This window comes from Triticum aestivum, chromosome 5A (assembly GCF_018294505.1).
Source record: "Triticum aestivum cultivar Chinese Spring chromosome 5A, IWGSC CS RefSeq v2.1, whole genome shotgun sequence".
Taxonomy (NCBI): Eukaryota; Viridiplantae; Streptophyta; class Magnoliopsida; order Poales; family Poaceae; genus Triticum; species Triticum aestivum.
Window position 1 is genome coordinate 5520035 of NC_057806.1, and position 60948 is coordinate 5580982.

The 60948-nt window shown below is 45.0% G+C and overlaps 1 long non-coding RNA gene across 5 annotated transcripts; it reads right to left on the minus strand.

The window, feature by feature from the left end:
* Window positions 1–45767: 45767 nt before the first annotated feature.
* Window positions 45768–52225, minus strand: LOC123101953 (uncharacterized). Of its 5 annotated transcripts, none has more exons than XR_006448674.1 (11): window positions 51984–52225; window positions 50613–51911; window positions 50314–50518; window positions 49909–50164; window positions 49361–49432; window positions 48487–48919; window positions 47680–48366; window positions 47482–47521; window positions 47304–47378; window positions 46719–47090; window positions 45768–45828 (listed from the first exon to the last, which is right to left on the minus strand). It is a non-coding gene; the product is annotated as an uncharacterized lncRNA (long non-coding RNA). The 5 variants fall into 5 exon arrangements; XR_006448675.1 differs by lacking the exon at window positions 45768–45828 and having other exon boundaries at window positions 45915–47090; window positions 50613–50661; window positions 51220–51911; XR_006448676.1 differs by lacking the exon at window positions 45768–45828 and having other exon boundaries at window positions 45915–47090; window positions 47680–47812; window positions 48216–48366.
* Window positions 52226–60948: the final 8723 nt, after the last annotated feature.

A 60948-nucleotide genomic window follows, 5' to 3' on the forward strand; every position in this document is an offset into this window, starting at 1 on the left:
CCCCAGGGCGCCGGGTTTGGCGTGGGTCCACCGGCACTAGTTTCGACCCGAGCCGGCGAAAAACGGGCTTCTGGGGTCGCGACTGGGCCGTTTTTTCAGCGCCGGCGCGGCAAAAACGCCTGGGAAGGGCCTGTCGGGGGCGCGGCTGGAGATGCTCTTAGGCCAACACATATTGAATTGAAATACACACCATCCCATCACAAATGGCACGAACTAGAAGGGCACCTTTTATTTTATATTTAATAACCAGCTCCATCGCCTGGTCTCACCTCAGTTGGTTTAATAACAAGCACCAACCGCCTCGGTCCTGGAAGGGAGTTGCTTGCTGTTGATGGCGGGGGAAGGGTGTTTCCCACACTCGTCGCAGCAAAAGGGGACGCAATAGTCGTTTTTGTCGCCATGGGGGAGAAGATGGTTGTCAGGGAAGCTGGGGGAGGGGCGCCCCCCCCCCCCCACACACACACACACCCTTCGGCACTTTGCATGGAGACTCGTCTCGGATTCCCTTCTTCCTAGAAAAACAAGATGAAAATGTCCTTTGAGCCTACAAATAATTGTTCCTTTTGCGGGATGGAGGCAGAAGACAATTTGCACCCCTTTCTTCGATGCCCACAAGTGAAGCTCCTATGAATGAGATGGCTGATACTTGGAGGCTACCAAGTATGGAGAGAGTGCTAAATACCACTGGTGGAGCTACACCAAGGCCGAATGGGCCATATGCCCCGCCCACCGTATAGCAAAAGCAGTATGGGTTTGAGACTAACAGGGCTAAATACTAAGAAAGATTGGCTTCTAAACCTTCTTTTTTTGCGGGGAAAAGAGATTAAATTAAACTGGGGTGTGAGTACAATCAGCACAAATCGCCTCTGTGATTTCTGGAGGGTAGTTTCTAAGCCAAACGGCTGTTCTGCCTTGTACTCTACCTAGTCTAGCCAGCTCATGACTTGCCTTGTTAGCATCACGGCTGATTTGAACTACCTGGATATCTCTTTCCTTGATGAGCTCCCGAATCACACTTATCCTTGATGCATAGATGGACGCATTCGGACTTCTCACATCCAATAGCTTGATGGCCTCTGCATAGTCTGATTCTAGAGTGAAGGCGTTCGGAGTCCAGTGCAGCGCGAGGGCGAGGCCCTCCTCCATCGCTGCAAGCTCCGAGTCGAGTGCATCGATGCCAACACATATCTGTCGGCTTGCCGCGAAGATCACGGCTCCCGTGTAGTCGCGGAGAATCATACCTGCGCCTGCTGTTCCATCATTTGCATATGCCCCATCAACATTCAGCTTCATTCTCCCTTCCTCAGGCGGCTGCCACTTCTTCCTGATTTTCTTTCGGCCATCTCCCATATGCTTGTCTTGGTTACTCACTGATATGTATGACACTGTTTCCTTTCCTTTCACCACGTCTGCTGTTGGGTGTTGCTTTATATACATCAGCGTGTCCATATAACTACACAGAAATCTGCTGGAGCTCTCAGCTGGCGGAGCCGGCTTATTATGCGTAAGTTCATTGTGTACATGCCGAATCCTCCACAAAAGCATTAGCAGCAGCGAACGTTGGGTCTCAGTTTGTCTCGCAAGGATCTGCAGTAGCCATTCATGTCCATCCGGTTGCACCGTGTCATCCCTCGGCAGGTCCCAAACTTCACGCATCACCTCCCAGAGCAGCCGCGCGTGGGTGCAACGAACTAGCGCATGGAAAGTATCTTCATCTTCCCTCCCACAGATGCGACATGTTGCATCATGTGTCATATGTCGTGTTTTCATGTTCACTTCTGTTGCCAGAATATTTGAGGCTACCTTCCATGCAAAGACGCGTACCTTTGGGGGTACTAGACACTGCCATATCAAGCGCCATCCAGGCCGCTCACCATCTGGTCGGCTGCTAGTAGCTCCAACCCCTTGCTGGTTCATTTGTAGCTGGAGCGCGAGGCGATAGGCGCTGCGGACAGAGAAAATTCCGAGTTTATCTGGTTGCCAGGCCAGAAAGTCTTGTTCATTCCTCAGTGATGGTCTGATCTTTATTATCTCTGCAACATCCGTTGAAAGGAAATATTGGTTTAGCAGTTGCATATTCCAATTGCCATTGGGTTCTAGAAAGTCAGCTACCCATCTCAATCTGCATCGTCGCTGCTGTGTTACAGGTCTCAGACTCCATGCTCTTGGTATCCAAGGTCTCGCCACACTCGGATACTTGCTCCGTTGCCTACACGCCAAATGATTCCCTGTTTCAGTAGTTGCAGCCCATACTCAATGGCATGCCAGGTCGATGATGCGTTGCCTGTAAAGACAGTATCAATCAAATTGCCATTAGGGTAATATTTTGCTTTTAGTACACGTGCACAAAGGGAATCAGGGTACTGGAGGAGGCGCCAAGCTTGTCGCGCAGGAGAGCTTGGTTGAACAAACGCATATCTTTAAAGCCCATGCCCCCTTGGTCTTTCGGTCGTGTTAGTCTATCCCACGCCATCCAATGAGTTTTCCTTTTTCCATCCTTTGCACCCCACCAATAATTTCGGATCAATTTCTCTACATCATCACATAGACCAAATGGTAGCTTAAAAACTCCCATGACATATACCGGCAAGGCTTGAGCCACTGATTTTATCTTTACCTCCCTTCCGGCTGAGGATAGGTCATTATCACCCCTTGCATTAACCTCTTTGTTGTCGTTGATTGTAGATTTTGAAACTTATCCTTAGTCATTCTGCCCTCAGGAGTTGGCAGCCCCAGGTACTTGGGCTCAAACACCTCATTTGTTACCTGCAAGGTATGCTTTACTTCCTCTCTAGTTTCTTGGTCACAAGAATCTCCAAAAAATATTGAGCATTTTCCTGGGTTAATAAGTTGTCCTGTACTAGTAGCAAATGTATCTAGTACATCTCGGATCCGGATGGCCTGCTCAACATTAGCTTTGAAAAACAAATGACTATCATCCGCAAAGAGCAAGTGTGAAATGCCTGGCGCTCTTCTGCATATTTTAACTGCTTCAATATTTTCATTCTGCACCTCACGTTGTAGTAGAGCCGAGAGGCCATCGGCGACAAAGAGGAAAAGAAAGGGGGACAGAGGGCAACCTTGCCGGAGTCCACGGGAGGGTGAGAATGAATCCAAAAGAGCTCCATTAAATTTTACTGTATACCTCACTGTGGTCACACATGACATAATCCATCCGACCCACCGGTGAGCGAAGCCCATTCTTTACATCGTTCTCCTTAAAAACTCCCAGTCCACCCTGTCATAAGCCTTAGATAGGTCTAGCTTATATGCACAGAAATTCTTATCCTCATTTGTATTATGCTCGATGAAGTGCAGACACTCAAAGGCAATCAAAGCATTATCAGTAATTAAGCGTCCAGGCACAAATGCACTTTGGTTCTCAGATATCAGTTCACCCAGGATTGGTCTAAGTCTATTTACCAGACACTTTGCCACTACCTTGTAGAGCACAGTGCAAAGACTTATAGGTCTGAAGTCCTTGAGGCATTCTGGTTGCTCAACTTTGGGTATAAGCACAATGGCCGTGTCGTTAATGCCCTCTGGCATCCTCCCTGTCACAAAGAATAATTTAACTGCATTAGTTACCTCAGATTGTAAAGTAGCCCAATTTCGTTGAAAAAAGCGAGCTGGGAATCCATCAACCCCCGGTGCCTTTAGAGGTCCGATTTGAAATAAGGCATCACCAATTTCCTCCTCTGTGAAGTCCTTGCATAACATGTCATTCATGTCAGCCGTCACCAATTCTTGAAAGAGGGGTACCAAATTATCAACATTTACATTGGGGTCGCGGGTGAATAGCTCCTTAAAGAAGGATGTCGCCATTTGCTCCATGTCCGAGGGTGTATCCTTCCAAATTCCTTCAGCATCTTTTAGCCTGTTTATCCTATTTTTTCATGCACGCCACACAGCTCTTTGGTGGAAAATATTTGTGTTGCGGTCCCCTTCTTTGAGCCAGCTTATACGGGATCTTTGCAACCATAACATCTCTTCCCGATAGAGCAACTCGTTCATGTAATCTGTGACACGTCGCACCTCTCGTTGATCTGCACCTTCTTTGTGTAACCATTCCAACTCAGCTCTTGTTCTTTCTAGTTCTTTGAGAACGTTGCCAAACCTCCTTTTACTCCATCCTTGGAGAACATTCATGACCTTGTCCAGGCCCATGCGTATTGTTCCCAGGTCGTTCTTCCGGCCAGCCTCTGCCCATGCATTAGCTACCAGCTCCGGTAACTCCCCTGCTCGCTCCCATAGTATTTCGTAATGTCGGCTAGGTGCGCGGCACCTCTGAATATGCTCATCTTTTTCTTGTGCCAACCGTACAAGCAGAGGACAGTGGTCTGAACATGGCGACACCAAGTGCACAACCGTGATTCTGTACAAATATTTCTCCATCTGTCGTTCGCTACTGCCCTATCGAGACGTACTTTAACATTGCACTGCCCTCTCTGCTTATTGTCAAAGGTGAATGGCAAGCCAGAGAAGCCAATATCCCTCAGCTCACAAACAACAAGTGCCTCTCTGAAAGCAACCATCTGATTCTCTGGGCGAGGAGTAGTCGAGAAATGCTCGAACTGCCATAGAGCTTCGTTAAAGTCTCCAACTATCAACCAAGGTAAGTTTGATTTTTGTTTTAACTCCTGCAGCTTGCTCCACATATGGTGTCTATTCTCAGTTCTTGGTTCTCCATAAACGCAAGTCAGCCGCCACAAGGGATCCTCCGGAGACACCCTCACATGGACATCAATATATCTATCACTAGTATCTTGGACTTCAACGAACAAACTGTCATCCCAGTATAGTGCAAGTCCTCCACTATTTCCATTGTTACTTACTCCGGTGAAGCCACGTAGGCCTAACCTTCGACAGTGCTGTCGCATCCTTTTTTTTCTTTGCCGCGTCTCACAGAGGAAAACAATCCGGGAGTCATTAGCCTTTATCAGGCCTTCCAGATCACGAATAGTAATGGCGTTCCCCCCTCCGCGAAAATTCCATGATAAGCAATTTAAGTTGCTGATCTGATTTCTCGAAGGACGGCCCGGGCCTGCGTGTCGGCGAGGCAGTGCTCGATGGACTCCTGCACTTGAGCGGTAGCCGCGTCGGCGTATTTCCCCTTCTTGGCACATTTGTTGCCGTCCGGCCGCCCTTCCGATGCGCCAGGAGTCGGCGCGTCCGGCTTGTAGGTCTCCTTGGCCTTGTCGAGGGTGCGCCGGACTTTCGCCCACTTCTGGCACTTGTCAATGCGCTTGTAGATGTGGAGGTACTTGAATTTGGTGTCGTTGTTGCTCTGCCGGTACAGGGCGAACATGCGCAGCAACTGCGTGGAGGAACAAACAGTTGGCGGGTGTGCATGGCGAAGAGAGGCGGGAGACCGGCGTGGCATACCTGATCCTCAACGCTGGCGCCGCTCTCCGGGCGAGCCGCGACCTCCTCGACGACCCCATGCCATTGCACGCTCCTGGATACGCCCCCAATGGTTCGCCATCGCCTTGGAGCCGCGCTGCATGTAGACGCCTTTGAAGTAGGGGTCGACGAGCTTGTGCTCGTCGAACTTGGCCTTGATGCGGTCCTAGTACGTCTCGATGCTCTAGTTCGTGCCGGTGGTCGGGTCGAGGCAGACGACTTTCCATGCTTCGCCGAGGCATTCCTCCTCCTTGGACGCCCACTTGATGCGCGGCTCGCCTGACCTGGCCGCCCGCTTCTTCTTCTTGCGCCCCTTCGCCAGAACAGGCGCCGACTCCTCCTCCTCCTCCTCCTCCTCCTCGTCGTCGTCCTCCTCCTGCTCCTGCTCCTCCTGCTCATCCTCTCCGTAGACATAGTCGAGCTCGCCTTCCATGCCGCCGCTGAGATCCATCGTCTCGTCCTGGGTGACGAACCCGGGAGACGTGGCGGCCGCGGCCGAACCTGCCGCGATGATGTCGTCCATGTCGGCCTCGGTCTCGTCGGTGCCGCCGAGGTGCGAGAAGGGCAGTGGGCCACGACGGAGTGGGGGCGTCGGGGAGGAAGCGTAGGCGGGCGACGAGTAGTTGTATGGAGGGTACTGCACGCCGGCGAAGGCAGGCGAGGGCGTGCGCTAGGTCGGGTGTCCATGGGGGAAAGTGACGTTTGGGTTGAACCCACCGTGCGCGTCCCTGTCGGCGTAGCCCGGCGAGGGTGATCCCCATGGCTGCGGAGAGCCAACGCCTTGCTGGCCCCAGGGCGCGTACTGGGCGTGGCTGCCGGGTGGATTCATCATCCCCGCGCAAGTCGCATCGGCCTCGGCATGGTCCGCCGATGAGGCAGCCACAGCCGTGCGCGCCGCGTTGTCGCGGGCCTTCTTGGCGATGGCCCTGTTCTGCCGGTCGGCGGTGACAGCCTCCCGTCGCTGAACTTCCACCCTCCACTCGGCATTTGACATGCCCGGTGGCTTGGACGGCGGTGCCCTCGGCTTCCTCTGCTTCGGCTGGGCGACGGAGGCGGTCACGGTTGCCGCCGCGCGGGAGACGACGTATTTCTTCGGTGGCATGGCGGCCGGCTGGGAGGCGAGCTGGAGGGAGATTGGCGGGAGGAAGGAAGAGAATGGGAGAGAAGTGGGGGAAAAGCGGGAAGAAACGGCGGGAAGAGGCGCTCGACTCGCCGACAGGGTGGACCCACGCTCCCTTTTCGCTTGTGCCGGCGCCCTAGGTGCCCCCCAGGGCGCCGGGTTTGGCGTGGGTCCGTCGGCACTAGTTTCGACCCGAGCCGGCGAAAAACGGGCTTCTGGGGTCACGACTTGGGCCGTTTTTTCAGCGCCGGCGCGGCAAAAACGCCTGGGAAGGGCCTGTTGGGGGCGCGGCTGAAGATGCTCTTAGGCCAACACATATTGAATTGAAATACACACCATCCCATCACAAATGGCACGAACTAGAAGGGCACCTTTTATTTTATATTTAATAACCAGCTCCATCGCCTGGTCTCACCTCGGTTGGTTTAATAACAAGCACCAATCGCCTCGGTCCTGGAAGGGAGTTGCTTGCTGTTGACGGCGGGGGAAGGGTGTTTCCCACACTCGTCGCAGCAAAAGGGGACGCAATAGTCGTTGTTGTCGCCATGGGGGAGAAGATGGTTGTCAGGGAAGCGGGGGGAGGGGCGCCCCCCCCCCCCCCACACACACACACCCTTCAGCACTTTGCATGGAGACTCGTCTCGGATTCCCTTCTTCCTGGAAAAACAAGATGAAAATGTCCTTTGAGCCTACAAATAATTGTTCCTTTTGCGGGATGGAGGCAGAAGACAATTTGCACCCCTTTCTTCGATGCCCACAAGTGAAGCTCCTATGAATGAGATGGCTGATACTTGGAGGCTACCAAGTATGGAGAGAGTGCTAAATACCACTGGAGGAGCTACACCAAGGCCGAATGGGCCATATGCCCCGCCCACCGTATAGCAAAAACAGTATGGGTTTGAGACTAACAGGGCGAAATACTAAGAAAGATTGGCTTCGAAACCTTCGATGTGACTTACCAGAGACTGACAGGGTTATGTTATTGATGATGAAAGGACATCTAGGTTCGAATGAGGGTTTTGGTGTTAATGCCATTATGATTAGATGACTAAGTATGTTTTGAGCGTGTTGACAACATACATATCATATGAAATGGAACATAAAGTTGAGCGGCGACACCCTACAGAAAGAGCTTTTTACCAGAACCGGTATCCAGCGGTGGTTCCCCAACCAGTGTTTCCTGCCAACTCAAAAGCTGCCATATGATGTATCTATGTATTTCAATTGTTTTCTTCACTTCCTGCTGGGCCCACTCACTTGACCTCACCAGCACGAGCCACCCATGTGATTTCAGCCATGCCACCCTAAGGCGAGTCTCTCATTTTCACACATGTAAAGACTTACATTCAAAAGGATGAACCTCTCTCAATTTAAACATATTTCAAATCTTTTAGAACACACATTTGAATTTTAAAAATAATTGCATTCATTTCAACTAAAACTCCGTTCATTTACAAGAAACTAGTTTTAATAATTTTGAAAACCGATTTCACAAAAAAAATGAAATTGTTCATTTTTAGAGTGCGACACAAATAATTTTGAATTTCGAACATAAGTCATTTCATATATTCCAATCTCAAAAAGAGTGAAATTGTTTATTTCAAAAGGGACACAAATAATTTCAATTTAGATTTTCAACAACTATTTCAATAATGATCGCACTAAAATAACAAATTACACATATAAGAAATACCAGTTACATATATTTCAGACAAGTAATTTCATATATTTTCACAAAAAAAGTGAAGCTGATTATTTCAAATGGGTGACAAACAATTTCAATTCCTTGAAAAGATGATTTCAGCTATTCCAATTTTATAATTCTCAAAAAGAGTGAAATTGATTATTTCAAAAGTGAAGCGGCCAATTTTTAATTTCATACATAAGTGATATCATATATTCTAATCTCACACACCACAAAAAGTAAAACTAATTATTTCAAATAGGTGAGACATATACAATTTATGTTCTTTAAAACGTGATTTCAGCTATTCCAATCTCATAATTCTCAAAAAGAAGTGAAACTAATTATTTGAAAAGTGATGCAAACAATTTCAATTTATATCTCAATGGCTATTTCAATACATCAAACTGAAATGACAAGTTAGACATATGAGAAATATTGGTTTCATATTTTCAGAGAATAATTTCATATATTTCACAGAAATTAGTTTCACAACTTGCAACAACACATTGAAATATAAGTTTCACGTATCTTGCATAGCTCAACTACACACAGGTACATAGATATCACACAAATGAGTTTCAGCAAGTACCATTTCCACAAATATGCACAATCTATACAGGGATATATCGCTGTGAGGACATCAACCAACTATTTACTAACAACTACGAGCACAAACTGACTAAGAGGATAGCAACTAGAGAAATTTTACTGATCTTGTCCATGCTCGCCATCCTCCTTGCTAGATCCCAGAGGAGGAGTGGTGGCAGAGTCGCTCCACAAAACTGGTCGTCGACATCTTGTGCATCTGGTCGATGCAGGGTACGAGTGCAGGCCAGACTAGATGGGAATGAATCTGTCTCGTTGGATCTTGCTGGAGCACGAAGACTTTTGTACTTGTACGCGTGGTGGTCGCCATGGTCAGCGCTGGCCGGGGAAGGAGGATCGAGCGACGCCCAGGGAAGGAGAGTAAGTAGATCTCGGTGGAAGACGAGTGGCCGCCATCGGAGGTGAGCAGGCGACCCATCGGGGAAGAAGATCAAGGCTCCCTACGAAGAACAGGAGGTGGCGGTAGCTCCATATCGTAAAACACGAAGAAACTTTCTCTCTGATTTTTTCTCGGATGATGTGAATATATAGTGTTGGAATTAGGTCAAATGGAGGTCCAGGGACCCCACAAAGCCTGGGTGACACAACCAGGGGGAGGCCGCACTACCTGCCCTTGTGGGGCCCCTGTGTCTCTTCTGCAACACTTCTTCATTCCGGTATTTTTCATTTATTCCAAAATAATTCTTCAGGAAGTTTCGTCAAATTTTGAGAACTTTTATTTTTGTACAGAAATAACAACACAATAGTTCTGCTAGAAACAACGTCAGTCCGGGTTAGTTTAATTCAAATCATGCAAATTAGAGGTCAAAAGAAGATCAAAAGTGTTTGGAAAGTAGATACGTTGGAGATGTATCAAATCCCCCAAGCTTAACTCATTGCTTTTCCTTAAGAAATTCAGTTGACAAACTGAAAGTGATAAAGAAAACTTTTACAAACTCATTTGCTTTTGTTCGTGTACATAAGTTTAACTAGTAATGGAGTTTCAGCAAAAATCATGGAGCAACCAAATATATGATAGCACTTAGCAGCCACATTTAATCATATCCATAACATAACCAGATAGCGAGCAATAATGCTATATCTTAAATGCCAACACTGATGGAATGGTATCTCACTAACCCTTTTTGGACTAAACATTGTAATTCAGTGTAGCAAACATCCAGTCATACTCACATACAACATTAATTAGACCACATGTATGTTAAACTAACAATGACAATAACGCTCTCTATGTTGGTGCTTGAATGAGAAGGTGATGACTCAAAAAAACATAAAGTAAAAGAAGGGCCCATCGCAAAGGGGAGCTGAGATTTGCAATGTGCCAGAGCTCATTGTTTGAAACAGATATAATTGCATTTTAAGATGTGTACTTTTAGTCAATAGTTTACGACAGGGTATCTCATCATCTTATATGATAAACATGCGTGAGAGTGGTTCCCATGATTAACACTTCCCGTCCACCTTTGGCATTCCATAAACCATTGCTAGTCGAAACCACATGTGGCTACCAACATATCTTGGAGAGGAGTGCTTTTAATTTGTTTAATTAATGTAGGACTGAGCGTCCCATTACCGGCTCTTTTTGCAATATTAAGACAAGTACATGTCATACTCATCGATCTAGAGGAACACAATATTATTCATACAAGATGGCGCTCTTCCCCATCGCTCCATAAACTTTCCGGGCACACAAAACAAATATTCATTTGTATGGTTTAGAGGTGACACGTGCAAATTTACTTGGAACGACAGAGTAATACCGCATACATATGATAACCGACATACTTTTGGTTTTAAGGATTTGGATGCACAAATAGTATTTCCACCTAGTACGAGCGAAGGTTAGCAATTGACTGGAAAGCGACCAACTAGAGAGCGACAACGGTCATAATCATGCATTTTGAATAACCAACATTGAAAATGAGCATGATGAGGATATAAACACTCTGAACATAAATATCATACATGCAAGATTGGCTTTGAATCAATTGCATCCACGAAATGTGCCAAGTCAAGCCACTTGATTCTTCAGAGGAGGACATAACATACCACATCATAATCGATGTAATGCATGTTTCTACCCAAAATAACATATTATCCACTCCTAACTAATTAGGCATGGCATGAGCAACCGTCAACTCTAATCGTCATCACACACATGTTTATCCATAATAAGTTGAACCAGAATTATTAAGGTAAACATATTAACAAAAACAGAAACAAGTAGAGTTCATACCAGCTTTTCTTCACCACTGTCACTTCATCAAATCATTGTCATTATTAACTTTAACTTGCACAATCAAATGGTGTGAAAATCTAACATAGTGCAAGTGTCGCCGTGGACTAAACTGGTATCTGCAAACATTATATACAAAGGAGAAGACACGAAATTTTTCGGCTTTCATTAGTTCAAAGATAAAGCACGTAACAACCAATTTGGAAATTCATTTTGTTGTTGACTCCTTTTGGAACACGACTCAATAAGACACAAAGAACGATTAAAAGAAACGGCAAAGAGAAAGGACAAAAGGAAACAAACAAGATGAAACGAAAGGAAAATTAGAGAAACTAGCCGTCTACCCGTGCATTCGCACGGGGCTAGCCTATAAAAGTGAGTGCTGATTAGAACTTTATGTCCGCGCTCAATTTAAAGTCATTGGGTGCCTTTCTTGGACCATGGTTCATTATTTCGCACTTCTATGATAAATTATGCTAACAATTGTACACAAATATAATTTGCTAGCAATGTTATAAAGTGTACAAACAAATTATCATTCAAAAATTGAATATAAAAATGTCATTCTTGTTAAATAATACACCACATTATTGGAAAAAAAAATCTGATATCTATGTCTTCAGTCTCAACACTAAGCAATTTGCCTCCAGAATGTTGTCAATTACCAAATCATTTTTGCTGCTCCAACACTATTGAAGTTGTCGGTACAGATCACTTCCCTCTAGTTTGTAGTGTTCATGTAATAAAGTGTGTGACGACATCTTCACCAGTTTGGTTAGTCTAATCTTCTCTGGCCATATATCTTGGCTGCATATGGCAACAGTAAAAGTCTTCACCTGTTGTGTGTTGGGACACCCAATTCACAACCCAATGTCTGAAATTTCGTAAATTCCATGACTTGTGTGTGCTCCATTGACCTGTCCTACATATGTAGCTAATACAACGATGCTGAAGCTCTGTTAATATATTACCAAAGTTGTAAATCATGTTTACAGCTACCATGTACAGAATTCCATCGTTTGAATAATTATTGATGCTTATCTGAGACCCGTAAGCAAAATATTTAGTATTCTTTCACTTTTTCCAAGAATGAAAGTAATTGCCGACAAAATCTAAATATTCGCAATCATGGTTGTGATCATTGTTGGATCTGTGGCATAAACTTGTCTACTTTGTGCCTTTTACAACACCATATCATGTTGTCCTGTATTCTTGCGACAGCCATGCGACGATCTGAGAATATATATTTCTTGTCAAGTCGTGTTCATAAATACCTTGTACATGTTTCCCCCATGTTCTTTCTTTCTCAAAACCATGTGCGACGGTAACTTACAACAATCATGATGAAGTAAGACTATATATTTGTCCACTATTAAAACCTCTAATAGTTGAGTGATGATGAGAAACATTTGCTCATGTTCTTCAATAACAAAATCATGGCACTATAATAAGAAAAAAAAGAACACACAACTTTCTACTTCATCGATATCTAGTATCCATCCGCCGGTCAAAAAATTGCAGGACAAATATTTGTCAAAATGTAACGTTCTCCAGATCAAACCCATTCCTGGCAATTGGACATTCTCCTTCTGGACTCTGAACCATCACTTGATGCACCTCGGCCATGACAGAGGCGCACATCAGGACGGTTGAAACAAACTGCTTGTATGCCTTTTCGTGAAACGTTTTCTCCATGTACGTCAAGGTTAGTCATGATCTTTGTTACAAATTGATTGTATGGGTTAGTAATCATAGAAGAATAGTAATAAGCGTTCTATGTTCAAACCTTCGAAGTGAGAACAATGAATCTGGGAAGAAGAAATAACATCTGGTAGATCGAATAGCTGAAAATCGGACAAAGTTCTGAAGGATAACATATCATGTGCTTTTACCACTTTTCATATTCCGTTTTTTCTTCCATGTTAGATTTTATATCATGGATATACGGTGCAACCAATCCATCTCTTACATTACTCTTTTCAGTATCATCATGGTCACAAAGATTTTACATGGATTCCACTTCCATGTGGTCAAAGATAAATGTTACGGTGGAAGATATATATATCGGTACAAATATATGATTGCGCCAATCAATACCAATCTATCGGCATCAGACGTCCTAGCCTGCTGATCACGTTTCATCACTATACACATATAGGCATGCATCAATGACGTGCATGATGTTTATGCTATAGAGATGAATGCCAAACCATTGTCGGCAATTGAAGCTTCTTGACGCCACACATTTCCGTGCTGTAGGCTATGAAGCTACTCCTGCTCGAACACCCAGCAACCGCTACAGCCCAAGAGAAACTGAGATCCGGCAACTCACTCAGACAGAGCATTAAGGCATCAGATTATTACTACTATTGGTAGGGAACAGAATTTGTAATTTAAAGGACAAATTGTGATAATGTATGCGATAAATTGTACTGTATATTATATTTTTATAAATTTATATAGTGTACCCTCAATGGAGCAACCAACATACGGTACATGCTTATATATATACGCCTGAATCTCTGCATTGCACATTCTAAATTACTATGTACATTCTGAATATCATTTGCGTATAATAGAAGATTACATACCTCAACCTGTATCTGTGAAGCTCCTGGTTTTCCTGGTCTATTGAAAGGGACAGAAGCAGTCGCGCCTTACGGAACAACGCGCCCCGTAGCACTTCTTTGAACAATCCCAGGTTATCTGCAGTCTCCATGCATTATGGCGTTCAGAGCGCTAGGCCAACAGTGTTATTGCTTTCTCAGGCTATAAATTGTATCATATAGTGTACATACCATTCTGTGAAAAAAGAACGAAATATAATACGGCACTAAGTTATAAGAAAACTCGAAAAAGAGAATAAAACCATAAGTGAAATATCTCATACCCTCTTGAGCGCTCTCAATCTTCAAAGCGGTTTTCTTGGGAGTTCATCATAGGCTGCTTCTGTCCATCGCAGATGTGCGCGATGCAGAACCAAAAAAGCATGCACATAGGTCTGGTAATCTGGAGTTGGACACCATAACATGCTCTGCTCTCCAACAATTACAGAGAATCTTCTCATGGAGTGGCATGCAGCGGCATACAGGTTATATTCTCATCATGCCGGCCTTACCAAAGCTTTCTTCTATGTCACAACTGCCTGCCCCTAAGGCACTTTGATGTGGGTTGATTTAATTGACCATCTGATGCGTCTGTGTGTGCTTGATTGGTTTTTATAGTCGATCAGAGGCCATCAGTACTCCTCCTTGAGCAGAAGCAACACAAATCAATTAGAGGCTTAGGGAGCGGGATGGCAGCGAGATCGAAGCTTCAACGTTCTCTTCCAACTTTCTGGCTGGCCTTGAAGTTAGTGTACAGAAATAATCAGGCTAAAGCAGGAATTGTAACGTAATTAAGGGTTCGTCTTACCTGAACCTGTTGGCGGATGTTCTGAGCAACCCCATCGGCTCAGCAAGAACTCTGGGCAGGGTTGAACCTAACTTGATGAAAGCTCGAATGTCTGGTTTTTTTTCCTCACACTGTTGCTTTCAGATAGATCTAAACCTGATTACCAAAGATCATTAAATGCAATCTTGTCTCCCCAACCCGGTTACTCGAAACAGTAGCTGCACGCAGTCGTACAACAAAGCAGTCTAATAGACTTTGCTTCCATGGTGTGATCCTTTAGTTGCAGTTATACCTTATAGAGGCAGCCTTTGATTGATGTAAAGAGCTGGCCTGAACTCACGAAATATACTGATCTCAACTGGCTGGACACGCACGTACAGCAACAGCAAGCAGTTGGATTGATGTTTAACGCCGGCTTCAAATTAACACATACAACGCACGCACGTGAGAGAATTTGGCGAGTTGTTAGGATCCAACGGAACCAACCTGGAGCTGGCCATGATGAAGGCGCTGCTGAAGACCTTGGTAGAAATCCCCAAACATATAGCTAGAGGGTGGAGCTCGAGGGGACATCCCTGGCATATATATGGAGGTCGCTGGTCGCTGTCGGGGCTTGCGATCCGATCAGGGGAGATATCTTTTTAATAATAAACTGGACATTGCCGATAGAACTTGGATGTTGGGGACGTCATGGAGGGGAGATCCAGTAGCCGGAGACTACGAAAAGTTTGGCTAATGCTGCAACTTTGTTGGATGCGAGAGCAGAAGAGGTGGAGGAGGGTTGGGGAAGACGCATCGGCAGATCGGGCAAAGGGAAACCAATTGTAATTTGCTCCTTCGTGAGGAGGAAGGAGAGAAGGAGAGGACGTTTGGATTGTCTGGTTGAGGGAACGGTGATTTATCACTTTTTTTAATAGTAAATCCTGACTCATGACATGGACGAAGGAGAGAAAGAGAGAATCATTTGGATTATTTGTGCGATCTATTGTTTCATCCAATGGTTGTAGATGGATCTATAGATGGTGGTTAGTTTTTTTTTGCGGGGTGATGGTGGTTAGTTTTAGGACCCAGATGTGATAGAAACATGATACAATTATACGGGTTGATCTACACCGTAATAACATGGTCCCACCAGATTAACGGCTCTTAATTACTAATTAACGTGGTAATTTCTAGAGAGTCCAAAATTAGTATAGGTATAGATCTTTTTGTTCTTTTCCGAAAAAAAAATATCAAAAGAAGAAGAGTTTAGACAAATGCACTTATATATTTTTGAAATTTTTGTTTTTTCTAAAGAAAGCAAATAAATGAAGATTCTACGAAAAATGAATAGAGAGAAAAATATTTACACCGAAGAACTTCAAACAAACAACAAAAGAAGAACGAGAATATTTTTTGGATTTATTTTTATGAAAAAACCCAGCAAATAAAAGAAAAAAACTGAAAAGAAGCGAGAAATATTTTTGGGTTTTCCAGGTTTTAACAAACAGGCAAAAGAAATCGAATAAAAGTGAAACATTGGTATACAAAGGAAATTAAGAATACTGACAAGTATAACGAATGTGTATGACACATGAATAAAATGTCAATGAGAATACATACTCCCCCGATCTTAGGCCTGAGCTCGCTCCCACTGATTAGGTGGGTAATAATCCTAATGAAAACTCATTATGAACCTTTGTGCATTTAACTCTGGGAGGCGAGCAGCTTCCATAGCTGCCCGATGCGTTTCGGCTTCCTCATATATCATTTTTTGTCCTGCTGGTCAAATAGAGTAGGAGCAGGCAAGGTAATAATAACTGGATGTGATACATATCAAACACCAAGCTATATTGGTAAACATTAGGCTCCACTCCATAATCAGTAAATCTGTGACGGTTCATAACCTCAAAATCGAGCAAGCTAGTGGGAAGCTCATAGTCCGTGTTGAACTTAATAGGTATTTCAAAATAAGCAGTAAGACGGGTAGCGTAAATCCCTCCATAAATATCACCGCTGCCTACATTTCTACTTAGTCTACGCGCAATAATAGCTCTCAAATTATGAGTCCAATCACCATGCAAAGCCATATGCAAAATACTTAAGTAAGGAGCACAAGTAGCACTAGGGTCCTGCTTACTAGTCACACATCTTCCTATAAAGTAAGCAAAGTAATGAACAAAGGGAAATGAATGTTGCCGACTCTACCTTGAGTAACTCCCCTAGTTTCATCATTACAAAGATTCATAAGGAATGCCTCATAGTCTCCTCGGCGAGGCTCACTGAGCGAACCCTAGAAAGGAATTTTACATATTTCACAAAACTCTTTTAAAGACAATGAGATGGCCGATCATATAAACAGAAAGCTACTCAATGCCCAGTGCGATTAGTGGTGTAATTAAAGTTTTGGACAAAGGTGTTAGTAAGGGGATGATACTATCAACACTTATCTGCAGGGAAGGCGGTCGGACCAGCATTCTCCACAAATTGTTCTAATTCTTGCCTAATGCCCATCCAATTGATGAACGTTTTACATGGCCATTGGCATTCCGTAGAGAGTTATATCCTTGTTCCTGATAGGCAGTTCTTGTTGTACTGCAGCTCGAAGAACACTTAGATAATAACTGTCGTGGAATTGTCACGGCAAATGTCCTAGGGTGAGGACTTAGTCGTGAGGCCAACACATCTATGTTGTAGCTTGAGAGGGGTTGAGCGGAATCGAGAGACGCAACGCAAGACAAGGGTTTAGACAGCTTCGGGCCTCGGGAAACATCATCCGGTAACAACCCTACATGCTGTTTGTGGCTAGGTCCCATTATCATCACGAGGGAGTCGCCATAAACCGGCTCTCCTAGTTGTGTCTAACCCTTAAGATTATTTATCCCCCCTCCCCTTGGGGTGCCCTGCCCCTCCTTATATAAGTTGAAGGGGCGGGTTACATGTAGAGTCCAACTCGGATTAAGACTTAAACTATTCTGACTTCTCTTCATGGGCTTCTTAACATCTTGGGCTTCTTAACGTCTCGGGCTTCTTAACCCCCGGCGACTCTGTCCGCTGGGTTATGACTGTCTGCCGGGTTATGACTGTCTGCAGGTTATGATTGTCTGACGGGTTATGACTGTCTGCCGGGTTATGATCTGACTTAACATCTGTCGGGTTATCATCTGACTTAACACCTGCCGGGTTATCAGCTGACTTAACACCTGCCGGTTTACCATCTGGTTTATCATCTGACTTAACTGTCAGCCGGTTTATCACCTGTCGGTTTACCATCTGGTTTAACTGTCTGCCTTCACGGTCTGCCTGTTTACCATCTGCCGGTTTACCAAGTCCCAGCTAGGTTATAACTCCGTCCGGGTCATACTGTGGGGTATATCCCCGACAATAACCTCTTCATTCTCTCCATTTTCTAGAAAAAATTCAACAACTCATAAAAAGTAAACAAAACTCAACATAATTGATAACAACAACTCCTACAAGCTTGTAGAGGCTAAACCATGCATCAAATCTACTTAGGACCAAGCTTGTAGAGACTTTGGATATCACACTCTTGTAATGGGGTAACTCAACCCTTTATTATTCACAACTATGAACTTGGTACAACTCTTTATGGCTACCTCTCACTACTATGACATCTCTGTCTCTCTCACTTGGTACCTCTTACTTCATTCCTTTCTTGCTTGCATGCTTACTTACATGGAAGGGGTGGCACCCCTACAACACAATTCTAGATAACTCCATACAATTATCTTATTTCTAGATTACTCTACTATTTTCCTTGAACCATGCCCAATGTTTATTCTAGAGTATCTAGTTTCTAGATATTTCCTACTACACCGAAATATCTTACTCTAGAACTTCCCATAATTCTAGAATTATCTCTAAATCTCTCCACCATGGTTATTCATGTAGCTTCTAGAACCTTCTTCCAAATATCCTCCTTTCTCATGAAGTATTCCATAATATTCTAGAAGATTCATGAAGTGTTCTTCATATTTCTAGAACCTTCCAAGTATGCATTGCATATCTCAACAATGTTTGTTGTATCTCTGTCATGACTGTGGCTGCCTTCCCTGAGGAAGCTTTATCAGTTGTCGTATCCCATTTGATAGTAGGGCTCTGCGTAAATGGGTACGCGGAAGGAGCATTGAGTATTGTGGCTCGGGATCTTCCTGGAAAAGCACTACTAATAAATTTAAATGCTTCTGGTTGGTGGTAATTATTTTTCAGGATGATGAACCACCTAAGTATTTTTCTGTTATTTATAAGTATTATGCATCACAATCATTGGTTTTGATACTGGGGGTGCTGGTAGTGCGTCACTGTTCTTATTGGATTGTTCCATGCATAGCATTTCTAGAATTACATGTACTTTGCATTTTCATAGTATGTCAAGATTTCGATAGATCACCAAGGCTCTGGATGCCGCCCTATCTAGAACACACTGGCCACACCATAAAATGAGATATCAACAAAATATAATGCGCCGAATTGTAGCCACTAAACGAAACTTGGTTCTGGGTCTTGCTGTGGTTTCAAACTTTAAACAAGTCTCACTGGACCTGCGCTTAATCGATGTTTAATTGCAGGATTACGTCAACCAAATATTTTCCACGTTCTAATTGGAACTGCGCTTCAAATAAGCTTCATATAGGAACTGGGCACAATAGATGTTCAGTTGCAGGATTTCACGGTAAACTGCAGAGTAGCTCACCTAGTTGCCGTGCGTGCCTCCGGAGACCCTCGCCGTCACGGTGACGATCGTCGCCATCGTCCGTGGAAATCGCTGCCTGACTGGTACCCCGTCTCCGAGCATGGGCGCACGCCGGTGCCATCTGGCGGCCGCCGTCTCGGGCGACCGATCGGTACGCCTCCTCTGCTTCGGTCTAGCGGCGATCCAAAATCAGGAAGGAAGGTGGGCGTGGCCTGCTGCTGAGAAAGAGGGGCTGCTATACGGAAACGCGGAAGCTATATCTCGCTTGTAGCCAGATGATAGCTCTCCTCGCCTGAAGCTTTCCCAAAGCGCTGCACAAATGGCCGGGTCGGCCCAGTATATCGTGTATTCTCCGTCCTTCGTTGTTCCTTCTTCATTTTTTGCTCAGAAAAAATGTTCCCTCTTCATTTCTCATCGCTCCTTGTTCCCTTTTTTTTGTTGTTTTCTTCTGTTTTTTCTTCTGCTTTTTTATTTCTTCCCTGGTTTTCTTTGATTCCTTTCTCTATATTATATTTCGGTTCTTCTGTTTCCTTCAGAATTTTCTCGTATCTTTTTTTTTTGCATTGGTCATCTCAAGTTTTCACTGGGTTTTCTTTTTTCGTTGTTTTTACTGGTTTTCTTTGTTTCTTTATCTATTTTCTGTTTTCTGCTTTATTTTTTATATTCTTTCTTTAATCTTTATTTTTGTTTCTTTCCTGGTTTTTACCGGTTATTTTCTTTTCTTTTCTTCTTCTTCTTCTTCTTCTTCTTCTTTTACTACTACTACTTCTTCTTCTTGTTCTTCTTCAGATTATTTTTGTATCTTTCTAGTTTTTTGTTTCTTTCACATTTTTCCATTCTTTTGCAATGTTTACTTTGGTTTTCTTTTATTTCCTTTTTTCTTTCTTGGTATTGGTTGTTTTTCTTTTGTTAGTATGAGAAATATTCACCATGGTTTTCAAAAACATTAAAAGTGTATACAAAAATGTTGATCAAAAAACATATATTTAAAATAATTTATTAAGTATTTAGAAAATGTTAAACATGTATATAAAAAAGTTTTGATGTATACAAAAAATACATATTGTGTGAAAACAAATATCTGTTGCCATTAATTCAAGACATTATCAACATTTTATTTATATACACGTTTAACATATTTTAAATACATGATCAACATTTTGTTCGACATGTTAACATATTTTAAATACATGATCAACATCCTTTTAATACCCATTGTATTTTTTTGTATACATGAGAAACATTTTTATGTACACTTTTAACATTTTTCAAATACTTGACAAACATTTTTAAATACTTGATTAACATTTTTTATACAGATTTAACATTTTTCAAATACTTGATTAATATTTTTAAATACTTGATTAACATTTTTCAAATGCTTGAATAACTTTTTTTTCATACACATTGTACATTTTTCGTTTGCGTTAGAAATATTTTTTATACATGTTAGCATTTTTCAAATGTTGATTAACATTTTTGAAAATACTTTATTAACTTTTTTTATAAGCGTAGAATATTTTTCGTACACATTAGAAGCATTTTTCATACACGTTTAACCTTTTTCAAATATATGATTAACATTTAAAAAAATATGTAAACTGATATTTGTATTATATATATTAGACTATTTTAAAATATAAATAAAAGTAAAAAATAAATCAGAAAACAAAAACATATAATACACAAAAGGAACAGGAAAAAAACAAGTGTTTAATGCCCTGCGCGCTAGACCGGGCCATCAGCGTGGGTGCTTGAAGCTAGTGCTCCTGTTGTCCGTGAAGCGAGGTATAGCCACACATATACGGAAAAGCATATTGGGCGCTATCGTACAAGCTAACTCTTAACACAACATGCAAGAGATATATATCGCTCATATCGGTTCCTATTAGAAATTGCCTCTAGCATCGACAAGATTAGGTTGGCCCAGAATTCAAATCGTTGCTCGGATTGTTGACTGGTCTGCCTTTCTCCTTCTGATTTCTTTAGCCGTCTAACTGTCTGAATGACAAGTATCTAGGCATGCCTTCTGATGCAGGTACGTCAAAGTTTGGGTCATTCAAATATCTGAAAGATAGGTTATAGAGCAAGGTGAAGGGGTGGATTGAGAGAACGTTATCCATAGCTGGAAATGAGGTGCTAGTTAAATCAGTTGCACAAGTTGTGCCCGATTTATTCTATTTCTTGTTTTAAAGTGCCAAGGGGACTATACTAGCATCTTAATAAACTCATTAGGCAATTCTGGTGGGGAAGTAAAGAAGGGAAAAGAAAACCGGCGTGGGTGTCATGGAAGTCTATGAGGCCTCTTCCAATGCAAAGGTGCTTAGATGAGGTGCTAAGTGCATTAAATAGCTTAGCAACTTAACTCCCCAATGCATAGGTGCTTAACTTGTTGTTGCTAAACTCACTTTATTTAATGAGTTGGCACCTAAGGCTACTGCCAATGCATCGGTGCTTAGATGAGGTGCTAAGCACATTAAATAGCTTAACAATTATACTCTCCAATGCATAGGTGCTTAGTTTATGGTACTACCTCCGTCACGGTTTAGAAGGCGCATTTGAAAATTCTCTGTAACCTAGGTGGTTATTTATTGGTTGTGAGATGGGCTAAAAAATAGCATTCACACATGCATATAGAAATAGTATATCAGAGTACTAATTAGCTATTAGAAATAAATGCAATGCGTCCTAAACCTTGTCTATTGTGAAAACGCACGCAAATTTAACTGTGCCTTCTAAACTGTGATGGAGGAAGTAGCTAAGCTTGCTTCATTTAATGGTTTAGCAACTAAAGCTCTTCATGTATTGGTGGGCTTCCTTCATTTAAATATTTTGCTTAGGTTCACGCGCTTAGCATTGTTTCTTCCTGGAGTCATCACACTCATCTCTCTCCTCTTAAATAACTTGCCACATCAGATTTTTTGCCTACGTGGAAGGCTTAGCACCTGTACAAGGTGGAGCATTGGGAGGAGCCTAGAGTCTTTCATGCATTGGTCAAGTTGTTTCATTTAAGTGGTTTTCTTAGGTTCACGCGCTTGGCGTTGATTCTTCCTGGGGTCACCAAAGTGCTCTCTCTCTCCTCCTTAATTGTTGTGTCATGTCAAGTTTTTGCTTATGTGGCATGCTTAGCACCTCTACACAGTGGAGCATTGGAAAGGGCCTAACTCAGCCAAAAATCATTGTAGGTCTCGGATTCCGAGATTTTGAGTTATTCAACCTTGCACTCCTGGCAAGACAATTATGAAGGATTTTTCAGCATTTGAATTCTTTGTGTGCATAGATACTGAAAGCGGTCTACTTCCCACAAGGTTCAATCTTCACTGCTGAATTGGGGAGCAGGCGTCTCAAATGTGGCGAGCCATTCTAGAAGGACGTGATGTCCTTTGTCAAATGTGGCGAGCCATTCTACGAGGATTTGGAGTGATAATTGGATCCCGATGCATGCAACTATGCGACCATTAGGATATCTTTCGACCAACCCACCTAATCTGGTGACCGTTCTAATTGATAGTACTACCACCACTTGGAATAGAGGTGTACTGGACCAAACATCCCTGATAGTGCCAAAATGAGTATTCCCTTATGTACTCGGAGGATGAATGATTTTTGGGCACGGGCCTTGGAAAGAAACGGAAATTTCACAATGCGATCAGCTTACTGTATGTTGGCAGACACAATAAGGCGAAGGAAAGATTGGCTAGAAGGCAATGTGGGTTCTTCTAACTATGAGGCCCAAGCTAAATCATGGACCTCGCTCTGGTCGGTCCAAGTGCTAAGAAAGATTCGCAACTTTTTGTGAGACTAGCTAAGCACACCATACCCACTGAGGATGTTCGGCGTATGAGGAAAATGACTGACAATGATAAATACCAGGTCTGTGGGACGCGGGATAGTTGGCGCCATTCATAATTATAGTGTTCTGTCGCACAATGTGTCTGGGCTCTGGTAGATGAGGACGCTACTTATTATATTCAAGCGTCGACTGACAAATGCTAGGCTTCGATTATTTTTGGTTATCAATGATTTATCTCAAGCTAGTATGATCAAACTGGCCATTATTTTATGAGCGATATGGGCAGCACGATGCAAAGCGACCCACGAGGGAGTTCTTCAGAGTCCACATGCTACACATTCTTTTTTTAACAGCTTTATATCTGAACCTGAATCCTTGAAACAGCACCAAATACTAGGACAGGAGCAAGGGGTACTGATACATGGACAGCTCCGAGCATGGGGGTGGCGAAGATTCATGTAGACAGAGGTCTGGCAAGGAACAGGGGAAGCGACGCATCGGCTACAGTGTGTCATGACCACACATGCCTCTTTCTGGGGTTGTCAGCCATGGTTATCGGTGACATCTTAGATCCGGTGACACTGGAGGCCCTCGCTTGTCGGAAAGCTTTGGCACTTGAGTTGGACTTATCACTTGACCAAGTTATTATGGCATGTGATAACAAAACTGTTGAGGCGGAGATAAAGAATGGAACTGAAGGGCGGTATAGTGCGATCATCAAGGAGATATGTGCCAGTGTGAGAGGTTTTAGAAGCTGTGAGTTTGTTTTTTGAAAGCCATGCTTTGACCGTTGATGCACACAATTTAGTTAAATTTTGTACTTCTTTAGATGTTGTTTGCCATCTGTGGCTAGGAGTACCCCGTGACCAGTTTGTTATTCCCATAAAACGATCTCTACTTCTTAATAAAGTTGTGGTTTACCACTCAAAAAATTGTCTGGATTGGTCTGGTCTTACTTGGTTTTCTATTTTTATTTACATTTTTCTATGTTTTTATAATGGGTTTCTATCAAAAAAATGTAAGGGAGGGGATTTTCTCGCTATTAGCTCGCTTCGATCTCTCCAATCAGGTCGCTACATTTTTCCATTTCCTTTTTTATTTTAGTGGGTTTTAATATTAGGTTTTGTCCATAGTTTTTTCCTATTTTCTTTCATTTTCTTTGGTTATCTTTGATTTTCCTTGTTTTTTTGTTTTCACTAATTTCCTTTGGGGTTCTTTTTAAATTCTTTTTTCCCAACACATGTCTAATATTTTCATACAAGTTCTAAATTTTTCGTATGTACTAGTAAATAAAATCATACCCCCTCCTTCCCGAGTTACTAGTCGTCAAATGAATAAAAAGAATGTATCTAAAATTAGCATACATATATATACATTCATTCATGTCACAAGTAATTCCAAACGGAGGGTGTACTTGTTTAATATTACGCAAAAACATGGTTGACATTTTTTTCAAATATATGTTCTGATGTCAACTTTTTTTCATACACATTGTACATTTTTCTATACATCTAAAACATTTTTATATACATTTAACATTCTATGAATACATGATTAACACTATTTTCAATACTTATTTTTATCATTATTTTCAATTCATGTTAAATGTTTTCCAATTACATGCTGGTTTTTCCCGAATGATACAAATATTTTTTTAACTGGATGAACATTTATTTACATCTGATAACCCTTTTAAAAAAAATAGCACAAACACATCTTTTGAAAAGTGTGAGCATTCTTTTAAAATGTCACATACATTTTTTGGAATGGTACTAGGCATGTTTTTAAAATATTGTGAACATTGAATACCATGAACGTTTTTTAATAGTTGTGTGGATATTTTTTAGCACTGCATAAACGTGTGCTAACTCTACATAAACCTTTGGTTAAACACTACAGAAAGAATTGAAATATAAATATTTATATTTGAAAATATTTCGGAAGATGAATAAATAACAGAAAAGAAAAAGGGAAAATTGAAACAAACGAACGATCGAGAGGAAGCTAAGGAAGAAGAACGTTTCTTGGGCTGGCCCATTTATCACAGCGATGTAGGCAAGCGTACTGAGCGCCACATAGACACGCCCTACATAGCGCACCCTTTGCCCTTCAGTAGACTTTCTAAGTCTATCTCAAAAAAAAAGTAGACTTTCTAAGTGCCGGCCCCATTAAGCTCTCGAGCGGAAACTCCCTCTCGGAATTGGGAAGCTCCTGGAAGGTATAGGCCAGCTTTTTGCTGTCATTTATTACTCTGTGTTTGTTTTCTCACCTAGTTTCAATATTCACCATTTCCTTTTTTTCAAAACTAGTGATCATTTTCAAATTTATTTTCTCAAAGTTTGTGTTTTTCTTACAAATTTATGCATATCTTTCAAAGTTACGATTTTTAAAAACAAATCATGAATTTTCCCCCACATTTTTGAATATTTTTAACAATTCATAAACTTTTTCAAATTCTCGATCATGAAAATTTAAATTTCAAGAACGTTTAGAAAAATCTTGAACTTCTTTTAAATTCTTGCAGAATTTTATATCACTGAACTTTTCAAATCTGACAAAAAACTGATAGTCGGTTTTTAAAAAGAGTAGTTGTTGATTTTTTTTCAGAATAACCAGAAAAAAGAGGCAACCGTACATCAACCAGACAAGGAACCGAGTGTGTGTAAAGCGCAAAACCGAGCGTGCTTGTGAACGCTGATGCGCCAACTAGCGCCATAAGCATTGTAGAGGAGCTCTCCTGCTATTTGTTGCGTCAAATAGGTGGGAAAACACATAGGGACCATTGCTGGCCGGTCAATTCCTATCATACTGTACAAACCCGGTAGCGTGTATGATTTTTCGGTGTCGTACACTTGAAGCGGTTTTTTGCTTTCACTCAGGGTTTTTCATTATAGCTTCTTGAAAAATATTGGAAAACTTATTTATTTTTAAAAATATTGAATTTTGATATTTTTTTACAAAATCCAAACACTCTTTAAACATGAATGTTTCCAAAATTGTGAACATTGTTTGATTCTTTTTGAAATTTCCCCAAAACAAAATTATTTTTTGAAAACACAAATGTTTTTTTAATTGTGAAAACATTAACAGAAATATTTTTAAATCCATTTTTTAATATTCGAATATGGTTTTGAACAAACATTTTTGGACATTTTGTGAAAACCCCCGAAAAGGACAAAAGAAAACCAAATAATAAAATTGTCAAAAACAAACAGAAAAAGAAAACCTGTAGTGAGGCGGAAGAACACATTGCCTCAGTGCCCTGGTGTTATGGTTGAGGGATGCTCATCATGCCGGAAGCCGGCCTGATAGGCCGGTCCAAGGCCCCCTAGGTCGGCTTCTCCTGGGCCATCACCCCAACCCATGGATCTGAGAAGGGCCCAAAGGACTATTAGCGTATGACAAGGCAACCGGCGTCCAGGAGGGTTCCTCCAACCAACTAGGATCGTGTAACCCTAGACCCCGATACCCATATAGGTTGCGGGTAGGTTAGTCGATAGACACAAAACCTTAGAACAATTGCTCAATCCATCGATCATTGTAACCCCTATATACATAAGCAATATGCATGAGCAGGGAGTGCAATTTAACCTCCTCTGCAAGGGCCTGAACCTGGATAAACCCCTTCTTATTTCCCATTCATTTTAATCATCCGGCCAGAGTACCTTATCAAGTGATCTGCTGGAAATAAATCTAAAACCTTCATTAATGGGTTAGGGCCAGGCGAAAGTGAAGGTGTGCGCCTAGCTGGCGAAGCGTGCACACTCGTCTATGACCTCCAATCTAAGGATGCCATTTACTCTGTAGCGAGCCCATGGTACATGTAGCGAGCTCATTTACTCTGTACGACAGATTTGTATCAAAGAGTTGCCGTGTTTTCGTGGAGTATCTTCTTTTTTAGAGGCAGGCTCCCAAACCAAACCAACAATCCCTATGCTCGGCCGGACGGCTCGTTGCTGCCCGGTTAAAAAGAAAAATCCGACCAGCTTCCTCATATCTTCGACCGGCCTTCCTTATATCCGGACGGCTCGTTGCATGCTCATGGCCTGGGCGGCGGTGAACGGGCCTCCAGGGGATGCCATGGGGTGGACGAGCTGCACCAGAGGTGTGGAGATGATGAGCACGAAAGATCTCGGATATAGGATGATCCTCGTTGAGGTCGACGTGGACAGCGTGGCCGGGATGTCCGGGGCGCCACTTGTCGACGCCGACGGTAGGGTGATCGGGATGCTGCACGACAGGTTTGGCAGGACCCACTCCTACTTCGTGGCATCCCCCCATCTCTACCAGTGGGTGAGGCAGGACCGAGCCCGCAGAGTCGTGGTCGTCCATGTTGAATATATTGTGTATGTGTATATTGTGTCTTGGGCTCACCTCCTAGCTCATCTGTATAGTTGAGGTTGTTGCCCCTCTCTGTACATTATATATACGTGTCCGGTGCACCAATCAATGCAATATATGCCCCTCGCGGCGACTAACTAAGCCATCATGGGGAGTGCCGTGGATGAGGCAGCGACAGAGCATGATATATGCCCCAACAAACCACCACCACCGGTCGCCAGGCGATGACAAACGGGGTGAGCATATTTCGTTGCCGCTAAGCACGATGTTCTTTGCAAGGCGACTAGAGAAAGCCTTCCTCACCTCGATCTCCACCGGCGAGCCCGTGCATTCGCCTCCACTCTATCTCCACCGACAAGCCGACTTTTCTTGTGGTGGTTGTTGTTGTTGTTGTTTGTGGAAGAAGAAGAAGACGATCGACGCGGCCAAGGATTCTTCCCAAATTCCACGTCTTTGATTTGCACGCTCCAAATCATCCACGCCAAGGAGATGGAGGCGCTGGGTGGAATCAGCACAGCAGTCCACGCTCCATCTTCTCATGACAATAAGAAGACGGAGACCGTGGCAAGATGGGCTGATCGTGGTAGCACGTCCCGCGATCCACGATGGCGGCCGGCTCCGACGAGATTCGCGGAGGCACGACGCCGACGAGAAGATGCATGCATGCCTTGACCCAGCTGTCGATTGGAGGTGATGGATGGATCATAGCGTGACCAGCTCGGTGGGTGGCGCAACGACAAGTGAAGAGAAGCACGACGTACGGCGACCATGCATGGGTTCGGGCGTGCGTGCATGCATGCATGTATACCAGTGTTGTGTGTGGTACTACGTCCTGTGCTTGCTGGCTGTCATGACATGCACGCAGACGCAGGTGTCCACCATGGCACCATGCATGGTGACCTAGCTAGTGTAGGTGGGGGGTCCTTTGCCGCCGTCGAGTCGTCGGCGTGGCGTATACGTACGTATGCACATGTCGCTCGCTCGCAAAGAAAAAAGAGAATGGAATTTGAACTCTTGGATTTACAAACAACCACCATCTCAAAAGGTTAGATCGTTGATCCATTCATCCATTGTAAGTCAAGCACCCATGTATGTAAACTCACGATCCATACTTAAACCAACACAACACCCGCTAAGCTAAGCATTAGTATGTGCTTTACTTGGAAGCTTCAACTGTAATCCCATAGCTATCCAACTCCCAGAATATAAGGTGCCCTAAAGTCCTGGTGAGAATATCGATCACCTAGCTGATCATTCACGCATATATATGTACAAGACGAACGACGCGATCGATGAAGGTGCCGCTGATTCTTCCCAAATTCCACGTCGTCTTCTATTTGCCCACTCCAAATCATCGACGTCAAGGACACGCGCTAGAGAATCACATCATCGACGTGACCCCCCCTCCCCCCCCCCCCCCCCCCCCCCCTCTCTCTCTGGCACTCGGCAGTCCTCGTTGCATTGACCTAGGTGGCGAGGTCTAGGAGCGATCGCCGGCGAGCACGGCCCAGTCGAACACGAGCCAAGGAACCGTCGCTCGCGCCGGCTAGCGTGGTTGCCGTCCTCCTCGCCTCCGGCCGCCAGGTACGCAATCCGCCGTGTAAAATTTTTTAAAAAATGTTTTTTTTCAACATGCCATGCTGACGCCTTAATTCGGCCTTCAAACCAACATCCGCCGCTGCCGTCTCTCCACTGCTAGCTCTCCCGTCTTCGACCTCCAACTTCACACATCGATCTTCCCAGCCCTAGGCATGCATGGACGAGCTCTGGACGGGACCCCTACAAATCACGTCAAGACCCCTATAAATCACGTCGATCAACTCCGGGGACGGGAGCTAGCTTTCCGTCCCGTCCGTTTCAGCAAGCATGCACGCTCGCGCGCGGTTCCGATCGATCCAACCAAATCTACACTCGCGGATTGACACAAACGACACTAAGTAGCTTTCTTTCCTCGCGACTAAAAGGAAGAAAAACAAAACCAAGTCTCCTACACGCGCATGCACGCACAACCAACATTGCATGCATCTCTATCTAGCCAATTACCTACTCTATCATTCCCCCTTCTCTCTCAACCACCGCAATTCTAGCCGGCAGGTGCTGCCCGCCTCCGGTATCGACCAACGGGATTTCTCTCCTACCATTAATTACATTAATGCACGCAACCACTCGGGGCACCAACACGGAAAATAAATTGAAGAAAGATGGGCTCAGCAAGTAGTCGAACCCACCCCGGGATAACTCGACACGCTTGACCTAGAGGAGTGTTGTGGATGAGGCAGCAGGCAAGACTCGACCGACGGACGGAACATGAGGTTAGGTCCCCAACAGTGGCAAAGGCAAGATGCCTCCAACAAACCACCACCACCGGCCGCTAGGCGATGACAAAAGGGGGTGAACATATTTCGTTAGCACTAAGCATGATGTGCTTTACTTGGAAGCTTGAACTCTAATCCCCTAGCGAACTGCAAAAACTTAAGGTGCCCCAAAGTTTTGGTGAGAATGTCACCTAACTGATCATTCACGCATATGCAACTGACCTCCATTCTTCCTTATTGCGTGCATCAACATATTTTTTGATGTTCTGCATCAATGCTTTTTTGCTTCTATTGTGATAATTAATCATGATTTTTGCACAACGAGAACAATCTATTGTTGAAAATTATATATGATATGGTTGTCGTCAACACATGGGATAATATACTATACCATATAGAACTCAAAGAGATGGGAGATTTTGGTACCACAATAACTTGCAACCATTTTTTGTTGGCTTTCCATTGGTTTATATATAATGGCAGTCCATGGAGTAGTTGCCATGCATGCTGGCGTTCTTTTCTTGAGATCTCGTCCGAGTCCCGCTCCTGCACGCATCGTTCTTGAGACCACGCGGAAGAAATCGATCGTCTCCTGGCCTTCTTTTTTTTTAGCATCATCTCTCTCTGTTTTCGCGCACGCCAAATGAGCAGAGCACGCATGCATGCATGCGTCGGGAACACCCTCATTAATGCCCGCCGCATGCACTCTAATCTACTAATCTACTAATTCACATTCATTATTAGCTAAGCTAGTAGACGTTCCACCTCCACAAAACTGATAGCATCCTTGTTTGACTTGTCGCCAAATCAAAAGTCCTTCCTCGGCCGGACTACCAAAATCTCTCCCGCCAGCTGCCCACTTTATTAGACGACCGACCGATAGACTAACTAATACTAGTAAAACGCCTATGCATTGCTACGGGCTACTATTCACATAAATGAATCAACGAAACGATTAGGTCGTCTCCAAGGTTGAAGTTCCCTTTTCCCGCATACGTCCTAACGTGTAGGGTATAAAACAAGCTTCCAGCAGGCTCCTCAAAATCCAATCATCTGGACAGTCCGTGTCCGGACTATCTACCATATTGTCTCCAGCACTCGGTCCTAAAAAAAAAAAAACTCACCCCACAACATACCCTTCCCTTTTCCCGTCGAACCCTCCCCTTCCCGCTTGGTTTTCCGCCATAGCAAGACATTTCTCCCAAAGCTCACTCCTTTAAAATCAGATGGCGCCCACCTCATCGTCACCATGACACCCTCTGTCCTTCACACCATACTTCCGTACAGACAGCCAAGGAGGAGTCCCCCGCCAACCGCCCCGCTCTCTGCCTTGATCCCCTCCCCTAGTGTTCATGTCGATCCACCGCCTTGATCCCCTCCCCTAGTGTTCATGTCGATCCACCGCCGCTATAAGGGGGACGAGGTGTGCGCCAAAGTAATATTCATCATATGAGATGGTACCACACTTTATAAGTTTGAATGTGTCGAGAGTTAGGTTTAAAGTTGTCGAAGACAGTTTTCCATTAGTTATCTTGATATAAATAGAGATCATTGATCACGCTTTTAAAAATTCTAAGCATTTGCATTGATCACAAATAACAAACCACATAAAACAGATGATTATATGTGTGAACCTCATGTATTTTCAGGACAATGTTGCAAATTGCAAGTGAATATTTTTCCTCCCCAAGAGAATTTACATACATGCTTAGTAAGGCAACATCAATGTTTGATTCTACAACATTAGATGCGAAGACTGCATTCATACATTTTGAAGGCAATATTATTTCAAACTAAACAGATGCATGTTGGTTAGATTATTTTACCCTGAAGATTAATTCATTAATATCATCTTGTAGACCATCCATCACTTTGTTTTGCCCGCAATTTTAGTATGTACAAGTACACCATCCACATAATCAACAAGATACACTTGCACAGAACAGAACAAAGAAGACAAGTTGGGAGTTGAACATCTCAAACTGATAAGGATCTTGTATCTATTTTCTAAAATGATTCCTTTATAGGTAAATTTTATTGGGACAAGATTTTGTGGAAGTTTTTTTCTAACTTAATCAAACCCTTCAGCAGCTGTTGCGGTTCTTATACTTCTAACTGAATGAAGGTCATCCAACTTACATCAGAAAAATGGGATGACGAAAAGACAAATTTGGTACCAAAATATTTGGAATTTTCTCGAGATAAATGTTCTTGAGAACCATGAAACTGTGGCTTGATGGGTCCCCAAATTTAAGGAGCTCTTGCGGTGTGCACCACCAAACCAAGGCATATGACTTGCTGATAATAAAATTTAATCAGTACTAAGCATACGGTGTTCTGGCAGCACAATGCTATTGGTTAGTGCCAGAAAAGTTGCATATAGGAATGAAAATAATAACTCCTTGTCACCCTATGTGTACCACTATCAGTCTGTTCATATTACCATTATTTTTCACAGTACAAGTCTATCAACACCAATTAATTGTTTAGTACCAAATCTGCCCTCCTAAACAAGAAGGACGACTCCAAGCTCGTAATCTTGTAGTGGGTCATGTATTTGGATTATAAATCTACGAAAATAATCAACCTGTAAATATGAACAATGTTTTGGGTCGATCTATTTCTTAAGAAGACAATAAATAAAATCTACCAACATGTTATGAGAAACCCGACGATGCACTGCCTTCAAAAAAGAGTAATCAAATTAGCACAAATGAGGAAGACGGATAGCACAGACAACGACCACGACACGATGCATCACCTTGAAATATCTTGTTCATTTAGAAGTGGACGTGCCAGATCTACACTGGTCACTGGGTATAGCTAATTAGTGAAATAATCTTCAGAAATCATACCTGGATCAAGGGACAACAGCCGCTTGTACTGCAGCAAGACATCAAGTTCAACATGGTCGTGCTTGGATGCTCTCTTGTCTCCCTCAAAATATGTTTATCGTGAAGGATAACATGGTTGAGAACGTCACAGGATGTTGTGATGAGCTCTGCTTGATATATCTTAGTGAAGATCCTGCGGGCAAAAGGAAAGCAAGTTATCATATGAGGCCTGCAACTAATAGAATGAAAAAATAAATCTAGCAAACCTAATTGGATACTATGTGCAAAAATTAACAAATTTGCTAGCCAAAGCCTCGACAAACATATCTGATGACCTATACAACAACAACAACAACAAAGCCTTTAGTCCCAAACAAGTTGGGTGTGACGCCCCCGATTCAATCGTACACTAATCATGCACGCAAATGTGTACGATCAAGATCAGGGACTCACGGGAAGATATCACAACACAACTCTATAAATAAAATAAGTCATACAAGCATCATAATACAAGCCAGGGGCCTCGAGGGCTCGAATACAAGTGCTCGATCATAGACGAGTCAGCGGAAGCAACAATATCTGAGTACAGACATAAGTTAAACAAGTTTGCCTTAAGAAGGCTAGCACAAACTAGGATACAGATCGAAAGAGGCGCAGGCCTCCTGCCTGGGATCCTCCTAAACTACTCCAGGTCGTCGCCAGCGGGCAGCACGTAGTAGTAGGCACCTCCAGTGTAGTAGGGGTCGTCGTCGACGGTGGCGTCTGGCTCCTGGACTCCAGCATCTGGTTGCGACAACCAGAAAGAAAGGAAAGGGGAAAAAAGGGGGGAGAAAGCAACCGTGAGTACTCATCCAAAGTACTCGCAAGCAAGGAACTACACTACATATGCATGGGTATATGTGTAAAGGGCCATATCAGTGGACTGAACTGCAGAATGCCAGAATAAGAGGGGGATAGCTAATCCTGTCGAAGACTACGCTTCTGGCAGCCTCCGTCTTGCAATAGGCAGAAGAGGGTAGGTCGAAGTCCTCCAAGTAGCATCGCATAGCATATCCTACCCGGCGATCCTCCCCTCGTATCCCTGAGGAAGAGCGACCACCGGTTGTATCTGGCACTTGGAAGGGTGTGTTTTATTAAGTATCCGGTTCTAGTTGTCATAAGGTCAAGGTACAACTCCAAGTTGTCCTGTTACCGAAGATCACGGCTATTCGAATAGATTAACTTCCCTGCAGGGGTGCACCACATAACCCAACACGCTCGATCCCATTTGGCCGGACACACTTTCCTGGGTCATGCCCGGCCTCGGAAGATCAACACGTCGCAGCCCCACCTAGGCAAAACAGAGAGGCCAGCACGCCGGTCTAAACCTAAGCGCGCAGGGGTCTGGGCCCATCGCCCATAGCACACCTGCACGTTGCGTACGCGGCCGAAAGCGGAACTAGCCCCCTTAATACAAGAGCAGGCTTACGTTCCAATCCGGCGCGCGCCGCTCCGTCGCTGACGTCTGAAGTGCTTCGGCTGATACCACGACGTCGGGATACCCATAACTACTCCCACGTAGATGGTTAGTGCGTATAGGCTCGTAGCCAACTCAGATCAAATACCAAGATCTCGTTAAGCGTGTTAAGTATCCGCGAACGCCGAACAGGGCCAGGCCCACCTGTCTCCTAGGTGGTCTCAACCTGCCCTGTCGCTCCGCCACAAAGTAACAGTCGAGGGCCGTCGGGAACCCAGGCCCACCTCTACCGGGATGGAGCCACCTGTCCTTTCAGCCCCCTCGTCAGAATCACTTGCGGGTACTCAATGAGCTGACCCGACTTTAGTCACCATCTGTATAGTATGTATGTATGTATGTATAGTATATACCCGTGATCACCTCCCAAGTGATCACGGCCCGATAGTATAGCAAGGCAGACTGACAAGAATGTAGGGCCAATGATGATAAACTAGCATCCTATACTAAGCATTTAGGATTGCAGGTAAGGTATCAACAGATGTAGCGACAATGTCAGGCTATGCATCAGAATAGGATTAACGAAAGCAGTAACATGCTACACTACTCTAATGCAAGCAGTATAGAGGAGAATAGGCGATATCTGGTGATCAAGGGGGGGGCTTGCCTGGTTGCTCTGGCAAGAGAGAGGGTTCGTCAACTCCGTAGTCGAACTGGTCAGCAGCAGTGTCGGTCTCGTAGTCTACCGGAGAGAACAGGGGGAAGAAATAATGAATACAGAGCCAACAAAGCATCACAAAATATAACAAGGCAATACGCGGTGTTCGGTGTGCCCTAACGCGGTAGTACGTGATACCGGTGAAGGGGGGAAAACATCCGGGAAAGTATTCCCGGTGTTTCGTGTTTTCGGGCAGAGGAGCCGGAGGGGGAAAGTTGCGAGTTCGATAGGTTAGGGGTGTGTGGCGGACGAACGGGTTGCGTATCCGGATTCGTCTCGTCGTTCTGAGCAACTTTCATGTTGAAAATATTTTAATCCGAGTTACGGATTAAAACATATGATTTTTAAAAGATTTTAACAATTTTGGAATTTAATTATTTATTTAATTAATTCGAAAAAAATGTATTTATGACGTCGGCATGATGTCATGCTGACGTCAGCAGTCAACAGGGGTTGACTGAGTCAACCCTAACAGGTGGGTCCCGTTCGTTAGTGACTGTTAACTAATTATCTTAGTTAGGTTTAATTAACAGTAGTTAATTAGGTTAATTAGTCATTAGCTTTAATTAATCAGGATTAATTAAATTAATTATTTACTTAACTAATTAATTATTTAATTAATTTTATTCATTATTATTTTTATTAATTATATTTCTCTAAATTCTTTTTTCCTTTTTTTTTAAACGTTCTGGGGGGTGTGGCCCCCATGTCATAGGCAGGGGCCGGTCCAGTCAGCCTGGCTGACCGAGTCAACAGACCGGCCGGGCCCCTAGGGCCCACGGTTCACTGACCCAGGGGGTGGCCCCGTGTCGGCCACGTCGGCAGCCGGCATTGGGGGCTCCGGTGGGCGTCCGCGGCGGAGGGGGCGCCGGACTTCGCCGGAATCGTCGCCCGGCGGCCAAAAGGGGCCGCGGGTGGGTGCGTTCGAATGGGGAGAGGACGCCGCGTCCATTGGTGGCAAGGCCACGGCCGGACTCGGCCGGAAACGGCGCCGGCGAGCGGCGGAGGCGGCGGGGTGGTCCGGATCTTCGTCGACAGTGCGCTACGGAGGCCGAGGGGGGAGTCGCGCGGTGCGCTGAGCACCACGGGCTCGGCCCCGTGACCATTTGGTCACCGGGGGGGGCGCCGGCGACGAGATCCACGACGCGGGGGCGTTCAGGTGCGGCGGCTCGCCGGGGCCGAGGCTCGGGCGAGGAGAAGGAAGAGGGAGGCCGGGGGGCACGTGGGGGGGGCGGCCGGAGCCGGCGATGGGGGGGGGGCGCGGTGGTGGCGCTCGGGAGGGGGACGAGGGGAGAGAGGGGATCCACGGGGGGGGGGGGGGGGAAGGGCTCACGGGGGGGCGCAGGGTCTCGGAGGCGTGCTCGGAGACGGTCGGGGGCGACCGGTGAGGAGGAGGGCGGGGAGGCGGCCGTCCGGCGTCGCGGATCCGGCGAGGTGGGGTGGGGGTCGGGGACGGCCCGAGGCGACGAGGGGCCTTGCGCCCTGTGCGGCCGGTCGGGAAGGAGGGGACGAGGTGAGGTCGGGGCGGCGGATCGGTCGCCGGCGTCGGGGGGGCGACGGGATCGGGCGGAGCCGATCCAGATCGGCGCGGGGAGGGAGGAGGAGGGGATCGGGGGGGCGAATGGGTGCGGCTAGGGTTTGCCGACCGGGGGAGGGGGGGATAAGGGAGTGAGGGGTGGGCCGGGCCAGGGGGGCTGGCCGACTGGGCCTGGTGGGCTTGGCCCAGTTGGGCCAGTGGGGTTTCCTTCCTCTTTTTTTTTTGTATTGTTTTCTGTTTTCCTTTTATTTATTTTCTTTTCTGTTTTTATTTATTTATAAACACTTAGGCATTTTATAAAATTGTGAACCTTACACCATAATTATCTTTGTAATATTTGGCAACCACCGAACATTTTTGTTTTAATTTTTGAAAACTTTTATTGTTTTCTTTTATTTAAATTTTGAATTTGTTTCGGTTCTGAACTATCGAGAGTTTATCACAGTAACCGTGGTGACGTGGCATCATTAGCGGGGAATCACTGTAGCTTAATTATCCGGGCGTCACAATTCTCCTCCACTACAAGAAATCTCGTCCCGAGATTTAGGATCGGTTATAAGGGGGAAGGGGTCTGGTTACGAAATTCTAACGATTCTTCTCGATCATAGTAGCTCTTCTCGAAGAGGTCGACCCATTACATTGATGTCTTCAGTTCTCTGCTTCAGGTCATCATGGTGATGTCGTTCTTTTCTCGGGAACTCCAACGTACTTACGAATAGGTAAGGGGCAGCTCGGCTACGACAGAATGCTTATGAGGGAAACAATCTGGGGGTTAACCCATGAGTGAGCATAAGATTATCTCTCGAGTTGAACATATCGAATACATCAAGAGTAAGGTACGAAGGTACAATAAGAGGTTCCAAGTGGATAGATAGTTGCTCGAAGTCTGAACCAGAGTGAGAAAGGGTTTCAGAGCAGCGAGAGTAAGTATTGCGTCTGTTACCAGAATAGAGCATTAGGAAGGTGGCCCGTGAATTAAATACGAAGCCAAGCGCGAGGAATAACTTCGACAGCAGGGGGTATAGGAGAGTCAGGTTTCGATCCTGTGGAACTGTGGGTTGTGGGCCCACCATGTGGGTTAGAAGTAGGAAGGGCGGAGACGTCTTGCGTGATCATGCAAGCAAGGCATGTCAGGGGGTAGCCTGTCGATTAAGTCGGCGACAACATCGATACCAAGGGCGAGGGACGAAGAGAACTATTTTCCTGCTCGTTGAACGAGGCGGACCAATAGGCAAAGTTCTCGTCCATCGGCGGTTACCGGAAGTCATCAACAGTAGTAACAAGGTCTTACTGACAGAGTTGTACATCGAGGTGTTTGCACAAGCAGTGGATTATTATTGCTTATATCATATAGATCATAGAAAAGGTTTAAACAAACCAATGGAAGGAAAATATGATCATCAGATTAAACAGAACAATGGAAAGGAAAATATGTTTAAACACATATTTCGAGGGTATATCCTTCCCAAGGACAAGCAGAGCAAGATATCCATGACAGGATATAAAGTAGAAAACCATTTAGGTAAGGGGGGAGGAATCTCATGATATTACTCATACAACGGTGTTAGGATAATTGATAATTAAAATATAGCATCGTGCTTCAAACGTGCCTGTTGAAAATCGGAGTACCATTGACATGCTTCGAGATAGCAGTGACATGGTCTTCAGGTGAAGATCAGACTTTGGAAACACGAAGGATCCATCAGGAACAACTTGTAGAATAAGTCTTACAATTTCCTCATCGGTGAATGGATAACCTTGCTGAAAAGGAATCTATAATGATAGGTCCTCCAGCCGGGGGGGGGGGTGCTAGGCATGACATCATGTTACTGGGTCATCAAAGGATCAATATCATAACTCTTGGAAAGTTGTCCCATCCATCATATCTGACCGAGATTCATATCCAATTGGTGTCATGATACCTCAGACTCAAGGGGTCCGAGAGGAAAAGGTGCAACACAAATCGACGAAATGACATTGCAAGATTCTCGGGAAATGAACTATGGGAGCGGGTTTCTGAAGCAATAGTTCATCATTAAACCAAGGAGGGGATGAGGAGGTGGCTGATGGGCTCAGCGACAATTCATCGAGAATTCCAAATGGATGGATTTCCACGATAATGTGAACAAGAGGATGACATTTGTTAGATCAAATGATATAATGGGACATGCTCGAGGAAAACATACATAATTAAACATTGGTTGAACGGTGCACCCGAAATATGGGTTGGGTTGCACGGTCGATGTTAGAATGGTGATTCAATTATCGAAAGACTTAGAATGAACTATCGCCCATTCACTTCAAAGCAATAGGGTTGCTAGAAGTTTTGATTTCACAAGTCATAGCTCCATTGTCGGTATTCCGGTTGAAAACAATACGGGGACCAAGGAATGAACGAAGATGGCAAGAAGTATTAAGATATCAAGAATTATTAAGAGGTGGTGAAATTCTCACCACATTCTTGACAAAAAGTGATGGTAATACTTCCGAGGTAAGGAAGATCAACTGCTGGGTAGCAGTGACCTCAAGGTTTACACAAAACGCGAACAAGTTGTGTTGAACGGAAGGCAATAAAGTGGTCGATGAGAACAGGAATCATCGAGGGGCAAGGATGGTATTACCCATCATGAATTTAATTGAATTCCTGGAAGAGCTCATAAGGTTGATGATGATCACGACACAATTGTCGAGAGATTTCATGCAGATGTAGTCAATCAGCGACGACATCAAGTCAAAGGAATGATGAAGCAAGAGGTTATTGGAACCACAGTTACGACACAAACTCGAACTCAAGCTTGTTGTTTAAGGTGAAAGGGTATGACGATGAGGATCGACGTAAGGTTAGTTCATCGTCGAAAATTGGTGCTCCGAGAATAAGGACCATGTAGCACAGTTAGAATCGTCACGACAATGATATAGCCAAACAGGCTAGGAATGGCGTGATCGGGTACAAACTCGTATTTATAGAAGCTTACTAAAGAGTTGTTGAACCGTAGAGCGGACTCGCTTCAGTTATCGGTGTCTTTGAGTGTTTAATAACTCAGAGCCCGTGAAAAATGGGAATCAGTGGTAAGGTAGCACTTGATGAAGAACTTATAAGAAGTTATGCAGTACCATGATAATCTCGAGATACCAGGGGGGTAATACTCAACACAAGATCAAAGTAAAGGTCGGACTGGTGTATTGATCCATAGAAGACAATTGTTTTAACTTGTCCGAGAAATGGAATCAAAGAAGAACAATCATGGTCGGAACCACGGTTGCGTAGGATCAATTCACAGATACCATATGTTAGTTATCAAGGAAATAGTTATTATTACAAGAAGCTTCCATGATAGGATATACATCGCATCCATGGGCATGAACACAAAGTGCAAGGTCGACTCCCACTTCCTCAATGCATAACCTTCCATTCACTTCTCGCTTTGATAAAGGCATTAGTGTTGAAAGTTTTACCTGGTGAAATACCAGATGAGTATGACTCGTGAAATCTTCCGAGTTCACACATATTAAGGAAGGCATAGGTTCAACCCATCCGGGCATCTTACGAACATATACCACAAACTTCAATCATAAATACCACCAGCTCGAAAATAGAGCATGGTTGATAAAACAGAGGATGCAATTTACCAAAAGCATTATGTATCAGAGGAAAGGCTCACGAGGTTATTGATTAAGGAGGACACTGTCGAATAATAATCCAATAAGGATCCGACGGTCCATAGCGGAGCTGATGTGAGCATCGGCACACAATCAGTTGAAGAAAGGATGCAAGGGCATCAGATTATAGAACACCTGAATGATTCGATGCTTAGATATCAAAGGAATTACGATTTCCAAATAGAAGGATCAGAAGCAGACGCTCTGATCAAGGGTGGATAAGTTCAATAGACCTAAGGGTACAATTGACGGCGAACAGAATGGTCGAGAACAAGCTCATGTTCAAAAATGACGTCTGAGCCAGAAGGATAATTTAAAAGGATCAAATGATGATTGCGTGCATTCGCACTCATGTTGAATCAATAGGATCAAAATGACGGTGCCTAAGGATACTAACGAACATTGCCAGACATATGGAAAGCATCCACAATGCAAGCAGACAAGTATTGCAGAGCAATAAGCTACTAAGGATTTTTGGAGTATCGAATAGTATTTCGAAGACTTTTGTGAAACACATGAACAACTGGGGATAAGCGGATACTCGACAAGTGCGAGAGTTATCCATAGGGGTATTCATGTGGCAAAGAACTGCTAGGCAATAGGCACGAAGTATTCTCGGAACAATAGAGAAAACTTCGGGTATCTTGTAATAACAAGAACAATGGGGAATGATCGTAAGAATGGCAAGCGTAAGTAGTTATCCATAAGGATTTATCGGTGGTCGGGAATAGCAAAAGTGATGGGCACAAGTCTCGAGAGAACATCAGAGAGTATCTTCGGAATCTTCTGATGTAGCAGGCGATCCTCAGTAACAAGGGGCTCTCCGGGTGAAAGTGATAACGAGATCCTATTGTTAGATTTAGTAAACTTCATTTTAACCCGAATAGAGGAGAGATCAGCGTCCCAGAGTAAAGGTCGAGGAGTAAAAGATCCTAGTACCACCCAATGGCGACGTGTGCCCGTAAGACACACAGCCATGTTAGTAAAAGTTTTGCAATGTCTAGACTCAACTTCGGCCAAGGAGTTGGAAGGGGGATTCCTACAGGCAGTCGGCTATGATACCAACTTGTGACGCCCCCGATTCAATCGTACACTAATCATGCACGCAAATGTGTACGATCAAGATCAGGGACTCACGGGAAGATATCACAACACAACTCTATAAATAAAATAAGTCATACAAGCATCATAATACAAGCCAGGGGCCTCGAGGGCTCGAATACAAGTGCTCGATCATAGACGAGTCAGCGGAAGCAACAATATCTGAGTACAGACATAAGTTAAACAAGTTTGCCTTAAGAAGGCTAGCACAAACTGGGATACAGATCGAAAGAGGCGCAGGCCTCCTGCCTGGGATCCTCCTAAACTACTCCAGGTCGTCGCCAGCGGGCAGCACGTAGTAGTAGGCACCTCCAGTGTAGTAGGGGTCGTCGTCGACGGTGGCGTCTGGCTCCTGGACTCCAGCATCTGGTTGCGACAACCAGAAAGAAAGGAAAGGGGAAAAAAGGGGGGAGAAAGCAACCGTGAGTACTCATCCAAAGTACTCGCAAGCAAGGAACTACACTACATATGCATGGGTATATGTGTAAAGGGCCATATCAGTGGACTGAACTGCAGAATGCCAGAATAAGAGGGGATAGCTAATCCTGTCGAAGACTACGCTTCTGGCAGCCTCCGTCTTGCAATAGGCAGAAGAGGGTAGGTCGAAGTCCTCCAAGTAGCATCGCATAGCATATCCTACCCGGCGATCCTCCCCTCGTATCCCTGAGGGAGAGCGACCACCAGTTGTATCTGGCACTTGGAAGGGTGTGTTTTATTAAGTATCCGGTTCTAGTTGTCATAAGGTCAAGGTACAACTCCAAGTCGTCCTGTTACCGAAGATCACGGCTATTCGAATAGATTAACTTCCCTGCAGGGGTGCACCACATAACCCAACACGCTCGATCCCATTTGGCCGGACACACTTTCCTGGGTCATGCCCGGCCTCGGAAGATCAACACGTCGCAGCCCCACCTAGGCAAAACAGAGAGGCCAGCACGCCGGTCTAAACCTAAGCGCGCAGGGGTCTGGGCCCATCGCCCATAGCACACCTGCACGTTGCGTACGCGGCCGAAAGCGGAACCTAGCCCCTTAATAAGAGCAGGCTTACGTTCCAATCCGGCGCGCGCCGCTCCGTCGCTGACGTCTGAAGTGCTTCGGCTGATACCACGACGTCGGGATACCCATAACTACTCCCACGTAGATGGTTAGTGCGTATAGGCTCGTAGCCGACTCAGATCAAATACCAAGATCTCGTTAAGCGTGTTAAGTATCCGCGAACGCCGAACAGGGCCAGGCCCACCTGTCTCCTAGGTGGTCTCAACCTGCCCTGTCGCTCCGCCACAAAGTAACAGTCGAGGGCCGTCGGGAACCCAGGCCCACCTCTACCGGGATGGAGCCACCTGTCCTTTCAGCCCCCCTCGTCAGAATCACTTGCGGGTACTCAATGAGCTGACCCGACTTTAGTCACCATCTGTATAGTATGTATGTATGTATAGTATATACCCGTGATCACCTCCCAAGTGATCACAGCCCGATAGTATAGCAAGGCAGACTGACAAGAATGTAGGGCCAATGATGATAAACTAGCATCCTATACTAAGCATTTAGGATTGCAGGTAAGGTATCAACAGATGTAGCGACAATGTCAGGCTATGCATCAGAATAGGATTAACGAAAGCAGTAACATGCTACACTACTCTAATGCAAGCAGTATAGAGGAGAATAGGCGATATCTGGTGATCAAGGGGGGGCTTGCCTGGTTGCTCTGGCAAGAGAGAGGGTTCGTCAACTTCGTAGTCGAACTGGTCAGCAGCAGTGTCGGTCTCGTAGTCTACCGGAGAGAAGAGGGGGAAGAAATAATGAATACAGAGCCAACAAAGCATCACAAAATATAACAAGGCAATACGCGGTGTTCGGTGTGCCCTAACGCGGTAGTAGGTGATACCGGTGAAGGGGGGAAAACATCCGGGAAAGTATTCCCGGTGTTTCGTGTTTTCGGGCAGAGGAGCCGGAGGGGGAAAGTTGCGAGTTCGATAGGTTAGGGGTGTGTGGCGGACGAACGGGTTGCGTATCCGGATTCGTCTCGTCGTTCTCAGCAACTTTCATGTTGAAAATATTTTAATCCGAGTTACGGATTAAAACATATGATTTTTAAAAGATTTTAACAATTTTGGAATTTAATTATTTATTTAATTAATTCGAAAAAAATGTATTTATGACGTCGGCATGATGTCATGCTGACGTCAGCAGTCAACAGGGGTTGACTGAGTCAACCCTAACAGGTGGGTCCCGTTTGTTAGTGACTGTTAACTAATTATCTTAGTTAGGTTTAATTAACACTAGTTAATTAGGTTAATTAGTCATTAGGTTTAATTAATCCGGATTAATTAAATTAATTATTTACTTAACTAATTAATTATTTAATTAATTTTATTCATTATTATTTTTATTAATTATATTTCTCTAAATTCTTTTTTCCTTTTTCTTTTTTCTTTTTTTTTAAACGTTCTGGGGGGTGTGGCCCCCATGTCATAGGCAGGGGCCGGTCCAGTCAGCCTGGCTGACCGAGTCAACAGACCGGCCGGGCCCCTAGGGCCCACGGTTCAGTGACCCAGGGGGTGGCCCCGTGTCGGCCACGTCGGCAGCCGGCATTGGGGGCTCCGGTGGGCGTCCGCGGCGGAGGGGGCGCCGGACTTCGCCGGAATCGTCGCCCGGCGGCCAAAAGGGGCCGCGGGTGGGTGCGTTCGAATGGGGAGAGGACGCCGCGTCCATTGGTGGCAAGGCCACGGCCGGACTCGGCCGGAAACGGCGCCGGCGAGCGGCGGAGGCGGCGGGGTGGTCCGGATCTTCGTCGACAGTGCGCTACGGAGACCGAGGGGGGAGTCGCGCGGTGCGCTGAGCACCACGGGCTCGGCCCCGTGACCATTTGGTCACCGGGGGGGGCGCCGGCGACGAGATCCACGACGCGGGGGCGTTCAGGTGCGGCGGCTCGCCGGGGCCGAGGCTCGGGCGAGGAGAAGGGAGAGGGAGGCCGGGGGGCACGTGGGGGGGGCGGCCGGAGCCGGCGATGGGGGGGGCGCGGTGGTGGCGCTCGGGAGGGGGACGAGGGGAGAGAGGGGATCCAGGGGGGGGGGGGGGGGAGGGCTCACGGGGGGGCGCAGGGTCTCGGAGGCGTGCTCGGAGACGGTCGGGGGCGACCGGTGAGGAGGAGGGCGGGGAGGCGGCCGTCCGGCGTCGCGGATCCGGCGAGGTGGGGTGGGGGTCGGGACGGCCCGAGGCGACGAGGGGCCTTGCACCCTACGCGGCCGGTCGGGAAGGAGGGGACGAGGTGAGGTCGAGGCGGCGGATCGGTCGCCGGCGTCGGGGGGCGACGGGATCGGGCGGAGCCGATCCAGATCGGCGCGGGGAGGGAGGAGGAGGGGATCGGGGGGGCGAATGGGTGCGGCTAGGGTTTGCCGACCGGGGGAGGGGGGATAAGGGAGTGAGGGGTGGGCCGGGCCAGGGGGGCTGGCCGACTGGGCCAGGTGGGCTCGGCCCAGTTGGGCCAGTGGGGTTTCCTTCCTCTTTTTTTTGTATTGTTTTCTGTTTTCCTTTTATTTATTTTCTTTTCTGTTTTTATTTATTTATAAACACTTAGGCATTTTATAAAATTGTGAACCTTACACCATAATTATCTTTGTAATATTTGGCAACCACCGAACATTTTTGTTTTAATTTTTGAAAACTTTTATTGTTTTCTTTTATTTAAATTTTGAATTTGTTTCGGTTCTGAACTATCGAGAGTTTATCACAGTAACCGTGGTGACGTGGCATCATTAGCAGGGAATCACTGTAGCTTAATTATCTGGGCGTCACATTGGGGTAGGCTAGAGGTGAAACCCATAAGATCTCGCAACCAACTCATGGCTCTGGCACATGGATAGCAAGCTTCCACGCACCCCTGTCCATAGCTAGCTCTTTGTCGATACTCCAATCCTTCAGGTCTCTCTTAACGGACTCCTCCCATGTCAAAATCGGTCGACCCCGCCCTCTCTTGACATTCTCCGCACGCTTTAGCCGTCCGCTATGCACTGGAGCTTCTGGAGGCCTGCGCTGAATATGCCCAAACCATCTCAAACGATGTTGGACAAGCTTCTCCTCAATTGGTGCTACCCCAACTCTATCTCGTATATCATCATTCCGGACTCGATCCTTCCTCGTGTGGCCACACATCCATCTCAACATACGCATCTCCGCCACACCTAACTGTTGAACATGTCGCCTTTTAGTCGGCCAACACTCCGCGCCATACAACATTGCGGGTCGAACCGCCGTCCTGTAGAACTTGCCTTTTAGCTTTTGTGGCACTCTCTTGTCACAGAGAATGCCGGAAGCTTGGCGCCACTTCATCCATCCGGCTTTGATTCGATGGTTCACATCTTCATCAATACCCCCATCCTCCTGCAACATTGACCCCAAATACCGAAAGGTGTCCTTTCGAGGTACCACCTGGCCATCAAGGCTAACCTCCTCCTCCTCACAGCTAGTAGTACTGAAACCGCACATCATGTACTCGGTTTTAGTTCTACTAAGCCTAAACCCTTTCGATTCCAAGGTTTGTCTCCATAACTCTAACTTCCTATTTACCCCCGTCCGACTATCGTCAACTAGCACCACATCATCCGCAAAAAGCATACACCATGGGATATCTCCTTGTATACCCCTTGTGACCTCATCCATCACCAAAGCAAAAAGATAAGGGCTCAAAGCTGACCCCTGATGCAGTCCTATCTTAATCGGGAAGTCATCGGTGTCGACATCACTTGTTCGAACACTTGTCACAACATTATTGTACATGTCCTTGATGAGGGTAATGTACTTTGCTGGGACTTTGTGTTTCTCCAAGGCCCACCACATGACATTCCGCGTTATCTTATCATAGGCCTTCTCCAAGTCAATGAACACCATATGCAAGTCCTTCTTATGCTCCCTATATCTCTCCATAAGTTATCTGATGACCTATAGAAAAACATAATTCAGTAGTACTCGTGTGTGTGTGTGTGTGTGTGTGTGTGTGTGTGTGTGCGCGTGTGTGTGTGTGTGTGTTGTATTTTGTTATCGTCATAGGTAAAACTACCATAATCAAATCCTTAAAACAATCTGACATCCACATTCGCATGCATTATTTTTCAACACAATGTTACTGAGCATCTTGTTAATTCAGGGCAGAAAGAAGTAAATCATATCAGGCGTGTTCTCACTCAAAGCTTCAGACCGCACAACTCATACAGATTGCAGGGAGGTAGCAAAGTAGCTATGACAATGAAGAGCAGATGCGGGGAATATACAACAGCTTTTCCCCAAAAATCTAGACGTGTCACTTCAATTGCATGGATGGTTAACCTGCATGATTATATCACCAAAAAACCTCCCACGTACAGATGGGCCAATATGCCAGATTGGTACAAACATGAAGTTGTTCCACTGGGGTACAACTATATATTGGTTGTGAGGCCACCCATTCATGTTGAATGATAATATTCAAACAATTAAGATCATGCACAGATGCATTACCGACAAGGTTAGTAAAATTCGGAATGATCCAACATAAACGTAATTTTCATGAACATGCTTAGAAAATGATTATCATGATATATACACCTATTTGCTCTACAAAACTTAAACCAAATGTGTCGTGGCACAAAAATGTCATAGTACGCTCCCAAAAATATTTATACATGGACACAGCAAGCTCTAATCAGAAATAACAAAACAAATGTCATCTGACAAAATATAACTATAATATATAATGCAAACTGTATCAAAACAAATGCATCACAAAGTACATACTTATTATCCTAACCATGAGACATCATAATTAGAAGCACCAAGAAAAGGGAAATTTTCACCTTTGCATGTATGTCAAGTGTGTAGTGCAGACTGTTGTGTGTTTCTGTCTCCTCAACCACACATTTCTGAAGTCTGAACAAATTCTTCTGTATTTCTCCATACCATGAGATATTATATTTAGCGGCGTCCCTGGCGATCCCAGATCGAGGCCGCTGGTGGGAGGAGAGAGAATGTTTTTTTCCTTTGCGATTCTGAAAACATTTCTGAAGTCTGCTGTGTGTTTCTGTCTCCTCAACCACACATTTCTGAAGTCTGAACAAATTCTTCTGTATTTCTCCATACCATGAGATATTATATTTAGCGGCATCCCTGGCGATCCCAGATCGAGGCCGCTGGTGGGAGGAGAGAGAATGTTTTTTTCCTTTGCGATTCTGAAAACCGGTGGACGAAGGTGTGGGAGCGGGATGTGACGAAACAAAACCGACGAAAAAAAAACGGACGAAAAAAAACCATGGGAGGTGGGACGAAAAAAACCCGGAACGGAGACTACCAACTGAGATATTATATTTAGTGGTATGTTAATCACTAAATACCAAGTATTAGACAATCTTGATAATTTGAAGTAACAGTAAGCAACTCCATACCTATTCGTTAATGTAGAGATGAACAATTGATTCAAGCAGACAACATAGAGTTCTTCCTTTAATTCAGATCGCCTCCTGTATTAAAAATGAACTATAGATCAAAAAATATGTAAGCTTGCTTGGCGAAGTAGCATGAAGATGAGATGATTCCACATTATTTTTAGAGATTCATGCATACCATACGTGAGCAGACCAAGAAGATTGGGACATGTCTTTATCTACACAAAGTGAAAAATATAGTTGGAAGTGAATGATAAAAAGAATTGGGCGTGAGTAAGGCTAGATGGTGTATCTACACAAAGAAAACTTACTTAAACACCTAATTGTACATTCAATTTTGTTAAATAAAAAAAGGTGTAAATAATAGAAGCTTTACCTATTAGCACAATGTTTGCAATTGAATTAACAAATGGTACTGAAAAAACAAATAATTTGAGTTCGGCCTGCAGCTCCAACCACTTCAATCCCTGGAAAGCCATCTAAACCTAATACTATTGGCTTATGGGTTCCTGCAATGTATAAACAAAAACACTTTGACGAAGATCAGCAAAAGATAAATCACATTTTACATTTTGTAGCAAAGAAGCGACATAGGCATTGGAGCCATCATTGTTTGTCAAATTAGCTAAGAACTATATCAATTATAACACATAACTAAACTCAAAGTACGATAAAAAAAATCTCAGACTAAATTTGAAATTGTACCTTATAAAATAGTTAAAGATATCATTTGATAATCTTAAAAGAAAAGGCGGTTCGAAAGTAAAATCAACGTATGAACAAAATATCGGACTAAATGTGAAAGGTCACCTTACATTTTATGACTGAAAGGGGAGAAAAGTATCAGCAAATGATTTTGCAATTCAAAAGAAATCAACACAAAGATTACATAAAAGCTGAAATTGAACCTACTGGTCCACGCCAAGAGTTAACGGCTGGATCGACCTCTCCCGGCCAACAACATTGTGACCGCGCACTTGAACAAGACATGGCATAGCCACCTTACCGACTCGATTGCATATATCGGCACCATCAGAACGACGCCGACGAGGAACTTCTGCTCCTGGAAAAGAAGAAACGCAGCAGTGGTGAGTCCAAACACGAACACAGCTCCAGCAACAATTTACCCTGCTGTATAGAAAATAAGAAATTCAACACCAACTGATGATAACAAGCAACCGACCTCTGGGTTCTTGTAGGCCGATGGTGGTTGAAGAGCAAGTAGATGGACAGCGAGAGTGATACGGCGACGAAGAGCCCCGAGATTATCATGGCCCAAACTGGCAGCGAGTAGCTCTGGAGCACCAGTAGCAATTTGTTGGCCAATTCCATTGCCATTGCCATCGCGCCTGTCTGTCCCGCCACTTGGATATACTCAAGCTGATGCCCCCTCCTCTCTTGCGCCGCGGGCACATTCGCGATCAGGATTCACTGTTCCAGGTTGCGGTTCATATAGCATCATGGTCAGGAATTGGACCTTCCAAATGGAAAATTCCCAGTGATGCACAGCCCCCTGGCTGATACTGAAGTCATTTCGGCGAGACCAAAAATGCAGAGTGGCGTGCCCTGTTTCTGTCCCTTCCTCCGCCTAATAATACTCGGCGGGATTCAGTCACCTGCAAGCACAAATTTAAATGGCGTTTACACGAGGCAGCAAGTGCTCCGTCGGATCGGAAGGGAAGGGCCAGCAATGGCGCAATTTCGACTGGAGGGAAATAAATAAATAAACATGCTAGTAAGCGTGCACGTGCAACACACGTTTTGATTAATATCCATAAGTTATAAATGATACAATTGGATATATACAACAAAAGTATCCAAATCAAATCATGTCCATACACACAATCAACACTATTCACCAATACATTTTGCTCTTTTCCTCGTATGTATAATTGTTGTGCAAAGAACATTTGTTATGGATCCGATACATTTTTCTGCCGACTCAACCTTCCAACCTTGGCTCAAAAATTGGAAGAGAATAAACAAAACTACAAAATCAAGAACCGGGGCTTAAAGACCTAAGTGGCCAGAGGATTCGTTCGATTCAACTCACTAACCTGACACGTACGGCAAAGAATCGTCTTGCAAGAACCAGAGATAAAAAAGCACATGATCTTGGTAAGATTACACTGTCAACAAGAAAATCTTGATGAGATTAGTAAAATTCAGAAGGATTCGAACATAACTGTGATGCTATGAAAAATTCCACCCCATAAAAAGCAGGGAAAATATTCTTTCTAAATATGTAACATTCTCCAAAATAACTCATGAGCCTCACCAGAACAAATCTTATAGAATGGATATCACATCTTTGTAGTGAACCGATATAGCAGTTACATTCAGATTCATAACTTAAAAATAAAATATACAATAGAATGTATGAATGGCACATGAACTCCATACGTATTTCTCTTTAATAGAGAATTTGGATGCTATGAAACAGATGTGTGGAAACTTAAATGAAAATAGACAAACTTTACTGATGGATCATAAACCAAAATAAGGATATCTACTGAAATTAATGAGAAACTGCTATTCAGATAGAATAAATTAGTTACGACATTGGTACTGTCCATTGCCAATACTTGTGAAAAAACATTATCACCTGATCGTCTTCAGTCGCATGCTTGCCGCCCCACTGTACAGGCTATAGAAGTGGTATGCAGCAAAGCAGGGGTGTGGGCAGCAATGCCGGATCGTTTACGACGGCGGGAGGGTGATGCTGGGACGGCTGCAGGCGTGGCCAACAGAGTGGTGTGGGACGGAAGCCCCGACTGACATCCATGTGTGAGGCTCTTAGCTACCAAGAGTTCTGGGGCAAGCGTAGGTGTTCAATTGATTTAGAGTCTCCATAGCAAACTCTGTTAATAAGTAAGGGAAAGCATTGAAATGAAAATATAAGGTAATTATGTAAAGAGAACGGAAACGACTAATTGGTTGCTTCCCAATCTTCCGTCATAACACCAAATTGAAAGAAAGAAATACTACTATATTGAGGAAAATTTTATACCTGCATTATCCACACTGCATCCGTTACCTCTTGACATTGCTTCATTGATAGAAGGACCAAGTGATAAAATATATGCCGGTTTCACTGTCAATGCTTTCTTTAGGGCTGAATTCCTCTCTCATTTTGTCGGTGTAGAATTCTCATTGGACTTGTGTCAACTCAAAGAAACAAGCAAGTGTCCATATATTGTTTCCAACACCATCAACTGCAGTGAATGAAGACATCTAGTGAGCAACCACATAATCCACGCATCTAGTCTAAATGCCTTAGCCTTATGAGGTTCCATAGGTGGGACTTACTCAACATTCAGTAACACCATCATAAGCACTTGGAGATCAATTCTGAAAACTGAATAACATACCAAAGATGAAACAAAATACTTTCAAACTACAAGTATCACAATTACGAAGTAAGCAAGCTATACCAAAGAAATCAAATTAATCTAGTCCAATGTAGGTGCTTCCAATCTAATATTCCTAGTAGCAGCAAGCCATGTTGTAAGAAGGGAATTTTGATACAACTACGTATATCCAAGTGCTGCAAACAGCAGTTTATATGTCAGGAGCAGGAAGGTTAGTAGCAAGAAAAATCACGTCAGATAGAACACATGAACAAAACAAAGATTTTGCCACATTATTACATAGAACTTCATTCTCTTTTTGGCTCTGGAATCAAGACTATCAAGTATATCTATGAATGAGGGCATTTCTTTCGTGAGACATATTTCTAGATAAGAGTTACTATAAATACATCTGACAGCCTGATCATAAGGAGTTCAAAGTAAGCTTTTATTGTAAGATGTAAGATGAGTGAATGGCATGGAGAATTGGCAAAGAAGCGAATCTTCCTTCGATCTAGACTGTAGATGTCAAGAAAACAAGATCTGGAGGAAGACAGAGGACAAACTGTGTGATGCGGAGAGCGACGTCTGTGTCATGGAGGCGACCGTCTTCCTAGCCGCCTCTCCTGACCTCATAGCCAGCTGCACCCCCACGGCACTCCATAGGCTGCCCTCCGTCTCGCACTCCAAGCCTTCCATGCCGCGGCACGCCGGAAGCCGGAGGAACGCGCAGCCTTCACGCACACGCCCTCCGCCGCGCAGCTGCCACGGCACCATCGCGCCCGCGCCACAAGGGCCGCCACGCACAGCTCCTCTGCCGTGGCCTGCATCCACCGCCGCGTCTGTGGCCGCCCGCTGCATCCTGGTCCGCCGCCGCTGGTCGAGGGAGGAGACGGACCTTGCCGCCACTGACGCAGACCGACCACTCTGGTTCCGCGCCGCCGCTTCTCGAGGGAGGAGATGCAGGCCGAGCGGCGGGCGGCACGAGGCTGGGGGCGCGGCGGCTCCTGTTCCCGTGGTGGCGATGGGAAGGGAGCGTGGGGATCGTGCGTTAGTTTTGTGCGTGATTACAGGAGATGCGTGATTACAGGGGATCGTGCGTTAATTTCTCCTCTCCCTGGCTCCTCGACCAGGTACCTGCACACCCGTGGCCTTCCCTTCCCGGCAGCGAAGTGCAGCGCCACGAGACCTTGGTCCTTGGCCGCCTCCACGACCTCCCTGGGACGGCCCCTGCCCTGATCCAGATCTCTCACCAGCCCTGCGACGCGACGAACGGGAGAGTCAGTGCCTCCCAGATCCAAACAAAACCCGCCCGGAATCGCCCACGTACTCTTGAAGAGGCGGAAGTCGCCGCGGCTCACTGCGTGGAGGAGCGGAAGCGATCCGTCGGCGGGCGGAGGGGGCGGGCTAGGGTTTGGAGGGGCGGCGCGGCGCTTGGCTGAGGTGGCGGTGGGGTGACACCGCGCCATGGCGACCAGTGGTGGCGAGGTGGCGCCGTGGGATCCGCGGCGGCGACGGCGTCCCTGGCGATCCCAGATCGAGGCCGCTGGTGGGAGGAGAGAGAACTTTTTTCCTTTGCGATTCTGAAAACCGGTGGATGAAGGTGTGGGAGTGGGATGTGACGAAACAAAACCGACGAAAAAAAGCTGACGAAAAAAAACCAATGGAGGTGGGACAAAAAAAATCCGGAACTACCTGGGAGGTGGGAGGGAGTACGAAAATAAACCGTCTCGGTTGAGCCGGGGGTGGGAGCAAGTACCAAAAAAGACCGGGTGAGGTGGGACGAAAATAAAACCCGAAACGCGACCTACCAATTGAGACATTAGGAGTTTAGAAAATTCAGAAATAACTGCATAAAAATAAAGTATATGACCCCGGCCGGGCCGCTTCGATCAAAACATGCATGACTCGACGCCACCACAATATCAGATCCTCAAAAAATAAAAATAAAAATAAATCTTCCTCGCGGCTCTCCCGCACATCCCCGTGTCGACTAACACATCACCAACCACATTCCGCACATGCAACGCTACCGTCGAGGAACAAGGCCGCCTCCGCCCGCCAACTCGTCCCCTATCGAATGGATGGTGCGTCGTCGAGGAACAAGGCCGCATCCCCGCCAGCTTCCGTTTCCGCTCTGGTGACCCTTCAAAAGAAATCGATCGGAACGCACATGCGGTACTAGCCGACCCCGGCCGCAATGCATCGGGCTAGGAGGGTGACGACAGGAGGTCAGGCATGGGAGAGTTATTCCCCAAGGAGGGAGGGAGGCGCCGACCAACCAATGAGTGAGCATCGATCCACTTCCACGATGATGCACACTCAACCATATTTTTTTAAATGTTACGATTTGTGAGTATGAAAATTCTTCAGACTCGCAACTTGTGAGTATAGTAAATTGCATTTTTCTTTACAACAAAAGATTTTCCATCTTTACCCCCTATCACCCCCCCCCCCCCCCCCATACGCAGGTCTCCCAAACGAGCACGCATGCATGCGTCGGGAACACCCGCATTAATGCCCGCGTGCACTCTAATCTAATCTAGGAGTAATTCACATTCATTATTAGCTATGCTAGTAGACGTTCCACCTCCACAAAATTAACATCCTTCTTTGACTTGTTCTCAAATCAAAAGTCCTTCCTCGGGCCGGACTACCAAAATCTCTCCCGCCAGCTGGCCACTTAATTAGACGACCGACCGATAGACTAACTACAAAAATGTTAACACCCACACATGTGGGCGTTTGCACATCGCCCACACGTCTTCATCACCACTCATTTTGCCACATATGAATAGATGACATTAGCAGAAATTTTTTTTGTTTTCGGCTTAAAAATGTTGTATCTCCTAAATAATAAAGCGAACTAAAAATCCGTTTTCACCATTAAATCCGTCTCGACGAGATCTTCAAAACTAGACCCCATGTTGATATGTTTCAACGAATTTTTTTTTTGCCCAGAAGTTGCCATGATGTTTACACTGCAGTTGTCATAGGGCTTAAATTAAAGTTGCCATATGGCAATTTTAGTTTGTAGATCATGGCAATTTTAGTATTTTGATAATGGCAACTCCAGTACTTTGATCATGAAAATTATTTTTTGTATGAACCATGGCAATTTTACGTGCATGTATCATGGCAATTTTAGTTTATGGTTCATGGCAAATCTAGTTTCTTAATTCCCCGTTTTATAAATCAAAATTTACTTTTAAATGTAGAAGAAAATAGCTGAAATATATCATGGCAACTTCAGTGTAAACATCATGGCAATTCATATACAATAGACATGGCAACTTTTAATCCAAAAAAAAATCATCAAAACATATCAACATGAGATCTAGTTTCGAAGATCTCATCGCGAGGAATTTAATGGTGAAAATGGATCTTCAATCGAATTTTTCATTTAAGAGATAAAACATTTTAAAAACTGAAAATCCAAAAAGATACCTACATGCATGCATGCGATGACGTGGCAATCTGTTTGCATTAGAGACGTGTGGTGCGTCTCCCTTCCTGCCACACGTGTGGCAGTTAGCGGCGTCCATTAACTAATAAATCCATAAATAACTGCATAAAAATAAAGAATATGACCCCGGCCGGGCCGCTTCAACCAAAACATGCATGACTCGACGCCACTACAATATCACATCCTCAAAATATAAAAATAATATCTTCCTCACGACTCTCCTGCACATCCCCATGTTAACTAACACGTCACCAACCACGTTCCGCGCATGCAACGCTACCGTCGAAGCAGCGCCGCCAACTAGTCCCCTACCGAATGGATGACGCGTCGTCGAGGAACAAAGCCGCCTCCACCCGCAAACTCGTCCCCTATCGAGTGGATGACGCGTCCAATGAGGAGATCCGTCCGTGGACGGCCGAAAATGGGCCAATGAGGAGAAAGGGTTGTACGACCGTGATTCACGAGAGAGATTAATTAGTCCGGCCGACGGATACGTGTAGTGGTCGGAGGAGCAGCACCCCAAAAGAAAAAGAAAAAGAAAACCCAAGCACGGCAACGAGAGTCAAAACCAAACCGTCACATCACATCCACCGCGCCCGCTCTCGCCACGCCGCTGTCTCCTTCTCCCGCCGCGGCCGTCTCCTTTGAGATCGGCCGAAAGCTCCTCGCCGGCGACTACTGAGATGCATGCACACAAACATACTATCAAAGCCCCCTACTTCACCCTCTATCTCATTGGTATGCACACAAACAACGATCGAACCTGGCGCTCGAGATGTGGCCTTCCTCAGCATGCGCCCACTCTCTTTGGTCGATCGGATGTGGACAAACGGCTAGGATCAACTCCAAACAAGGATTGATCCGTGGGACGTGCACTGGTGGAAAAACAGGCTTCCGTCCAGCCCCATAAGTCGCGAAGCTGTAGGAACCGCGACTAATGGGACCTTTAGTCGCGGTTCTGGAGGTGAACCGCGACCAAAGGCCTGGGCCCAGGGCGCTCGGTGGCCAGCTGGCGCACGTGAGGGTCTTTAGTCGCGGTTGGCCAGGACAACCGCGACTAAAGGCCTTCGGGCACCTTTAGTCACGGTTTGCCAGGCCAACCGCAACTAAAGCCCCTCCCCTATATATACCCATCCAGCAGCCAACACTTAGCCATTTGGAGCCATTCTCTTCACAAGTGGGTGTAGGTTTGCTTTTGGTTCCTCTTATGCACATAAGGTGTTTGATGAAATGCCCCAAGAGCATGAAACAAACATGACATGAAGTGTTGGAGCCACACTCCTCGATCGCGGTTAGCAACTTGATGAACCTTTGATGTGTCATTGATAAAATATGCATGTGTGCAGTTCATTGTTTAATTTATATTGTTTGTAGCTAGTTAGTTTGACAAATGCATGATGGTTAATTATATATTTTATATTATAATAATGCAGATGAATCGGCAATGGATGTACGGTAACCGACTCTCCGGCGAGTTCACTACGGGTTTGAAAGATTTCCTCGTAGTGGCTAATGCGAACAAGCAGGGGGGTTTTGTTAAGATAAGAAAACGATCAGTACATCATGCGATGATCCAAAGCGCCACATTGTTCTTTCAGGGAAAAGAAACATCGTGGGAGTGGAGGACAAGACAGACATGTCAGAAGATTATAATATGTTTGCTGAAATTCCGCCCTTCAAAGTGAACACCGACCCAAGCATTAAGTTAAATGATGAGGATGCTCCATGGATACGGCACAATCGTAAGCAAGCAGGGACACAAGGGAAGAAATGATGTGTAATAATTTATTGTACCAAACTTTGTTGAATGGATCATGTGAATTATATTACCCGTGATGTGTTTGGTGTCCATTTCCGAATGATACATGAAATTTGGAGTGATGTAGTCCATGACGCTCTGCAGAGTCCGGCCGTACCACCATAGCCGACGACCGGCCTCTGGTATATTATTTTGAATTGAATTAGTTTTATTTTTCTGAATTTTTTGATATATTATTTGTATTTTTAACATTTTGAATTGAATTAGTTTTATTTTTCTGAATTTTTTGATATATTATTTGTATTTTTAACATTTTGAATTGAATTAGTTTTATTTTTCTTAATTTTTTGATATATTATTTGTATTTTTAGAATTTTGAATTGAATTAGTTTTATTTTTCTGAATTTTTTGATATATTATTTGTATTTTTAGAATTTTGAATTGAATTAGTTTTATTTTTCTGAATTTTTTGATATATTATTTGTATTTTTAACATTTTGAATTGAATTAGTTTTTTTTTCTGAATTTTTTGATATATTATTTGTATTTTTAACATATTGAATTGAATTAGTTCTATTTTTCTTAATTTTTTGATATATTATTTGTATTTTTAACATATTGAATTGAATTAGTTTTATTGTTCTAAATTTTTTGATATATTATTTGTATTTTTAGAATTTTGAATTGAATTAGTTTTATTTTTCTGAATTTTTTGATATATTATTTGGAAAATACCTTTAGTCGCGGTTGGCCTGCCCAACCGCGACTAAAGGTGGTTGCGCGCGGGAACGAAAAACCCGCCAAAAAAGTCCTTTAGTCGCGGGTCGCCTCCCCGACCGCGACTAAAGGTTACCCTTTAGTCGCGGGTCGCCTCCCCGACCGCGACTAAAGGTTTCCCTTTAGTCGCGGGTCGCCTCCCCAACCGCGACTAAAGGCCCTTTAGTCGCGGGTCGCCTCCCCAACCGCGACTAAGGGGGGGGGGCTATAAATACAACCGCCCGACCCGTCGCCTCCATTTCTCCGCTCGTTCTCTGCCGCGCCGAAGGCCTGCCGCCCTCGCCCTCGACGCTGCCCGCCGTCGACCTCGCCCTCGACGCCGCCCGCCGTCGCCCGCGCCCTCGACGCCGCCCGCCGTCGCCCGCCGCCCCCTCTCGCCCACGTACGGCGCCCGCCGCCCCCTTTCGCCCTAGTACGCCGCCCGCCGGCCTCCCTCGCCCATCGCGCCGCCTCGCTGCCCTCAACGCCGGTGGCCGGCCTCGCCGCCCTCAACGCCGGCGTTGATCGAGAGAGAGAGAGAGAGAGCAGAGAGAGAGCAGAGAGAGAGAGAGAGAGCAGAGAGCAGAGAGAAAGAGCGATGATCGAGAGAGAGAGAGAGCAGAGAGAGAGAGAGCAGAGAGCAGAGAGAGAGAGAGAGAGAGAGAGAGAGAGAGCAGAGAGAGAGAGACAGAGAGAGAATTTTTTAACTAGTTAATTAACAAAAAAGGTAAAATTTGATAATTAACAAAAACGGTAAATAACTTAGTTTAACAAAAACGGTAAATAACTAAAAACTTGATAATTAACAAAAAAACCCGTAAAATTTGATAATTAACAAAAAAAACGTATATACGGAGAGGGGCGGCGAGGGGGGCGGCGATGCGCGCGGTGTTTTTTTAGGGATCGAGAGGGGACGGCGAGGGTTATAAATGTGTTGTCCTCGTCTCCCCTCTCCGTGACGCCGTCGTCTGCCGCCCCGTCTCGCGCTCTACCGCGACACCCTCTCCCACCCCTTCCTCGCCCCCTCCTTTTGCCACCGCCCTTTCGCCACCGCCACCGCCACCGCCCCCGTAACATTTCGTTCATTTCCTAATATCAAGTAACTAATTAATAACTCTCTTGTTCATTTAATTTTCTTTGCCTCGTAGGGTTTGGAGACGGTTCGTAGATACAAAGGTCGGTGAATTCAAAAAAGAGCTAGAATTCAAAATGTTAAAGGCTAAGAATGCTGGGGATATTCAGCCACCGGAGACCAATCTATGTGGATACTATGTCTGTGAGATGATCCGGAGATACACCTCTAAGCGGGTTCCGAGTGATACCAATGCTCAGAGGAATAACCTCCGGTGGATGCTTAGTCTAGAAGCTCGCTTCCGACCACTTCAAGAGGAACTAGCTGGATGGTTCAGCAGGGAAGTCCTCCATCCTAAAGGAGAACACTATTACGAGGACGTAGAACTTTATATGCATTAAATCATGTATGGAAACTTGTTCAAAATTGTATATGGTCATCCGATGATATTGAATATATATTGTATATTCCTCTTGAATTCTTTTTGGTTCTAATTTCAAATTTATTTGAAATTGTACATTCATATGCATGTATGTAGTACCGTAGAATATATGAAACTCCTTCAAAATTAAAATAAAGCACAAAAGAAATAAAACAATACAAATTAAACAGAAAACAGGTTTAGGGGGGGCTAAAACCCTAAACCTGTGGCGGCCTTTAGTCGCGGTTGGCCAGAAGAACCGCGACTAAAGGTCCTCCGCCCCGACGGCCGCTTGGCGCCCACGTGGACGGGCCGTTAGTCGCGGTTCTTAAGCAGCCGCGACTAAAGGTGGGGGGCCTTAGTCGCGCTTATTTGGTCGCAGTTGCGCAACCGCGACTAATGGCAGTTGCGAACCGCGACCAAAGGCCTTTTTTCCACCAGTGGTGACGAACAACCAATCAACAAGCAAGCGTTGTTGCATCCACTTGTGGGCCTGTGGTTGAGAGATGAGGCGGCCAACCAAAACGAACGAATCTGTTCCATAGGGCCAGTCTGCATGCACGCCGTTACATGTTTCTTCCAACCACCACATCCAATGTATCACGTTCCGCGCATGCAATGCAACGCTACCGTCGAAGCCGCGCCGCCTCCGCCCGCCAACTCGTCCCCTATCAAATGGATGACGTGTCGTCGAGGAACAAGGCCACATCCCCGCCAACTTCCAATTCCGCTCTGGTGACCCTTCAAAAGAAATCGATTGGAACGCACATGCGGTACTAGCCGACCCCGGTCGCGACGCATCGGGCTAGGATCGGAGGGCGACGACGGGAGGTCCACCAGGCACGGGGCCTGGGAGAGCTATTCCCCAAGGAGGGGGGGAGGCGCCGACCAACCAATGAGTGAGCATCGATTCCACTCCCACGATGATGCACACTCAACCTTTATAAAAAAAATGTTACGACTTGTGAGTATGAAAATAGTTTCTTCCAACTCGCGATTACATTATTGTCTGAGGAGAGAGAGAGAAAAAAAGAACAGGTATCAGTGTTCCTCAACCCTAACCCATCCCTCTTGGGTATTGCTCTCACACCTTGGGGACGGGACGACACCCGCACATGTCCCTTCGCCTCATTGATATGCACACCCAGACGACCGGACGTGGCGCTTGAGATGTTGCCTTCGCTCAGCATGCGCCCTAGCTCTTTCGTCGGTTGAGGGCGAACGGCCAGGATCAACTCGGGAGAAAGGATCGATCCATAGGACGTGGCAACAAGCAAGCGTGAGACCACCGGTTGTGCTTGTGCTTGTGCTTGTTTTGATTTGGCCTCTCCCCTCCCCTCACTCACTCACTCCCTGATGCACGCACGCGACGCAGGTCAGGGGCACCACCTACAAGCAGCAAGGAAGGGAAGACCACCGCTTCTCTCCGGACCGGGTCGCCGCTGCTCCAACACAACACCATGCAAGGTCTCCACGCCCATCCAATTTGCAAGATCATCACTGCAACTTATTCAGATAGGATAGGATAGGATATGATAGCAAAACTGAAACCTTTGTTCCTTCTTCAGACAAGAGAGGACAACTGAAGCCGTCAAGGATAAAAATCCTTCTTCAGAAAACTCAAACTTTTGTCCTGCAAATTACTCTAGCCATGCCAATGCCATGCACGTTTAGCTTTTCTTCATTCTTCTAATAAAAATCAAAAATATTAGGGGCAAAGCTAGCCACTCTGTGTGTGTGTGCTTATGCCGCATACAGTATATCAACAAGTTCTCACTCCTTAATTAGGTGGAAACATACAGTACATATAACCTTGTGCTCACGGTTTGTACTGATCATTCCGGTATATATAATAGTTAGTGGATTTTGCACTCAATTTCTTTTGTTTTTTCGCTTTTGCCGCTCTGCTCTACTTGGGTGCTGTATATATAATGCGTGCCCTTGAGTGTTTCGCTTGTCCATGTTTGTGCTTGTGCTCGGTGCTTCAGCCTCAATCTTTTTCTTCCGTGTCTAAAACACGAATGACTCGGATGACTGTTCTTACAACAACATTAGAGGCTACATAGCCCGTAATACTCACCACTTCCCAATATTCATCCGCGTGATGAGCCCATGAAGAATGAAAACTGCAGAAAACTGAACTTTCCTTCTTCAGAAAACTCAAGGTGTTCACATGCACGCACTGGAAGTTTAGCTTTTCTTCATTCTTCTAAAAATCAAAAATATTAACCACTGTGTGTGCGTGTAACGCCCCAAGACCGGAGATTCAGATGCCATCCATGGATTCCGGGTTTCGTCATGTGTTTTGTTTTGCTTGTTGCTTTCCCCTTTGCATCATGTGCCTTGCATCATGTCATCATGTCATCATGCAACCCGTTTTAAAACCCACTAAATAATTTGTGTGAATTTTCGATCCATTTAAATTGAGGGAAGAGTGACTTCTTTTTATAACATTATCCTCCTAATATTTATGGAGCTATTATAAATATTCCATTTATTTGGAATTCATCTTAACACACGTGCATGATAAATCCCTTGGTCTTTTCGTCTTCAATTTTTGACTCTCTAACCTTGCCAATAATTCCTTTTCCTTTTATCGAGGCTCTTCCTAAATTCTTAACATTTTTCGACACACCTAAAGTTTAGACTCCATTCAAACTCCTTCGGGGCAAGTTAAATAATTTTGGATTTAACTTCCCCTATTTTGTTGGAACCATTTTTGTTGGGTTGGAAATATTCCATAAAGCCTTACAAATATGTTCCATCATTTTATTCTTGATCATGGCCTCTTCTCCTAATTCTTTTGAACTCTCTCCATTTT